Consider the following 72,089-nt stretch of genomic DNA (forward strand, 5'->3'; position numbering starts at 1 on the left):
TGTGTAGTACAATGCAATTGCACCGCAGAATGGACGATAACACAGCACTTGCACCCCAATAACAAGCAAGGTTTGCTGGAATTACAGAGGTAATATCTAGTGCAAACCTAAAAGCAGCAGTATAATAGCAATTTGGATCCCCAATACCTGCAGCACGGTGTAATAGAATTGATCCTATTACCCAGGCTGTACACTCATCTATTGCACCCTGTTCTCCTTTTATAGCGTGGATGATGCCTCCCTATGCTTTCCCTACAGCTTGACTAATCTTTCCCTGAACTTGTAAATAATTTTTTCAGCACAATAAAGTTTTTTCTAACATTGTCCCTAGCGCCTGCTGACGTCTCTCCCTGCACTAAGTACACTGGAAAATGGTAGAATGTAAGATGATTTGCGCTATTTATAGGGCTGTGACATCACAGGGCTGGCTGGTTGCTGATTTGCTGCATGCATGGCATTATGGGTGATCCCTCGTTCCCAGAGTTCCTTGCTCCATGTCCTAACATGTTCAACCGCCATTTTAGAAAAAAATTTGATTCGTTACCACGAAGCCTGAGGAAGTCGGATTCTGTGCAAATCATATTTTTCCTGTTATTCGGATCAAATTCCACTTCGTCAACTTCGATTTGCTCATCTCTACTGACAACCTATATGATTGCAATTCTTGTTGTCACGTTTGCCAATATATCTGTAATAGACAGTGATAATAAACAAACTTTTTATGTCCAGAGTAATCTGTGCTTGACAATGCAAGGTGGATGCACAGTCCACATATAAGTGACAAGAACCAAATGCCCAGACTAATCCGTACTTATCCATGAAGGATAGACACGAGGACTACACAGCGTTAGTTGAAGCAGTTAGTAGTAGTCTAAACTGGTGGTAGACATTGGTAGATGTTGCACATTTATATCTCCCACTTGTTAGAACAGTTGGCGATTGTTCTGATTAATAGTCAGAATAAGTCTTTTCTGTCATGACATATCTGTTATCAATATGGCTGAATGAATCTCTCTGCATGTGCAAGTGATATTTATCCCAAACAGTCAAAGCTTTATACTGTGTGGGTATACTCCAATGTAGGACTTAAAACGCCTCAACTGAGGCTCTTACCGCACATCAAACGTGGTGTGGCTCGTGTAAGGTAGCCGCCGGCCGGCTGTGCTGTGTGCGGACGTCTCTTGTTCTCCGCGCGCTATCTTAGTGGGTCACGTGATCCAGTCACGTGATCGCAGAGGTCTGTCAGGTGATGTAGGTCCTGAAGCTTGAACTCCGTGCACGGAGAATGAATGATAGCTGGGGTGGCAGCTGCTCCTCGCCGTATACGTATCTATAATAAGTCCGGACAAAAGAATCTTTATGATATGTGACACCGAGCTGGGCCAGATGTGAAGGTCTGTGTCAAAAACTCTTCATTTATAGGTTTGGATTCGAACAATGGAGCTGGATCAGCCCAAGATGTAGTGAAAACATGGACTGAATTTGGCATCACTGCAAATCCTCGGGACCAAAGGGAGGAAGCGCCGTCCAATGAGTTCTGAAGCATTTGGCTGAATATGAGTAGATAATATTGCCCAAAACTCTTCAGAATTCATCCTGCTGCTTTTGTCAGCAGTCACATCATCAATAAATACAAGAGAACCAGTTCCATTGGCAGCCATACATGCCCACACCATGACACTACCACCACCATGCTTCACTGAGGAGGTGGTATGCTTAGGATCATGATAGATAAAGACGAGGACATAATTAGAATAATTTAGTCATTTAATGCCCAATATAGAAAAGTAGAGAAGATAATTAGGAACCACTGGCATCACCTTCTTAGGGATAAAATAATCGGTCCCCTCCTTCCTTTGATCCCGAGGATTACCTACACGAAAGTGCCTTCATTATCCTTGAAGATAGCTCCCACGACTAAAACCCTAGAAAAACATAGGGATTTAAATCAGTGGATGGGACTAAAAGGCTTTTACCGCTGTGGGAAATGTGGTCATTGTAAAATTACAAAAGGTAATAAAAAAACTGAATTTGTCACCTCAACTCAAAATAAACATAAATGTGAGATAAAAGAGTTTTTAACATGCAGCACTACGAATGTGATCTATATGTTGCAATGTGTATGCAAAAGACAATATATTGGGAGAACAAAACGGTCCCTAAAAAAGAGGGTCTCAGAACATATCAACAACCTAAAAATTGGATACGAAAAACATACAATATCAAAACATTTCAAGACCCACAGTAACAGTGACCCAATAACCTTAATATACACAGCATTATAATCAGTTAAACCACATTGGAGAGGAGGGAACCACATTGCAAACATGTCACTAGTTGAGTCCAGAAGAATATTCAAATTCAACACATTAGTACCATATGGTCTGAATGCTGATTTAGAATTGTTTGGCTTCTTGTGATATTGGTGGCCTGGGTTTGACAGTACATTGGGGTCAGGCTGTTCTTTACCAGCACCCCAATCTCCCCTTGATCTGGTTCCACTATTTTCTGCCTCAACGAGTACTGCGTTTATGATTACTTACTGCTTCAATGATTATACTCTGATATGAGTGACTAGTCTGAGAATGCTTAAAAAAACGCTTTATTGGCAAAAAAATGTTTTATTATGAATAACGCAAAGAAACCACAACAAAAACAACCAACACACAAGGGAACCAAATATATACATTTTAAGAAGGAATGTTAATGTATTAAATGTGAAGGTGGGACATGGGAAAAGAGACATACCCCTTTAATAAGTGGGCATTTGCAGTGATGAATCTTTTTGGTGAATGGCAAACCCAGTCCATGTTTTCACTACAACTTGGGGTGATCCAGCTCCATTGTCTGAATCCAAACCTATAAATGAAGAGCTTTGTGACACAGACCTTCACGTCCGGCCCAGCTATGTAAGTCTGTAAGCCTGAGTCAAAGGCTTGTAGCTGGTAGACCTTTCTCCTCTAAAAGCCTGATCTCCTTGTGACTTGTAGCCGAGAAAAACTGATCAGTAGGTGCCCAGACGTGCAAGGTCTTTGATTTTCCAATTTGTGTTTATTTTGGTGCCGTGGACTTGGCCTCACAATTGATTGCACAACTTGGTTGTCCTGTATTCTTCTAGATGCCAAATAAACTGAAGTGGACTTTTAAAACTGCTGAGTCAACTAGTGTTCACATACTCAGATCCCTACATTATATATGGTTATGTGGGTGAAATCTGCTTTATGCGAGTATGGCTAAGGGCCCTTGCAGACGAGTGTTGGTCACGCTGCGAGTCCGCAGCGCAGCACCCGGTCTGAACTCCCAGCGCTGCCGGGGGTCACATAGCATTATGCCAGTGTTATCCAATACATTCCAGAACTGTAAGGGTTACATATAATCATAAATCAATATAATGCTATGTGACCCCCGGCAGCGCTGGGAGTTCAGGCCAGGAGCTGCGCTGCAGACTCGCAGCGTGACCAACACTCGTCTGCAAGGGCCCTAAGGCTGGGTTCACACCAGCGTTCAGAATTTCTGTTGTTTTTCCCAGTTATAGAAGCAGAACAATAAGAATAATGGAAGAGTCAGATTTGAAACATAACTGACATGAATGGAGCGAAACAGAAGCCATTGACTATAATGGGGTCCACTCTGTTTCTGTTCAGGAAGCCACTTTTTTGCTGGATTAAAAAAAGGCTTTTTTTGTCCAATCTTTTTGACAGAATCTGCAACGGAAGTCCTAAACGGAGCCTCCAACGCAGCCCTAATAGTTATTCGTATTCTAATTTTACATCATTAATCATAAGACACATGCTGAACACTGGGTCTCCTGGTTGTCAAAGCTAATATATCTATTTTATACTTTAAATGTTAGTTCCAGTGGGAAAAGTTGGCTAGGTTACAGACTAACGATTGTAATGTTTACTGTTGGCTCATCCCCTAATGGTGGCATTGGCAGAACTTCTTGTAAACTGTCCATTTTAGAAGATCTCATAATGTGACCATGGCAAGGTAATGTTTCTATAATTGCTATGTTTATTCTAGGAAACTGGAAGTAGGTCAAAAAAAGATCATCATCATACTCAGAAGATGACCAATATTCAAAATGAAATGCTTTTCTTATCTCATACTGATCTCAAAGGTGTTTTCCACCAAAAACATTTATTAACTTTTCACAATATTCGGTTCAACCACTGTGACCAACCCCTTCCCCTGATCACAAGATTGACTTTTGAGATGATTGCCTAAATACTGCAGAGAATGAGAACAAGGCACCCTGTTTTTTGTCACTGTAAGGCCCCTTTAACATGAGCGAGTTTTCCACGCGGGTGCAATGCGTGACGTGAATAGCACCCGCACTGAATCCTGAGCCATTAATTTCCAAGGGTCTATGTACATGAGCTTTTTTTTTTTTAAGTATCAGTTCTGCGTTGTGTGAAAAACGCAGCATGTTCTATAGTCTACGTTATTCACGCAGCCCTGGCCTCATAGACGTGAATGGGGCTTCAGTGAAAAACGCATGGCATCCGGAAAGCAGGTCTGGATGCAGTGCGTTTTTCACTGATGGTGACCAAGAGATGTTGTTTGTAAAAACGCATCTGGAGAACGCATCCGGAAAACACTGAACAACTAAACTCAATCGCAGACAAAACTGACTGAACTTGCTTGCAAATTGGTGCGAGTTTCCCTGAACGCAGTCTGAGCCAATCCGTATTGTTTGTGTGAAAGAGGCCTAAGAGGTGCCTGTAAATTGCTGCCATCTGTAGTCACTGCGACCATTAAGAGTAGTGATGATATTTGCCAGATACAAAAGTGCTTCTTGGTCTGAAATGTCCTTCTGCTAAGTATCATAGCAAATAATTCAAGGGATTGTCAGACTCCAATACAAACTTTAATGAGGGCAAACACCTACGTTCCAGCAGCAAGGTTCCCACCTCAGCTCCTAGCGGCCATTGGCCTTAGCAATGACATGTCTCCAAGTGTCAAGTGACCACTGAGCCTTTGTGCTACTTGGGGACATCTCACCGTTCAGGCTAGTGAATTGCTTTAGCAGTGCAAGTAACCACGGACAGGACACAGGCCACATTTCCAATCCACAGAGGACCAGAGGGTGTGGAGACGGGAGCCTCGCCACTGAAACGCCATTCACTAGGCAAATTCCTTTTTCTCTTTAATTTATATACTCTCTTATCTCGCAGTAAAATTTGTGATATTTTTTTTTTATAATGTTACTTTACTGCCGAATTCTTTTTTATTTTTCCTTTTCGCATAGGCAGTACAATGCCAAAAAATAGCAAAAAGCGTGCATTTCATGTTCTTAATCAATGTCATAGGCAGGGTACAATCCCGAACAAGCATTCATACCCCTTTTAGGAAGACCTGCAGACCCACTGACACGTTTTATGCTTCGTCGTATCTTGCGGATTGAAGTCAATGGGTCCACACAGCAATGTGGAGTTCAAACAGCCACGGCGCACATGGAATCGGCGCACTACGGCTGCGTGAATGGACCCAAAGTGTGTATACACAGATAGCTGTCAGTCACTCCTGCCTTCTAACATGCTGCCTGCTCGGTATTTTGCGGTGAGAGGTCCTCTTTAATCCTGTCTACTTTAGCAATCAGGCGTTACTAAGATATTGTAAAGATTCTTACCTTAAAGGGGATCTGTCACCTAGTTTGAGCATATTAAGCTGTTACCATTGCAATGTTCAATAAACTGCCTTCTTCCCAGCAAGGGTCTTCTTTCTTTTTTTCATGTTGTCATTTAGATAAAAAAGCGATATTTCGGTTATGCTAATGAACCTTCAAGGTGCCCAGAGGGGCGCTATTCCTCTCCTCTAGAGCCCAGTAACGTACCCCCTGCAGTGCCCAGCCGGCCTTAGGCCTCATGCACACGACCGTATGTCTTTTGTGGTCCGCAAATTTTTGCGGGGGCTATGGAACGGACATGCTGATGCATTTTTTGCGGACCCATTGAAATGAATAGGTCCGCATCCTATCAGCCCCCAAAAAACGGAACGGACAAGGTAACAAAACAAGCCCAGCACGCCGCCTCATAAACAGCCACAGCCGAGCTGAACGGCGCCGCCCCCTCCGCTAGGTCATATAATTTATTCAACATACGAACCTTGCTTCATCCTTTCTTGCGCATGAAATCACGCGCAGCCACAGTTTCGCCGACTTCCTGCGCCTGTCCGATCCTACGGCTCCTGAGGCAACAGCGCTCTGATTACGTCACTGGGCTCGGCGCATGCCCAGTGACACTATTGAGGCTGTTGCCCTCAGGAGCCGTAGGATCGGACAGGCACAGGCAGCGGCTGCGCGAGATTTCATGTGCAAGAAAGGATGAAGCAAGTTTCGTATGTTGAATAAATTATATGACGTAGCGGAGGGGGCGGCGCCGTTCAGCTCAGCTGTGGGAGAAAATTTATTTGTGAGGAGGCGTGCTGGGCTCGAAATTAAGGCCGGCTGGGCACTGCGGGCTGGGCACTGCGGGCTGGGCACTGCAGGGGGGGGCGTTACTGGGCTCTAGAGGAGAGGAATAGCGCCCCTCTGGGCACCTTGAAGGTTAATTAGCATAACCGAAAAATCACTTTTTTATCTAAATGACAACATGAAGAAAAGAAAGAAGACCCTTGCTGAGAAGAAGGTAGTTTATTGAACATCACAATGGTAACAGCTTAATATGCTCAAACTAGGTGACAGATCCCCTTAAAAAACTAAGTCTTGGCTTTATAACAATATGACAGTAATAACCTAAAAACCACTTGTCACGTTCTTATGAAGAAAAACTGGTTTATTTTCAGTCTGCATTGGATTGCAAACTTGGACATGAAACATGCTTCTTAGGAAGTCTTCTGTATACCAGTTATTGTAGACACAGGAGCTGGCACAGATCCAGAGCAAACATGTTTAATTCCTGTTGGCCTTGATTCCTGCTGGTCATTGCTCTAGGTTTGCATTCCAGACTCCTGCATTTCTGAAACACATGTGACAAATGACGATTCGGTGCTTTACACTGGAATAACTATATTTTCAGGAATTGCATCCTCATACCAGTTACAGTATCGCAGAGCTTGCTCCTTCCTCTCCACTAAAAAAAGCTTATGGCCTCCTGCACACCACCGTTTTTTTCTGTTTTTAGTTTACTGGCCGTTTTTTGCGTTCTGTATACGGTCCGTATACAAAACCATTCATTTCAATCGTTCCGCAAAATAAAAACGGACTGTACTCTGTATGCATTCCGTTTCCGTACTTCTGTTTTCTCGTTCCGTTGAAAGATAGAACATGTGCTATTATTGCCCGCAAATCGTGTTCTGTGGCTCCATTCAAGTCAGTGGGTTTCCCCCAAAAAAACGGAACACATACGGAAATGCATCCGTATGTCCTCCGTATCCGTTCAGTTTTTGCAGAACCATCTATTGAAAATGTTATGCCCAGCCCAATTTTTTCCATGTAATTACTGTATACTGTATATGCCATACGTGAAAAACAGACCGCAAAATACTGAAAAAGCCATACAGTCATGTGCAGGAGGCCTAATACAGAAATCCAAATTGTAACAGCACGGGACATGTGCCAGAAACATTGGGGTTCAGCATAGTGAAATAGGAAACGGGGTTGTCTCGGCCAGTTACTGAACCAGTAGCACTGCTTTGCTGTTGGTTGGTTACTGTGGGTTTCAATTAGATTACCAAAGAGATCAAAAATATTTTTGTCCTTTTTTTTTATTTAGTGCCTTCTTTCTTACATTCCAAGAGTCAGTCGTTTACCTTCGTCTGTAGATGTTGAGAAACCTCCTCAGTCAACAACAAAATAAGTCAATCTAGTGTAAAATAGTGTTGGGCGTGAATATTGCAAATTTTAATCGCGAATATCGGCACTTCAAGAATTCGTGAAGATGTAGAATATAGTGCTATATATTCGTATTCGCAAATATTCTAGATTTTATTTTCATCTGAACCCATGATCCCTCCCTGCTTCTTGCTTGTGGGCCAATGAGAAGGACTGCTGTGCAATGTATCCTAAGCAAAGAGACATGAGGTTGAAGCGGGAGAGCCTTAAGGACCCGAAAGCCCAGAGCTTCTCAACCAATAACACCCAACCCAACAGATACCCAGCAGACAAGACAAATGACATAGAAAAGGGGGGGGGGGGAACATTCCTTTCACAAAAGATCATCAAGATTGCCTAGTGGCCCAATAATCATCCCATATGTCCCATATGGCATTGAAGAGTGCCATTTTGTCCTGAAACATAGCAGTGGAGTACTCCATTGTTCGGACCTCCATCACCCTGGCATACAAATCAGAGACCCGTGGTGGTTCGGGGCTTTTCCAGGCTCGGGAGACTAGACAACGAGCTGCTGTTAGTATCAGTAGCAGCGGCTTGAGTGCATGTATGGGGACCACATTGAGCAGGAAGGACACAGGTTCCGGTGAGATTTCAATTCCAAAGACATCACTCAGAAGGGTGCCTACTTCAGTCCAATAGAGGCATATCTTGGGACAGTCCCAAAAAATGTTAGGCAATGTACCCCCATGTAAGCCACATCTCCAACAATCACCCGGGACTACTGGATAAATTCTATGGAGGAGGTCAGGAGTGTGATACCAGTGCATTAAGAATTTATATTGACTCTCCTAAAGAAGTACCGACATAGATGATTTCGCTGCCCTCCTCCATATAAGGTGCCAGAGTGAGTCCGGCAAGGCCCTCCCCAGATATTCCTCCCACCGCACCATGTAGGAATGCCTTTGGACCCGATCAGGGAAGGGAGTCAGCAATATGGAGTAAATCTCAGAAATTAAACCTTTCGCATGTATCCCTTCCCTACAAAGGCGTTCAAAGGGAGTCGGGAGGGAAACTGTGACCCCTGAAAAGATAGACTGGGCAAAGTGCCTAATCTGGATATAAAAGAAGTTGGAGGAGGGGGGGAGATCATATTTGGCCTGCAGGGTAGTAAATGGCATAAGGACCCTAGTGCAGGGGTCCACAATATCAGCGAACCAAAACACCCCCTGCTGAAACCATGGTCTCGTTGTGGACGTGATAAGGCTAGCAGGAAGCGTGGGATGATATAAGAAGGAGGTCATGGCGGAGTGAGTGGACTCCAGAGGGAATTTGCTACTGCACTGCTGCCAGATTTGTCTGGTACACGCCATGGGCCCTATAAGATCCTTGGCTGGCTGAGTCCTGTCAGGTCCGGACCATAGCATGGAGTTAGGGTGTACAGGAGCCAGCCAGAGTCTTTCTACCTGCATCCAGACAGAATAAGGGTGCAAGGAAGCCCAGGCTGTGACAGAGCGTAGCTGGGCCGCCCAGTAATATTGAAATGTCTTTGTCTGAGCTTAGTAACATCCCTAGCAACCAATAGGAAAGTTGCCTACCCCTTACTATATAAGAACCTCCCCAGCAGCCATTTTCTACAGTTTATTACAGTTCTGAGAGAGAGACAGCGGTGTCATTACTATGCTCTGTGCTTTGCTGAGTCATTAGATTAGATAGTTAGTTAGCTCATATATATATAATACAGATAGCTAGTTGAGGATAGTCAGTGTAGGTTAGATCCTGATATAGTGTAGCTGATAGGTTCCAGTGCAGGGTGTTAGGTAGTGTGATAGGAATTACTGTTTCTCTGCTGTCCATACATACATGCTACAGACATAGTGCTGTGATGTCACAGCAATACTTAGTGCACCAATCAGTAATATCTAGTCAGACCTGCTAAAATGTGAAGTTGCATATATTGTGCCAAAATATGCGCATCATTTATTGCCGATTTGGCAAATCGCAAATATATTGGAGCACTCTATCTGCATATAAAGCTATTGTAATGTTCTGCCGTGACAACCATTTTCTCCAGTCTCAGGAAACTTCTAGCAGCTTGAAAAATGTAGGAAAAGTGACCCACGCCTGTATTGCGCGGGCAATACGCGCATATTACTTTGCCGATTTTCTCAATCAAGAAAATAATGGCGAATTCTCGAATTCGCAAATTTATGACAAATATTCGCCCAAATATTCACAAAATATAGCAAATTCGAATATTGCCCCTGACGCTCTTCACTAGTGTAAAACTGTACACAGGAAGAGGGCAATGCGGCCATGGTCTCTCTAGGCCTGTGAGGCTGCAGAATGTTTGAGAGGAGCAGGAACAGCAAGAAGGAAACATGGCATTGACTCAAGGAACAGAACACAGATCTTACATCACAGTAGACATAAACCGGCTTCTGAAAATGAAATGTACTTTTGCAAAAGCCAGAAGGGGGGAGTTAAAAAGTGCTGGTTATACACGACTTTTTTTGGCTGCACTACATCTAATACACATCTACAGGAGTAACTAACATTTTCTAACTGGTAATGATTTTACTTGCCTAAAATACGGAAGAAGAAACACACAATGTAATTTAAATACTGACCAAGGCTACATGCACACGACCATATGTGTTTTGCGGTCCGCAAATTGCAGATCCGCAAAAAAAAACGGATGACATTCCGTATGGCATCCGTTTTTTGTGTGGAACCATTATAATAATGCCTATCCTTGTCCGCAAACTAGAAAAATATAGGACATGCGCTATTTTTTTTTCCGGAGCAACTGAACGGACATACTGATGCGGACAGCACACAGTGTGCTGTCCGCGTTTTTTGTAGACCCATTGAAATGAATGGGTCCTCATTCTATCCGCAAAAAAAACTGATCGGACACAGAAATAAAATACGGTTGTGTACATGAGGCCTAAAGTTCATCACAAGAAGTAGTTTTCTGTTAAAGGGCTTGACCATTTTGGACAATCCCTATCTGTTTGTAGGCTCCCTGACAAGTGATTCATATAGTAATTGGCCCTAACATTTTTGGAAGCCTGGCAATAAGTGTGCAATTTCCTTAGAGCTCCACCACAGGTGAAATTAAAGGGGTCGTCTCACTTCAGCAAATCACATTTATCATGTAGAGAAAGTTAATACAAGGCACGTACTAATGTATTGTGATTGTCCATATTGCCTCCTTTGCTGGCTGGATTCATTTTTCCATCACATTATACACTGCTCGTTTCCAGATGTTACAGCCACCCTGCAATCCATCAGAGGTGGTCATGCTTGCACACTATAGAAAAATAGACTGCTTGAGTACACCTAGGCTGTCTCTTTTTCCAATAGTGTGCAAGCACGGCTACCGCTGCTGGATGGCGGGGTGGTCGTAACCCCTGGATATGATTAGAGTATAATGTGATGGAAAAATTAATCCATCCAGCAAAGGAAGCAATATGGACAATTCCAATACATTAGTAAGTGCCTTGTATTAACCTTGTCTTGCTGAAGTGAGACAACCCCTTTAACCTTTGTTACCAATTTTGACCTTTATGATGTGCTGATTTTTTTTTCTTTTTTCGTGTTTTTCATCTGAGAGTCATTTATTTTATTTTTTTATATCAAAGTAAGTAAATGAGGTCTTGTGTTATAAATTATTAATAAGCGTTCAGTTTTTGGTGGTTTGGAGAATGGAAAAAATAATATTTTACCATTGTTTAGCTTTTTTTGGGCATTCTTTGTGAGGTTTAAATAACATGTTCTATGGGACTCAGTATACCAAAGTATTCTTACCTGACACTCAAACCAACCGGCAGTCTATTAGGCCATGGGTCCAGTATGACCTAGTAGGCATATATCTTGACAGGCCCCCACGCTATAAAAGCAACCATCAGCACTCTGCAAACAAATTTGCCATAGGCTGAGGGGGGCTGCGGGAGCCCCTCCCACTGTCAAGCCACTTAGATGATATGGTCATCATTGATCGCAGCTTGTGATTAAATGGCTGGCAATGGAGGCAACTCTGATCCTGGCCATTGCTATGTTACAGATGGCACCTGCTGAGGATGGCACAGGCACCACTCTTGTGCCTGGCCTTCCAATGGGTGTAACAGTATGTCCATTTGCAGTAAGAGGTTTAAGAATTACATAGACCCCATTCATATGAATGGGTTGTCTGTATAATAGAAGACAGAACAGGTCCTCCAGAGCTAGAAACATTCTTTGCAGATGCCTTCAACTCTGGCCAAGATGTACAGGTGCTGAATATGAGACTCTACTCTATAAAAACAGGCTTAGAGATTTATTTAAAGAAAAAGATGGCTTAGTTGCCCATAGCAACCATTCAGATTCAATTTTTATTTTTCCAAAGGAGCTCTCAAAAATAAAAGGTGGAATCTAATTGGTTGCTATGGGCAACTAAGCCAGTTTTCCTTTCCATTAGTTTTAATAAATCTCCCACATTGTGTCTATTCTGACAAGGGGGAGCGACTTACCAGAAATGGGTGCAGTTTACACTGAAAAGGGTATGGCCTAATATGTGCCATTTGGCACTAAATTTGCTGCAAAACCCTAGCAAAAAATGTTTTCTCAAACTAATCCTACCAATAGTAGGTATAAAGTTAGATATAAGTGTCTGCACCAAATTTATTTGGCCTGAGTCACTGATAAATTTGGTTTAGGTTGATACAGCCTGTCTAAGCTTACACCATCTATAAGATTAATAAATCTGCCCTTCTGAATCCAAGCTGTCAGTTAACCAATCATTGATCAAAAGGTTTGGTATAGACCACTAGAAAGGGGCCATTACCATTAATCCCTTACATACCTGAGACCACCATAGATGTTACCACTATATGTTCAACTCTACCCAAGATTTTAAAAGTTTTGTGGACGCTTATATAAGCCCTCATAAAAGTCCTTATATTTAGGGTGACACATTACATGGATTCCATATGGTTTAAATGTATTGCCGTGTTGCTATCTATTAGATTAGTTTTCATGCTCTGGGAACCTAAAGTGGCCCTGGAAAAAACAAAACAAAATGTGGCCCCATGTTTTTGGTAGATCCAAACTGATGGAAAGTGGGGCAACACAAGTAGGTGGGGTCAGCAGTACCATAGTACAAAATACCCTCCCATCAGAACCAGATCTCTAAATATAATATGGGGCAGGGGGGCTTAAGAGGAGAGAGGTGAGCGGGCCAGAGCAGTTGGATTCAGGAGAACATGTGCGATCACTGGCCAGGTACATAAGCACCTGGTTCTCACCACTTTAATTACTGTTGAGAGCTCATTATGTACCCAGTCAGCTGTAGAGAGGAGTGCTTAGGTGGTGCCATGGGCATCGGCAAACCAGGAAATTTCCCTCTAAGGTCTTTGGCCAGTCCACCTCTGCTCTTTTGGATCATGTGGCTTAGAGGGAACAGTACCTGGTTCTACAACTGCCCGGATAGGATTAGATGGGACATTCGTCACTTTCCTAATGCCAAATGCCAAAAAAGAGATTCCACGGTGCTGTACAAATATATTGAATGATGCATATTAGGGGTGGTTTATTAAACCTAGTGTAAAGAAAAACTGGCTTAGTTGCCCATGGCAACCAATCAAATTCCACCTTTCATTTTTCAGAGCTCCTTTGCAAACTGAAAGGAGGAATCTCATTGGTTGCTAGGGGCTACTAAGCCAGTTTTCCTTTACACTAGTTTTGATAAATGTCCCCCATTGTTTGTTAAATTTGGTACACCCTTAAACCTAATGCAGTTGTCTAGAAATGCCAATCCACCTTTTTATGCCACTCCCTCGTGGAATGACTTTGTGATTTATTTATTTTTGGGCCTTTTTTAAAAAGTTGCAGCGATAAATCTGGAGTGAAGCGCATTAGTATAGCTAACTTGCACCCACCTCCCCATCCACATTTCAAAAATTTTGTGAGTGGTGTAAAAATATACAAAAATCACAAGACCTATGTTACAACTTTTTTGAAGCCACAATTCTGGAGTGTAGGATATGATAAATGTAAAGAACACAATTAAAGATACAACTTCCAAAAATGTTTAACGAGGAGGAAACTGTTTTAACTGAGAAACGGGTTACAGTACAGGATGCAGGATGCAAGGAGGACACCAGGGACACTGTGTTGTAGAAATGGGTTCACACTTATAAATTCTGTTTTTGTTTCCAGAAATTCCATGTAAAATATTGGTAACAGGAAAGATGTTTGGTTATTTCATAAAATTCCTTTTTTTTTTTTTTAGAAACAAATCTAATAGCTTACACTGGCCAAAAATCAATTTTCTCTTGGAATATCCCTCAAATTTTGTTGGGATGCACTGTCAATCTAATGTCTATGGATTTGGAAACAGATGTAGACATGCTATAATACTGTATAATAAAAGAAAAAACTAATACACTAAGTGCAAAAAAATATTTATTTTCCATGTGAAAACATTGATGTCACCAATGAATTATGGTGATTAGTAAATTCTAAAGCAAATGACAGGCTGACTTTGTGACCCTCTGGAGCCCACAGAAGAGCGCCGCAAACCAAGTTCTCATAGGATATCATAATCATTTCACCTAAGGCTAGGTTCACATCACCATTTAGTTTCTAGATCCATCAGAAGAACAGAGAATAAAAAAAGGATCCTTTATTTTAAGCTTCCATTGTGCTAATTTTGCAACCGTTTTAGTCAGTTCCATTTGAGATCCATTGAGATCCATCATGAAGGACTTTCTCCTCTGTCAAAAATAGCGTATCTCAAACGGAACTGACTAAAATGGATGCAAAATAAGCACATTGGAAGCTCAAAATAAAGGATTAGTTTTTTTAGAATTTTTATTTTAGACATTAGATTGACAGTACATCTCAACAAAATTGGAGGGAATCTTCCAAGATTAAATGTCATTTTGGCCAGCATAATGGGGTTGTCTCATCTGGGACGTTAGTGGCATATTACTAGAATATGCCACCAATGTCAGATAGGTGCAGATCCCATTTCTCGGACCTAGTGCTAACTCTAAAACGGGGTCCCCAAAGTGAACAGGAGCACCCCACACAAGTGCGGTCAACCTCCCTTCTCTTCTATGGGAGCTTTGAAAATAGCCAATCACCGGTGAATGGAGAGGCGGCTGCGCATGCGCGGTGCACTCTCCATTTACTTCTATGGGACGTCTGGAAATAGCCTAGTTAGCTTGTTCAGCTATTGTCAGAATTCCCATAGAAGTGAATGAAGAGCACGCCGCACATGTGCTGTCCGTTCTTGTTCACTTTGAGTGCGCCGTTATAGAGATCTTACCTCTGGGACCAGCAGCACCTATCTGACATTTGTGGCCTATCCTAGCAATAAGCTACGGATGTAGCAGGGTTAACGCACATGCTTTATGAGACATGTTATCTAATTTAAATGCAGCTAAATGCGTTAAGCAATTGCTTTTCAATGTCTATTGTTTCAATATAACGTGATGAGTAAAGAAATTAAGAGTATGTGTGTTACCCCTGCTACATCTGTATCTATGTCTCAGATGAAACAAACATCTTAGGCCCCTTTCACACGAGCAAGTATTCCGCGCTGGTGCGATGCGTGAGTTGAACGCATTGCACCCGCACTGAATCCTGAACCATTCATTTCTATGGGGCTGTTCACATGAGCAGTGATTTTCACGCATCACTTATGCGTTGCGTGAAAATCGCAGCATGCTCCTCTTTGTGCATTGCGGTGCGATAATCCCCACAACGCAGGCCCCATAGAAGTGAATGGGGTTGCGTGAAAATCGCAAGCATCCGCAAGCAAGTGCGGATGCGGTGCGATTTTCACGCATGGGTTCTAAGTGACAGTCTATTCACTGTATTATTTTCCCTTATAACATGGTTATAAGGGAAAATAATAGCATTCTGACTACAGAATGCATAGTATAATAGTGCTGGAAGGGTTAAAAAACGTACCTTATCCTCTTGATCGCGTAGTTCCCGGTCTGTTCTTTGCTAGCTGTGGGCTAAAGGACCTGTGGTGATGTCAGATCACATGCTCCATCACCATGGTGATGGACCATGTGATTGGAGCATGTGATTTAACGTCACCACAGGTCATTTAGCCCACAGCTAGCAAAGAACAGACCGGGAACTACGCGATCAAGAGGATAAGGTGAGTTAATTTTTTTATTTTTTTAACCCTTCCAGCACTATTATACTATGCATTCTGTAGTCAGAATGCTATTATTTTCCCTTATAACCATGTTATAAGGGAAAATAATACAATCTTCAGAACATCAATCCCAAGCCCGAACTTCTGTGAAGAAGTTCGGGTTTGGGTACCAAACATGCACGATTTTTCTCACGCGAGTGCAAAACGCATTACAATGTTTTGCACTCGCGCGGAAAAATCGCGCATTTTCCCGCAACGCACCCGCCTCTTATCCGGGCAAAAAACATGACGCCCGTGTGAAAGAGGCCTTAAACACAATGTCTTGTACGGTTAGCTCAGCTGAATGTAATGATACATTTCACTAGGAGATCCATCGCTACATTCTGGAGAAAATGTAATTTCAATCCCTATTCGAACGAGCGTTCAAGTGCACAGAGGGTGGGCCCAAGTCACTCTGCGCACCCTTGCTCCACCTGCTTCCTCTGCCAGCCCCTCCTTCTACTATCTTGTTTGATAAGGGAGATTCCCGTCCCTGTTAATCAAAGAGGAGAGGGAGGGACTGCAGAGGAAGCAGAGGAGCAAAGGTACACAAAGTAACTTGGGCCCGCCTTCAGTGCACTTAACTGCTCATTTGATGAAAATTCTAACTAAATTTTCTCCAGAATGAAGCACTAGATCACTAAGGGAACAGTACCATTACATTCCGCTGAGCTAGCCCTACAAGACATTGTGTCTGCTTTAACAGTGGATTTCCTGGTGACAGATTCCCTTTAAGCCCCCAAACAATGAGGAATGTCAATAAAATCTCCCAGAAAATGTCTGTTATGGGGAACATTTGCATAAGCCCTGACTGGTCTGGTTCAGACAGATGATCAGTAGGTGTGTCTATGGCTTCATGGTATGGTATCTTCTAAGCAGGTTGTGTGCACGCTCCTCTGCCTTGTACACAAGGCCTTACCTTCATTCATTTGTTTAAAAGCAAGATCTAGTCTCTTTCTAATAGATGTTATGTTTCATATGCATTATAAGACTCTCATCTGAAGGTTAAAGACCGGTTGCCAATGATATCATATGGCACGATGTTCCTAAGTAGGCAGTTCCTGATCTAAGTGCTTTTTCACTCCACAGGAAATAAGTTGCAAGTCATGACATACTTTACTTGAGTGTTTCAAATTCCAAAGTTTACAGAAAAGAAATGTCATTTGTTACATTAGGAGGCATTTAAAGTATTAAATCTGATTTACTCGCATCAAGCATATGATCACTGATCAGACTCATTGGGAAAAGAGGAAAAAGCCTCTTACAATGAGGTTACCATTATTTCCTCTGTGTATGCGGTAATGATCTTTCATCCAGTTGATAAGATTACTCAGAACTTTCATATTTCATGCAACAAATATGGACATCTTTGAAACTTTAATGTAAAAACAAATCTCTATCAAAGGTAGAGATCAAATTTTTAGATGGGACACACCACCGCTGCGTCGAGCCCTTTCCAGACACTCCAAACAGCAAAACATAGAAAACATTTAAGTGGGTAGACTTTTATTGGGGTAGTTCTATTACAGACACGTATCCCCTATCTACAGGATAAGTGCTTGATCGGTGGGAATCTGACCACTGGACCCCTAGCTGATCACTAGAATGAGAACCCTTGTGTTCTTCCTTTTCAATGGAGCTGTGGTCAAATGTTGCCAGACTCCATTCAAGTCCATGATACTACTCTGCCATCTCCAGAATGAGGTCCCAGTTGTCTCACCAGTGGCTCAGGCTGCTGCCCCCTCCTCCTTTTGTAAATATTTGTCACTAGAGACTCATTTGACCACCATTGGCTATCTGCTTGAGAGACATTCTGTCTAATCACTACCAATGGTGGTCATCTGGCACATCAGAACATAGAAAGGAAGAAGTGCCTGGGAGTGCCCAATATCCATGGCAAAGTAACAATAAGTACATGATACACTTTGGTGCTTTTACATTTTAAGCTCCCATGAAGATATTTTCAAGCGCCAGAAATCCCTTTTAAGTGAATGCACTAGTAAATTAAAAGCTGTCTCTAAGAGTCAAAAAAGATTTTACTGTAGTCAAAATGATCTCATCAATTTTCCTTAGAGTTTTGCATGAAATTTAGTTTGGTGAGAGAATACAGTGATAGGGATTTCCTATTAAGAACCGTGGTAAAAGTGTAATCTAATATTCTTGTGTAGTCCCCCGGAGGAGAAGTTACGTGCTCTGATGACCATAATCTAGGCTCACAGATGTTTATATGGTAGGTGCCTGTGATTCTGTCCTATTTTTATTCTTTTGCGTCTTTTAATTTGTGTTCTTTTGAATTTCCCCAAGGGGATCACTAAAATAGTAAAAGATCCTTCCAAAACATATACAGATGACTCTTCTTTATCATGGAAAAATGAACAGGAAGAAAACTCCGGTCTCTTCAAAATACCAGTCTACTCGCACTAAAGTCCAAGTGGGACGAGTATTGCGAGGATGTAAGGAGCACAATGGAGAAAATATAAACTACAATGGCCATATGATCCAACCGGGGTTGCTCCTCATTGTATAACAATTTTGAATGTGTCTATGGTCTACTTGCATGATACAGAGGAAATAGTAGTGGTGTGGCATTGAAAAGTCTCTTTAAAGTGCATCTGTCAGCATGATCAACCCTAGTAAACCAGAAATACTGCCTGGTAGGGTTGATCATGCTAAGTGCAACAAGGTTTCGTTTTTTGTTTTTTTTTGGCTTCAATCAAAAGTGTTGTTTTAGAGAAATTTGTACTTTCATTTTTGTGTTAATGAGGTAATTGGAGCACCTAGGGGCTGGCCTAGACTATTAGAGCACTGCTTCACCTCCTGTTCTCCCCTATTGCCACTCTCCCTCCTGCACTGATTGACAAGGCGAGGCATCCTCACTGTTCAGATACCTCGCACTAAAACCTCACGCATGCACCAGTAAGAGCACAAGTGGCGTATGCGCAGTTTGAAACTCAGAGAAGTGTCCCACTATGAGAACCAAACTAAGTTCCGAATTGCATGTCCTCTGATTATACTCTCACCCACACATGTGTAAGATCATAGTAGGGATACCTGGCCCTGTAATCAGTGGAGGAGGGAGAGTGGTGATGTGACGGTTAGGAGGAAATTAAGTGGTGCTACGAGGGGCTAGGCCAGCACCTTGGTGCTCTCATTAATGTAAACATAAAAGAACATATTTTTCTAAAATGACACCTCTGTTTACAGCAACAGAGGTGTCATTGCACTCCACATGATCAACCCTACCAGGCAGTATTCCTAGTTTATTAGGGTTAATCATTCTCTTTAAGACCTGGGTATTAAGACAGAAATACCATTCTTGGCAGGATGGTTTGCACTATGCAAGTTTTGCCACTAAATATAAGTGAATATTCCCCATCAATCATGTCTTCTGAGGCCACACTTCCCCAGTGCCATGTTGGTTTAAGTATGGCCAAGCACATTGTACTGTTGAACCATGATACCTTATAACAACAGATATAAGCACTGAACAGGGGTGTAACTACCATAGCGACAGACCATGCGTCTGCTATGGGGCCCAGGGCAAGAGGGGGCCCAGTCTTAGTTGGGATTATCTCCTCTTCTACTGGAGGTTAAAACTTGGTCAGGACTCTACCCTCTAAAGGAACAAATTTTAGCAAATGAGGCATTGGATAAATAGCCCAATGGTCATTGAAAAGGATTTAGGCAGAAATCCTTCTGTTCTGTGTTGGGGGGTCTGGTTTGATCCTTGACATGGGGCCCTTACTTCTCTATGTATGCCACTGGCAGTAAATATATATAAACCCACTCCCTGAGGAAAATTGAAGTAACCATACTCTAATTCTCTACATGATAATCTGCTTGGGATGGGACAGAGTACACCCACCTCATAGTGTATAACGTCTAGTGTTGATAGAGCACCAACGAGCTCGGGTGCTCAGTAGATGTAGTATAATGAAATTTATTGGGAGAATCCGAGCATTAAACCAGGCACCCCCTGCTCTGAAGAGGGGAGGGTGCCTGGTTCATAGGAAAAGGTCAGAAATTGATGGAAATACCACTGAAATGGTTCAGGAACAGTGTAGGGGGGATGTCTCGATGCATCTTGGACTTCCAGGTCGCTGATGGGCACCATGTTGTTCGAGTAGTACTCCACTTTTACAGACTGACAATAATACACACAAAAAAAAAAAAAACAATTTTAGAGGAAGAATTAAGAAACATTCTTTCCTGTATATTTACTTGTATATAAAATGCAAGTGCTGCCAAAAATTACAAGGAATAGATACTCCAATACAACCTGTATATCACATAATGGAGGGTCTCATTCACATTGTGGTACAATAGTTCAGGTAGTGGGACTCCTACACTCATAAAGCCTATGCACAAAGTGAAAGGGCTGCCAAAAATTACAAGGAATCGGCACTTCAAAACACCATTTGTTACACATAAAGGAGGGCATCATACACACTCTTGAAAAATTATAATGGATGGCCTGCTGGTGACCGTCAAAAACATTTGGAGCAAGAGCCTGCTGATCTGACCATATAAAACAGGGGCGAGGGCCTGCTACCGCATTGGTGACTCTAGATAACCTCTCAGTGATTGCACGTCCCCGTGACGGTGACGATTCATTCGGATGTCTGCCCTATCAACTTTCGATATTCTTTTCTGTACCTATCATGGTGATCACGGGTAACAGGGAATCAGGGTTCGATGCCAAAGAGGGAGCTTGAGAAACGGCTACCATATCCAATGGAAGTCAATGGCTGAAATCTGACTGGCTGTTGTTGCCCTGGCCCTTTTTTTCCTAATTGTGAACCACCCAGAGTCAAGTTGGGTCAAGTTATTAAAGCACAAGTGTCCAAGGAAGGCAGCAGGCATGCGGCAATTACCCACTCCCGACTCGGGGAGGTAGTGATGATAAATAACAAGAGGCCCTGTTATTGGAATGAGTACACTTTACGTTAATAAGGATCTATTGGAGGGCAAGTCTGGTGCCAGCAGCCGACTTGCTTCCGGCCTCCACAACGTTCACCCAGTGTGCCGTCATGGGGAGGATTGTGTTGATTAGACTCTTGGCTACTGAGACTGGACCCGTAGGTGACGGCCGCTTTGTTGACTCTAGATAACTTCTAGGCGATCGCATGTGCCCCATGACGGCGACGATCCATTTGGATGTCTGCCCTTGAATGATGGAAGAGGAGAAGGAGGATGAGAAAAGGAAGATTTAACTTATATACCCTTTTTTGTGGTGGAAGGGGTGCTTGAGAATACAATGTTTTGAGTACATTAAGCAACACATTTAAAGTGCCTTTGTTCATCCGCTTTCCTCTGGTGGAGTCGATAAGTCAGGGGGAATCCAGTCCTTGTTCATTTTTATAGGAGTCAACTTGTCAGCATTTTCAATTGATAGGCGCATACGCTTATCTGTTATAATGCCACTAGCAGCACTAAATACCCGCTCAGACAAAACGCTGGCGGCAGGGCACGCCAGCACCTCCAAGGCGTAGAGCGCCAGTTCGTGTCACGTGTCCAGCTTGGACACTCAGTAGTTGTAAGGCACTGAGGGATCACTGAGGACGCTGACACAGTCTGCTATGTACTCCTTCACCATCTTCCAAAACGTTTCCCTCCTTGTGACACTAGGCCACGCATCAGGGTGAATGTGCTGGCAGGGTGTAATAAAACTGTCCCAGGCCTTGGAGAGTGTTGTCCTGCCTCTGTTTGAACTGCTGTGTGTTCCCCTTGTCTCCCCTGCTCGGTTGCTCAAGAAGTACAGACTCTGCCACCAGCTTTGTCAGATGGAAGTTTTTGGAGCAATTTTTCAACAAGGACCTTCTGGTATTGCATAGTTTTTCCCGTCCTCTCCACCAGGGGATGAGAGATGAGAAGCTCTTTTTGTAGCGGGGGTCGAGAAGGGTGAACACCCACTAATCCATGTTGTCTAAAATGTGTATAACGCGCGGGTCATGGGAAAGGCAGCCTAACATGAAGTCAGCCATGTGTGCCAGAGTACCAACAGGCAAGACTTTGCTGTTGTCATCAGGACGATGACTGTCCATCTCCACATCCTCTTCCTTCTCTTCTACCCACCCACGATGAACAGATGGAATTAAACTTCCGTGGGTACTACCCTCTGTAGCGGAGGCAACCGTCTCCTGCTCCTCCTCATCTTCATTGTCCAATTGGCGCTGAGAAGACAGATTGAGGGTGGTTTGGCTATCACCCTGTATAATGTATTCTTCCCCCATTTCCACCTCTTCCACATGCAAAGCGTCGGCCTTAATTGTGAGCAGCAAACGTTTGAGTAGACACAGAAGTGGGATGGTTACTCTGATAATAGCATTATCGCCGCTCACCATCTGTGTTGATTCCTCAAAGTTTCTTAAAACCTCACAAAGGTCAGACATCCATGCCCATTCCTTGCTTCTGGATAGCGGAAGCTGACTAGAAATGCGACGACCATGTAGCAGCTGGTATTCCACTACTGCCCTCTGCTGCTCACAAAGCCTGGCCAACATGTGGAACGTGGAGTTCCAGCGCGTGCTCACGTCGCACAACAGCCGGTGAGCTGGCAATTTCAAGTGCTGCTGCAGCATTGACAGGCCGGCTGAAGCTGTGGATGACTTGCGGAAATGTGCACACACGCGCCGCACCTTCACCAGTAGCTCAGTCAAATTGGGGTCTATTTTGAGAAACCGCTGAACCACTAAGTTTAAGACGTGGGCTAGGCATGGGATGTGTGTGAGCTTGCCGAGTTCCAAAGCCGCCACCAAGTTATGGCCATTATCACACACAACCATGCCTGGTTGCAGGTTGAGTGTCGAGAGCCACAACTCAGTCTGGTCTTTTATTCCCTGCAACAGCTCTGCGGCGGTGTGCTGTTTGTCCCCTAAGCATATCAGCTTCAGCACGCCCTGTTGACGCTTTCCCACTGCAGTGCTACACTGCCTCCAGCTACCGACTGATGGCTGACTGGTGCTGAATGCAGATACCTGAGTAGAAAAACTACCCATTTCGCTACACATTGCCTGTGTTCCAATGTCAACCTCCCCCGCCTCTTCCAGTTCAGCCCCCAAAGAGCTCATCTGGTCATGAGATCTAGGCACCACGTCTCCAGTCCCCTGACCAGCCATTGTTACCACCATCTGTTCCAGGACAAGAAGCAGTGTAATGAAGTTGTTCATCCTGTAGTCCTGGCGACTGACAAATAAAGTGGCCTCCTCAAAGGGTCCGAGCAAACGGCAGGTGTCACACATGAGCTGCCACTGGCTAATATCGAAGTTACACAGGGGAGTACCTCTGTCCGCCTGTATCATCAATAAATCGTTTATGGCCTTTCTCTGTTCATATAATCAGTCCAGTGTATGAAGGGTGGAATTCCAATGAATTCTGCCACTGTAGCTCAAGGAGGGTGTGCTTTGCGGTGTATGAGTGGCTAAAGTGCATGCAGTTTCCTGCCTATTTTTAGGAGGTCTTTCAGATGGGTGGAAGACTTCAGGAACCGTTTGACAACCCGATTGAACACGTGTGCCATGCAGGGCGCATGGCTCAGCCTTCCTTGACGCAGCGCCGACACCATGTTCTTTCTGTTGTCGGTCACCATGGTTTTGATTTTCAGTTGTCGCGGAAAAAGCCATGAACCGATTTCTTGATGAATCACACCGAGCAGTTCCTCCCCTGTGTGACCCCGTTCGCCAAGGCAAACCAGGTGCAGAACAGCATGACACCGCCGTGCCCTGTACATGTGGTATGCTGGAGGGGCACTGTGACTTGTCCCTGCAGTGAAGGCTGTAGATATGGTAGAGGTTGAGGAGGCAGGACCAACAGCATGAAAACTTGGAGGCGGAAGCGGCGTGACCTGGCCAAGTTGCTGGTGTGGCTGTAAAGGACATGTACTGTCCCTAACCGTAGTTAGAGCTCCACACGTCCGCACTGGTCCACCTTCTGTTCTACATATTGGTGCAGGGCTGGTACTGCCTTTTTCGCAAAGAAATGACGGCTTGGGACTCTCCACCTTGGCTAGGCACGGCACAAGCCATCAGTTCTCTGAAAGGTGCAGAGTCCACCACGTGGAAAGAGAGGGACTGCAGCACCAGCAACTTGGACAGGAGCACGTTCAGCTTCTGAGCCGTTGGATGCGTGCACGCATGCTGCTGTCTCTTGGCAATCGCTTTGGTGATTGATTGATGATGGAATGAGTGACGAGGAGGTGGAGCAGGAGCATCTGGACCAGCAGATAATGGGAATGACAGACAGCTCCCTTCGGAGCCTTGACTAGCTTAAAACAGGTGCGTGCCACTGGGTGATGCAGCAGTTGCTGCAGCAGTCTGGACCACCACATCGGAGCCACGGCACTCCCAGGCCACTTTATGGTGACGCTGCATATGGTGACACAGGGCCGTGGTGCCAACAATGGCACCCTGGGCACGCTTCATCTTCTGCCCACATACTCTACATATGGCATGGTAATCTCCTCCAGTGGCTTAACAAAAAACTGCCACACCGCCAAGTAGGAGATTTTCCCCCCAACAGTCCACACTGATCGACTACTGCCACTGCCTCCGTGAATCCCTGCACCACTACTTCCCAGGAAGGTAGGCTGATGCAAAGCAGGTGGTCTACTCCAGGCACATTTGGCTCCCGACCTGCAACTGCTGCCCCCCAGCTGACTCCCAGTGATGCTATTAGCTCGTCCTCGCTGTATAGTGGAGCTGAGCCTACAGCATATAATACTTATCACGGTGAGGGAACAGAAAAGGACAGAGGCAGGTTAAGGGCAGGTGAGGACACAGGGCCTGCTCCTTGGCCATGCGAACTAAGGGTTGTGTCTAACAAACCCACCGACTGTTGGCTGGCAGTGTCTGATGACACTTGGGATGAAGTGGATGACCGAGTTAACCAATCAAGAACAGCTGGGTTGCTGGTCAAGACACGACCACTAGATGACACCAGGAGCTCAGGCCTCTCGCTGCGACTCCTGCTGCCACGCCCCCATACTCTGCTGTGACCTCTGCCTGCACCAGAAACATTTATGCTTCTGCCTCTCCTCTCTGCATGGCCTGGCACTTCTCTGTCTATACTTTTAGTTGAACTAAATAAATTAAAAGAAAATTAATACACTCCTAAAAACGACAAAAATATTTTTCTTTTTGTACTGAAATAGGCTACTAAATGCTTAGACCACAAATAAATACACCAGTGAAGCGCGTATAATTTTTTTTTCTGTACTGAAATAGGTCACTAAATGCTTTTGCCACAAATAAGTGCACCAGTGAAGTGCGGATATTTTTTTTCTTTCTGTACAATTTCAACACATGTAACTGCAGAAGTGAACTGAGAATATATTTTTCTTTTTGTACTGAAATAGGTCTGTAAACACTTTTAGCAGAAATAAATACTCCAGTGAAGTGCGTATATATTTTTCTTTCTGTACTGAAATAGGCCAGTAAACGCTTTCAAAACATATACTGTAACTGCAGAAGTGAACTGAGAATATATCTTTCTTTTTGTACTGAAATAGGCCAGTAAACCCTTTAGCAGAAATAAATGCACAAGTGAAGAGTTTATATAATTTTCTTTCTGTACTGAAATAGGCCAGTAAATGTTTTCAACACATATAAGTGCAGAAGTTAAATGAGAATATATTTTTCTTTTAGTACTGAAATAGGCCACTAAACGCTTTTGCCACAAATAAGGGCACCAGTGAAGTGTGCACATTTTATTCTTTCTGTTTCTTTCTTTTTGTGGATGCAGGTATATCGTAGCCCTCAATCAGTAATTTGTGGAAGCAAGTATATCAATCCCCTAATCCGCTTTTTGTGGAAGCAGGTATGTCAAAGTCCTCAATCAATATTTTGTGGAAGCAGGTATTTCAAACCCCTTAATCAGTATTTTGTGGAAGCAGGTATCTCGCAGGCCTCAATCAATATTTGGTGGAAGCAGGTATATCAATCCCCTTAATCAGTATTTTGTGGAAGCGGGTATATCAATCCCCTTAATCAGTATTTTATGGAAGCAGGTATATCATAGGCCTCAATCAATATTTTGTCGAAGCAGGTATATGAAACCCCTTAATCAGTATTTTGTGGAAGCAGGTATCTCGCATGCCTCAATCAATATTTAGTGGAAGCAGGTATATCAATCCCCTTAATCAGTATTCTGTGGAAGCAGGTATATCACAGCCCTCAATCAGTATTTTGTGGAAGCAGGCATATCAATCCCTTAATCAGTATTTTCTAGAAGCAGGTATATCACACCCCTCAATTTTTTTTTTGCCACAACAGTTATATCACACCACCCAGGCCAGTAAACACTTTCACCACAAATAAATGCACCAGTTAAGTGTGCATATATTTTTATTTCTATACGGAAAAAGGCCACTAAATGCTTTTGCCACAAATGAGTGTTCCAGTGAAGTACATATATTTTTTTCTTTCTATGATGAAATAGGCCACTTAACGCTTTTGCCACAAATAAGTGCACCATTGAAGTGCGGATATTTTTTTTCTTTCTGAACGCTTTTAGCAGAAATAAATGCACCAGTGAAGTGCGTATGTATTTTTCTTTCTGTACTGAAATAGGCCAGTAAACGCTTTCAACACAAATAACTGCAGAAGTAAAATGCATAAATATTTTTCTTTTTCCACAGATATAAGCCACTAAAGGCTTTTCAACATAGCACTTGCACCCTAATAACAAGGACAAATTGCTGGAATGCCAGAGCTATATAATGGCTATTTGGATCACCAAATAATGTTTCCCTGCACTTGTAAATCGCTTTTTTTTTTCACAATGAGGTTTTTCTAGCAGTTTTTCTAGCAACTTCAGACATCTCTCCCTGCACTGAGATGCTGTAAAATGATTCTTCCCTATCCTTTCCCTGCACTTAAAAATATTTTTTCAGTATTTTTTTTCACAATGAGGTTTTTCCTATTGCTGCCCCTAGCACCTTCTCACATCTGTCCCTGCAGTCAGAACAGTGGAAAATAACCTAAAGACACAAATAAAGTTTCTGTGTGATATATGGGAATAAATGAGCTAGTGACAGAGTGATTTCTGCATTTATCGCTGTAAGTGTTTGAATATATACCGCATATTTTATTTTTATATATGAGAACATTATAAAATTTTGTACTAACTTTTATTTTGGAAACCGGAAATGACATAGTACCCTAAGCTCATAAGATCAGAATTTGGGTGGATTTGATTGTAAAGTCTCAGACGAATCGAAGGCGAAACCCGGGTCGGGCAGGTTTACACGCTATATGCAAGTTGTTTGATTGTAAGTACAATAAATAATACCTTTTACAAAAGATTCGGGTATTGCACTATGATCTGTTCTTCTTGAAGGAAGTTGCTTTGCTGTTTGGTATCGAGACCATATACCGGGGATGCATCTGTGAAGCTGCAAAATCTCTGTGAAGACTGCCTGTTTGTGAAACACTCCCCATTCTATACTGCAGTGGATCTGAATGCTAATTGGTAACTATAAATAGTAAGTAGATAACAGTTTGGAAGGAGATAACCAGCTGAAATCCTTGCTGAGATTGTTTGCTCACCCACAATGTGATGGGAAACATCCTTGTCGCATTACAAAGAATCCTGTTGAATGGACAGACACAAGACTGGAGTTCATGCAAATCCCTGGCAGGAGATAAAGCACATATTCAGTATAAACAATGATAAAATGTAATATATTTCTGTACTGTGGATGTTGACCTGTCAGATCTAAATACTCCCCCAAACTGATGAGAGCATAATAGTACTAACATGTACAGAAGATATGTATGTTATTACTAGAGTTCTCTGCTCCACTAGAATGATAGGCAAGCGCTGAAATAGTTCCTGATCTCTCAATGTTTTTGTGATGCCAGGAGTTCAGGCTGTATTTGGCCTCCATATGGCTGCCAGAGATGAAACTTGATAGGTCCCCCAATACAAAATTTGTAGCAGGGGTTCTCAAACATGTTATGCCTTCTATAATACTGGTGTCTTCATATGAGAGCCTTCAATCCCTCTCGGGCACCGGGGCCTGGTTGCAACTGCTAAATCTGCACCCCCTTAAAGGTTTTTTTTGTAATTTCTATGTTTTTTTTTTAACACATATGCTCATGTAGTTGCTTAACTCATGTGTAACACCCCAGAGTTGTGTTACTACTCGCCTCTACCCCGCTACTATCTCCTAAGAACTTTTTTTCTTTCATCAGATGTGATTTTGCTCATGTTCTCCACCAATGTGCATAAAACTACAGTAAATGCGATTGTTCATGTAATTTGCCTGGTTACCAGGGCTGGTGCTATAATAAGGCAGACCAAGCGGCTGCCTTAGGGAGCAGAGACGGGGGGGCGGAAAAAAATGTAACTTTTTTTTTTTTAAATAACCTGTATTTTTCGCCCCTGGGTCTTATGGGGCGAATACTAATGAAGCGCTTCCATTTTGGAAGCGCTTCATTAGTACCGGAGGATCGGGAAACGGTGAAGGATCTGTACTCACCGTTTCCTGGTCCTCCGCTCGGCTGTCTGCTGTAAAGGGCAGCACACCATGTGACCTCACTGTGCGCAGCCTTCACAGCTGACAGCCGAGAAACCAGGAAGAAGAGAGAGAGAGCGCTGGTGGTGAGCAGCGGCGGCGTCCAGGAGCAGGAGAGGTAAGGGTAAGTTATTTTATTTTATTTGCACTGATGGCTGATCTGGGGGGCCTGATTGATGGTGGGCATGATGGCTGACATGGGGGCATGACGGCTGACATGGGGGCATGACGGCTGACATGGGGGAATGACGGCTGACATGGGGGATTGATGGCTGACATGGGGGCTGATGTGAGGCATAGGGGGTCTAATCTGAGGTCTGATTAACATTGGGGGTCTGATTGCTGGTCTGACCTGAGGTGCAATGAAAAATATTTTTTTCTTATTATCCTCCTCTAAAACCTAGGTGTGTCTTATGGGCCGGTGTATCTTAGAGGGTGAAAAATACGGTCCTCAAACCAGCGATTGTCTGAAGAAAAGAGAAAATATCAGGACCACACAGAGGAGAAGCCAGCTGCTGCAGACGGGACCAGGGCCAGGTGAGCTGCAAGGGGGGTGCCAAAATGTAGCTTCGCTTGTGTTGGCAAAACTCCTTGCACCGGTCCTGCTGGTTACCAGTAGGTGGCAGCAGCCCATTGGCAAGTACAAGCTACAGTTTAGTATATCTGAGCTGGAATGGATTATTCCAGCTTAGCCCCCCTCTGAGGAAAGTGTGCTAGTCCCTCTTCCTGCATCAAGGGAGGGAAAAAACAGTTAGAACCAGATTTAGTTACCCCCTGCATAAGGAAGACAGCAAGAACCGAGTCTCGGCTGAGACTTGGCCATATACCCAGTCTGAGCACCTGTCACCACCAGACATCTGAGAAGCTCTGACAGATGCCTTTCAGAACCTCCTCCTTGAGCTTCCTTTGTTTTGCTTTCAGTTCCTCATCTCGTTAGCCTCTCTCAGCTGTCATGTAGTTGTACTGATTGCATCCCTTTAAATTCCTCCCCATAGTGCATCAGTTTGCGGTTTATATTACTTCCTGGAGTGTGTGTGCATGCTGATCCTACTTCTCAGTCTTCTACAAGATAAGTGTTGTGCATTAATTTGTGTTTTTCTGTTTGCTGGATCCCAGGTGACCCTGACTCCCTCCGTATCTAGTGTAGTGAGCCGGTGGTCGTGTCCCCTCACTATTATAGGGTGTTCAGGTGTTATACAGTCGAGGTACGAGGATATGCGATCATCTACCAATGGGATTTTCGCATAGGCTGAGCAGTAAGGGAGAGAGCCAGGTCTGATGCAGGGGTCTCCCTTTTTGTTCCTTAGTTTTGGATCCAGTCAGTCGTTTATTCATTTTGTGTTTCCTTGTTTCCTGTACACCTTCCGTGACAGCACCTTCAGCTCAGCTGGATGAGGAAAGCAGAAAACTACAGACAACCTCCAGAATTCCAGGAAGACAGCATCCCCTGAGAATCTATCTGTGAGATAAGTCCAGAGTCCTAGGAGAAGCTATTTCCTCCTCAGCTAGTCTGTCCTCACCAAGCAGAAGTTAACAAATAAGTTCAGAAGCTAACCCTGCAATAGTTACAGAGCTACCAAGCAGACGTTTTATCCTGCAAGCTCCACATTTAACCCTTTAAGGACACAGGGCGTACCGGTACGCCCTATTTCCCGAGTCCTTAAGGACCAAGGGCGTACCGGTACATCCTGACTTAAAATCGGCATTCCGGCGCCGCGGGGGTTAATCGGAACGGGATTTCGGCTGAAATCATTCAGCCGGCATCCCGTAACAACGCAGGGGGGGGTCATTTGACCCCCCCGTATCGGCGATCGCAGAAAACCGCAGGTCAATTCAGACCTGCGGTTTTCTGCGTTTCCGGTCCATTCGGGTGTCCGGTGACCCGATGAACCGGAAAAAGACTGCGATCGGTGGCGTAATTATACACCACCAATCGCAGTCCGAGGATTTGAGGAGGCGGTGCTGGCCCTGGTGCTGAACACTGCTGTCCAGGGTGCTGATTGGTGCAGGGGAGAGAGGCGCGAGATTCAAACTTCCTGCGCTCCTCTCTCCCCTCCTCTTCCTGTTCTGCACGAGCACCCGGCAGCATCGTCCAGCACCAGCTCCTGTGTCCCCCTAATCGCCATCCATCACCCTCCTGCACCCATCGCCACCCAGGTAGGTTAGGGTCAGTGAGGGAGAGGCATCGTTAGGCAGGGAAAGAAGGGAAAAGTTAGTTAGGAAAAAAAAAAAAAAAAAAAACTTTTAACTTTTACACAAAACTTTTTTTGATCCATCTATCAGACCCCAGACCCCCCCCTGCCACTTGCCCCCCCCTACCAGCCCCCCACCACCACCAGCCCCCCCACCCCCTCCACCCATCCCCCCACCACTCCCCCCAACCCCCCCCCCCCCCCACCACCACCACTAGCCCCCTCACCACCACTTTTTTTTCTGCGTTCGCTGACTGGTCGGCACTTTTTAGCGTCCGTCCACTGTTAGCGCATCGCCTGCCCCACCGCTGATCAGCGTTGTACCGCTAATCAGCAACTTTTTTTTTTTCCTAACACTTGCCCTTTTTTCCTTTTTTTAGTACGCGAACACCCGTTGCCCCCACACACACGCACATATAATAAAGTTTTACACACACGCACACCTACACGCACACACATCCATGGCCCGCCGGGTGTTCTCGGCCGAGGAGGCATATGCCCAGATTGCCTCCGACTCCGAGAGCCCCAGTGAGGATGAGGATGACCCCACATTCCTCTTATCATCAGCATCCTCCTCATCATCATCGGATGACGATGAGCCACCAAGGCGGCGGAGACGCCGCCAGGCGGAGCCAGGGGCCGCACATGCTAGGGATCCTGTGGCCCACCCTAGTACGAGCCGCCCTGGGGTTCGTACTGGTTTCCCGGCCCACCAAATAAGTTCACCGGAGACCCCTGCCGATGAACTTAGCTGGTGTCCCCCAGTGGACTTTGAGCCTGAGATTCCGGATTTCGCTGGCAATCCTGGAATCCAGATTCCCACAGTGGGGTTTACTGAAATTGACTATTTTAGTTTTTTTTTCAGTAACCCACTGGTGAATTTGATGGTGGAGCAGACGAATCTGTACGCCCAACAGTTCGTCGCTCAAAACCCAGGCTCAGTTTTGGCTAGACCCGGTGGCTGGACGCCGGTCAGTGCAGCCGAAATGAGGACATTTTGGGGCCTCGTGCTGCATATGGGTCTAGTCCAAAAACCCAGTGTCAGGCAATACTGGAGTGGGGACGTCCTGTACCAGACCCCACTGTACAGTATGGTCATGACACGCTCCCGGTTTGAGGCCATCCGGAAATGTCTGCATTATTCCGATAATGCAGCATGTCCACCCCGAGGTGATCCTGCCTATGACCGGCTGTATAAGATACGGCCTGTCATCGATCACTTTGGGGCCACATTTCAGCAGGCCTACGTACCTGGAAGGGAGGTCGCGGTTGATGAGTCGCTCATTGCGTTCAAGGGGAGACTCAGTTTCCGCCAATATATTCCCACAAAGCGAGCGAGGTATGGCGTGAAGCTATACAAAATTTGTGAGAGTACCTCAGGGTACACTTACAAATTTCGTGTGTACGAGGGGCGAGATTCCCGTATTCAACCCCCAGAATGTCCCCCCACTCTGGGTGTTAGCGGGAAACTCGTGTGGGACCTTATGTACCCACTGCTGGATAATGGTTACCACTTGTACGTGGATAACTTTTATACCAGCATTCCCTTGTTCAGGTCCCTTGCCGCCAGATCTACGTTCGCTTGTGGGACCGTGCGGAAAAATCAGCGCGGCCTCCCTGCCTACCCCCTCCAGGTACCTATCCCCAGGGGTGAGACCCGTGCACTTACCAGTGGAAACCTGTTGCTGGTCAGGTATAAGGACAAGAGGGATGTCCTTATGCTGTCCACAATCCACGGTAACGGCACCACCCCAGTCCCTGTGCGAGGTACCGCGGCAACGGTCCTCAAGCCCGATTGTATCGTCGACTACAATCGGTATATGGGAGGAGTTGATCTCTCGGATCAAGTCCTCACGCCATATAACGCCATGCGCAAAACCCGGGCATGGTACAAAAAAGTTGCGGTCTACTTGGTGCAGGTTGCCATGTACAACTCTTTTGTACTATCCCGAAGCGCTGGCAGCACAGGGACATTCCTCCAATTCTATGAGGCAGTCCTCAAGGACCTGATCTTTTCGGACCGGGAAAGAGCAGGCCGGAGTACCTCGGGAACTGGAGGCGCCCGGATCGTCCCTGGCCAACACTTTCCAGGTGTGGTCCCCCATACTGGAAAGAAGGGACGAACCCAAAAAAAGTGCAGAGTGTGTCGCAGGAGGGGGATACGGAAGGACACCACCACTCAGTGCGACACGTGCCCCGATCATCCGGGCCTCTGCGTTATCGATTGCTTCAGGGAGTATCACACTTCCATGGAGTACTAAATTTTTATAATCCCCAACAGTTCACTAGAGAACATAAAACACTATGGCTCTCAGACTTTGGAGACACGAAAACTATTTTTCTTTCCCCCAAAAATATTAGTTTTAGTGCAGGCATCCTCAAACTGCGGCCCTCCAGATGTTGTAAAACTATAACTCCCAGCATGCCCAGACAACCTACAGCCATCAGCAGGGCATGGTGGGAATTGTAGTTTTACAACATCTGGAGGGCCGCAGTTTTAGGATGCCTGCTTAGTGTCTCCAAAGTCTGAGAGCCATACATATTGGGCATCGTCACGTGCGTAAAAGTCGTCGCTATAAAAATAACTTTTGACCAAACGCCTCGGATGAACGGTGTTAAAAATATAAAATAAAAACGGTGCCAAAACACCTATTTTTGGGCAAAATTTCAATTTAAATCCATTTTGCCGGTAATAAAGCAAGGGTTAACAGCCAAACAAAACTAAATATTTATTGCCCCGATTCTGTCGTTTGCAGAAACACCCCATATGTGGTCGTAAATGGCTATATAGCCGCACGGCAGGGCATAGAACGAAGGGAACGCCATACGGTTTCTGGAAGGCAGATTTTGATGGACAGTTTTTTTTTTGACACCATGTCCCATTAGAAGCCCCCCCTGATGTAGCCCAGACTAGAAACTCCAAAAAAGTGACCCCATCTAAGAAACTACACCCCTCAAGGTATTCAAAAGTTACTTTACAAACTATGTTAACCCTTTAGGTGTTCCACAAAACTAAATAGCGAATGTAGAAACAATTTTAGATTTTAATTTTTTTGTTACATTGCCTCAAAAAAGAGTAATATAGAGCAACCAAATATCAAATTTACCCCAAAAATAGTCCCAAAACAACAACCACCTTATCCCGTAGTTTCCTAGATGGGGTCACTTTTATGGAGTTTCTACTCTAGGGGTGCATCAGGGGGCTTGAAAGGGTACATGGTGTAAATAAACCAGTCCAGCAAAATCTGCCTTCCAAAAACCATATGGCGTTCCCCTTCTTCTATGTCCTGCCGTTTAGCCAAATAGTAGTTTACCACCACATATGGGGTGTTTCTGCAAACTACAGAATCAGGGCAACCCATTTTGAGTGTTGTTTGGCAGTTAACCCTTGTTTTACTCCTAGAAAAAATTGATTATATTGGAAAATTTTCCAAAAAATTGAAATTTCATAATTGTTTCTCCATCTGCCATTAACTCTTGTGGAACACCTAAAGGGTTAACAAAGTTTGTAAACCCAGTTTTGAATACCTTGAGGGGTGTACTTTCTTAGATGGAGTCACTTTTTTGAAATTTCTATTCTAGGGGTGCAACAGGGGGCTTCAAATGGGACATGGTATAAACAAAACCAGTCCTGCAAAATCTGCCTTCCAAAACCCATATGGTGTTCCCCTCCTTCTATGTGCTACCGTTCGGCCAAACAGTAGTTTACGACCACATATGGGGTGTTTTTGCAAACTACAGAATCAGGGCAACCCATTTTGAGTGTTGTTTGGCAGTTAACCCTTGTTTTACTCCTAGAAAAAATTGATTATATTGGAAAATTTTCCAAAAAATTGAAATTTCATAATTGTTTCTCCATCTGCCATTAACTCTTGTGGAACACCTAAAGGGTTAACAAAGTTTGTAAACCCAGTTTTGAATACCTTGAGGGGTGTACTTTCTTAGATGGAGTCACTTTTTTGAAATTTCTATTCTAGGGGTGCAACAGGGGGCTTCAAATGGGACATGGTATAAACAAAACCAGTCCTGCAAAATCTGCCTTCCAAAACCCATATGGTGTTCCCCTCCTTCTATGTGCTACCGTTCGGCCAAACAGTAGTTTACGACCACATATGGGGTGTTTTTGCAAACTACAGAATCAGGGCAACCCATTTTGAGTGTTGTTTGGCAGTTAACCCTTGTTTTACTCCTAGAAAAAATTGATTATATTGGAAAATTTTTCAAAAAATTGAAATTTCATAATTGTTTCTCCATCTGCCATTAACTCTTGTGGAACACCTAAAGGGTTAACAAAGTTTGTAAACCCAGTTTTGAATACCTTGAGGGGTGTACTTTCTTAGATGGAGTCACTTTTTTGAAATTTCTATTCTAGGGGTGCAACAGGGGGCTTCAAATGGGACATGGTATAAACAAAACCAGTCCTGCAAAATCTGCCTTCCAAAACCCATATGGTGTTCCCCTCCTTCTATGTGCTACCGTTCGGCCAAACAGTAGTTTACGACCACATATGGGGTGTTTTTGCAAACTACAGAATCAGGGCAACCCATTTTGAGTGTTGTTTGGCAGTTAACCCTTATTTTACTCCTGGAAAAAATTTATTATATTGGAAAATTTTCCAAAAAATAGAAGTTTCAAAATTGTTTCTCCATCTGCCATTAACTCTTGTGGAACACCTAAAGGGTTAATAAAGTTTGAAAAAACAGTTTTGAATACCTTGAGGGGTGTAGTTTCTAGAATGGGGTCATTTTTGGGAGGTTTCTATTATCTAAGCCTCACAATATGACTTCAAACCTGAACTGGTCCATAAAAAGTGGGATTTTGAAGATTTCTCAAAAATTTCAAAATTTGCTTCTAAACTTCTAAGCCTTGTAACATCCCCAAAAAATAAAATATCATTCCCAAAATGCTACAAACATGAAGTAGACATATGGGGAATGTAAAGTCATCACAATTTTTGGGGGTATTACTATGTATTACAGAAGTAGAGAAACTGAAACTTTGAAATTTGCTAATTTTTCAAAATTTTTGGTAAAAAATGTATTTTTTTATGCAAAAAAATAACTTTTTTGACCCAATTTTAGCAGTGTCATGAAGTACAATATGTGACGAAAAAACAATCTCAGAACGGCCTGGGTAAGTCAAAGCGTTTGAAAGTTATGAGCACTTAAAGTGACACTGGTCAGATTTGCAAAAAATGGCCCGGTCCTTAAGGTGAAAATGAGCCCGGTCCTTAAGGGGTTAAAGCAGAAGTACTCATTCCTGCCAATGATTGCCAAAACCTGCTGGGACCAAGAGACCAAAGCTGTATACTGCTTGGATGCAAGTAATTTCAAGTAAAACAACGTTTAAACTTCATCTAAAGGTCTGGACATAATTTCTTCTGCAAAATTCCTCTATTACTCCTACTATCACTACACTCAAATTAATTGCAAGTGAGCCAGGAGCCAGGAGTCCGGCCGTACCTAGGTAGGAGACACCGTGACACAATTCCCACAGAACTATTGAGACATTATAGGCCATTACACCACTCTGGCATTGCTAATCTGGGACGTGCGTTATAACATCTTGGCAGGGCCCTGGGATAGTACCCTGCGCACGCTGCAATTGGCATCATGACAAATGCAGAATATTATTCACCCATACCTGGCCGCTGCACATGTACATCTTCTCCATGCTTATTCTTTTTCAGTTTGGACTCCTGCTCCGTTTTCACCATGTAAGCAAAGCACTCTGGTTTGTTTGAATGCTGTATTTAGCACTTCCTGTTGCTTTATCCAACCAAACCTATGATGCACTTCTCCATTCTCTGCCACAGCTCCAGCACCGCCCTGAACTATGGCCAGCTAGTTTATAGCTCCTCCCACCCAACTAGTTACATATGCATGATCTGTTGTGCTAATCTAGATTTTCTTGCAGTGAGTTTGGAGGGTAGCTGCCTCTTTTTAGATTAAGCACTCTCTGCCCATCTGCCCAAGGCTGCTAAGCAGTGTATAAATATAGCTGGTTCCTACACTGCCCTGAACATTGTAGGCTTAGGTTAGGCCCAGGAGAGGTGTTAGGTAGCCATCTGCAGAAGACACCTTGACATTGGTAGATGGGCCTGACACACACTTGATAAAAACATGTGCGCAAAATGATTTCATTGTTCATGTATAGTGGGTATAGTACCACTGTAATCCAAAACATAGAACAGAACTTCAAATACATCTGATAGCAGCAAATGTCAAGTTCAAACTTCTGGCACCATTAAGGGTGATGGAGGCAGGTTGGTTGGCGGCAGTTTAGCACTTGTTCTGCACTGGCCTAGTAGTAGTCTGGGTGCTGGGTGTCTTAGCCCGTTATCTTACAGCAGTGTCTTGGATTTTAGTTATAGCTGTTTACTCTAAGGACTGTCCTGTTGTAAGCCGTGTACCGGGGTGGGCTCCCCAGCATACAGCGAAGTCACGAACGAAGAAAGCAACTTCAACACCAGCTTTTGCCAAAACAGTATTTTACTTAAACGTGGCAATGAGCACAACCACAAACGCTGGGAACATACAATAAATGTATTTATTTTTTTCTTTTATTTATACATTTTTAAATACATTATAAAAGTCAAAAACATTTTCAGAATTCTGTACCCAAAACCTGACCCACCCACCACGTATGGAGAGAGAGAAAGGGGGGAAAAAAATAAACCAATCTTATAAACCATTAATCCATTGATTCTATATTTGTTCAAAACCAGCCTTCCTCCCCCTATTATCACATACTATCTTTTCCATTCCAATCATATTATTCACAGATTTTTTTTCCATTTTCATCTTCGTTTTTCCATTTTTTTCAAAATAAGCAATCTTGCCTGAAATAAAAGCTTACAGAGTGCTTGTTTTAACTCTTTGTGAAGTTTCAAGTGGCTTACGTCCCCCAATATACAAGCTACGGGATCATCATATATCTGTACCCCAGAAACCCTATCAATCATATTATTTCATTCCAGTACCTAAAAAATTTGGGGCATCTCCACATTAAGTGTATAAGGCCTGCTTGTTGTTCACCACATCTTGAGCACTCATCTGTCGCTCTTAAGACCATTTTTTTTTTTTTACATTCGAGGTGTACGATATAATCTATGAATAAAGAAAAACTGAGAAACCCAGTGTGAGGCCCTTATTGAAGCTAAAGGTCTACTTTTCAAAACATCCACCCACTTTTCTTTTGAGAGGCCATCAATATCCTTTCCCCATTTTTCCTTTGCTGGTATTATTCTCTCTACTTGTATTGATCTCATTAACATCCTATATCTTCTTGAAATATTTCCCTTAACCTTTCCATCCCTGAGAAACTGATCAAAATCCCCAGAGGGGGCCCTCTTATATTTCTCGAAATCTAATGATGAGGTAATTGCATCCCTAATTTGTAAATATTTAAAATAATCTTTAGTTGAAATCCCAAATTCCTTAAAAAGGTTCTCCGGGCTTTTAATATTGATGACCTATCTTCAAGATAGGTCATCAATATCAGATTGGCGGGGGTCCGACACCCGTCACCCCCGCCAATCAGCTGTTTGAAGAGGAGGCGCACGCCGTGCCAGCGCTGCCTCCTCTTCACTGTTTAACTTCTCGCCGTCACCTCTGCAGCGGTGAGCAGGTGTAATTACCCCCAAGCCATCTCATTCATTTCAATGGGACGGATCGCTTCTATACAAGTGTATGGGAATGATCCGTCCCATTGAAATGAATGGGAAGGCTTGGGTGTAATTACACCTGCTCACCGCTGTAGAGGTGATGGCGAGAGGGTAAACAGTGAAGAGGAGGCAGCGCTGACACGGCGTGCGCCTCCTCTTCAAACAGCTGATCGGCGGGGGTGTCGGTTGTCGGACCACCGCCAATCTGATATTGACGACCTATCCTGAGGATAGGTCATCAATATTAAAAGCCCGGAGAACCCCTTTAATCAAACTCTCAGAATCCTTCAATTTATCATTAGTGTTGATTGCGAATATTCTAATGGCAAATTTTTTATCGCGAATATTGGCATTTCGAGAATATCTAGATATAGTGCTATATCTTTTTTTTCATCAGTACCCATGATCCCTCACTGCTTCTTGCTTGTGGGCCAATGAGAAGGCTGCAATATCTTTGACTTCAGGAGTAGTGTTGATCGCGAATTTTCGTATCACCAATTTTTTATCTCAATTTTTTTTATCAGGAATTTTCCGATTGCCAATTTTTGCAATCAAGAACATAATGACTGGAGATCACAAATTTGCGAATATATGACGAATATTCATCCAAATATTCGCGAAATATTGCGAATTCGAATATTGCCATCACTGTTTATTATCCTCAAAAATGTGACAAAGCAATCTAATACCTCTAATCTCCCAATTTACATACGGCTTAATTTTCTGAATCTCTCGTAAATTAATGTTATTCCATATTGTAGTGCAATTTAAATATCCTTTTATCCCCATCACCTTTTAAATTTATTTCCAAGTATAATCCATCAAATACAAAATTTGATTATCTGTGCTAGTTTTTCCCATAATACTTGATTCTAAAACCTTTATCAAACTAACCTGGTTAATCTTAAAGTATAACTGTATATTTTTTTTTTGGAGTATTGGATTGTGGTGATTAATATCTCCTTGGTGGCCCTATTTAAACTTTTCACTGTGTATTCAATTACCCCTTAACTCCACATTTTAGTTCCCTGTACGGCCTACTTTTACCTGTGCTTAAAATAGGGTTGCTATGCAGGGCCGTCTATCTGTTGAAGGACGGAGGACGCAGAAGCACACAGCGTGCAAGGTCAGATTACAGACAGCCAGGGACTGTAAGTAAATGATTAAAGCCAGGTCCTCCCCAGCAGCTGATAACAGTGCCTGGGCTGTGTGCACTTCTCCCTGTCCCTGCGCTTGGCAGACGCTCCCTTACTCAGCAGAGCTGGACAATGCAGAGTCGAAGCAGCGCAGACCAGGGAAGGGAGATCTGCCGTCTGCTAAGTGTATAAATGAAAGCAACATGTGGTAAGAGGACCCCTTTGTGCTGCAGGAGATTAACCCTTTAGGGGGGAGGGCTCTGGTTAATGACACTTTTGGGGGGCTATTGTTACTGGCTAGTGAGGGCAGGCAGGATTAGCCTCAGGGTGAGGGCAGTGGCGGCCATCTTAACTGAATCGTGAGATTGCAGTTTTATGCAGACTGGTTGCTAAGGGCTGAATCTTATTAAATATGGGGTAAGTCAGTCTAATAGTAACTGATTCTGGAATATCATGTTATTAGTAACTACATATATGAAAATTGAAATGAGGGTCTAAGTGTGACAGTTATCCTTTAAATCTCTCTTTCAATAAAATCCTACTAAAAAATAAATAAATAAATTCCCTCACCTTTATTTGCTCAAATTGTGCTAACCAAAAAACTATATGCCAATTTGGGAAAGAGAAACCGGAAGAAGAAGTTGAAGCATTTATTTTTTTTATCCTGGGTGTTCCTCTATTCCAAATAAAATGTCTTATTAACCCATTCAATAGCTTAAATAAATAGTTCAAAAACCAAATTGGGGCATTTTGTAAAATATACAATATCTTAGGGAGAAAAACCATCTTTATCAAATGAATTCGCCCCATCATTGATAGTGATAGCGTCTCCAAATGTGCATTTTCTTTCTTAAAGGGGTATTCCCATTTCAGACAATGGGGCATATCGCTAGGCTATGCCCCCATTGTCACCACTGGGACCCGCACCTACAATGAGAACAGAGTCGAGAAATGAACGAAGCTTCTATGGGAGCAGTGCTTCGTGGTGGACAGACCCCGGGAAATCCGGGGTCCTTCAGCCACAGCGCTCCCCGCTTCGTCCTTGTTGTAGGTGCAGGTCCCAGCGGTGGGACCCACACTTATCAGACAATGGGGGCGCACCTACAACGAGGTCGAAGCGGGGAGCGCTGTGGCTGAAGGACCCCGGATTTCCCGTGATCCGTCCACCACGAAGCACTGCTCCCATAGAAGTGAATGGGAGCGCACCGCGCATGCGCGACCCATGTTTCCATTCATTTCTATGGGGCGGCCCAGTAGAAATGAATGGAGGGCGGCTGCGCATGCGCAGTGCGCCCTCCGTTTATTTCTCGGCTCCATTCTCATTGTAGGTGCGGGTCCCAGTGGTGGGATCCACACCTATCAGACAATGGGGGCATATCCTAGCGATATGCGACCATTGTCTGAGATGGGAAAACTCCTTTAACTCCTTTATCAATGGAGCTACATTTAATTCTGCATAATCCCCCAAATTTCTTGAAATATTTATCTCTAAATATATGAAGTTCCCTCCTTTATCAATTGTATTTACCACTAAGTTCTTACTCACACCTCCATTCCCCAATTGCATCAAGTGTGATTTATCCCAATTCATCTTCAAACCCGAATAAAATCCAAACCTATCTATAATACTAATTATTTTATCTAAATCCACTACAATATCACCTGAAAAAAGCAAAAAGTCATCAGCATACAAAAGTTATTTTCTCGTGAATACTACCGAACTGAAAACCTAGAACAACCAATATCAAAATACCAGTAATTCAATATGTGTCACTAAACCATAGTATATCAAAATTATTACTCCACAAGTCCATTCTTTATTATTAAAAAGATAAAAAGTTAATACATATTATATTCAAATACATACAGTGGTAGCAGTGCAGGACAATGCTGTGACAATTAAAAATCCACCCTCCCCACAAAACTCCACCAGGATCTGAATCTAATTACTGTGCAATACACATGTAAATTATATACCTCACACATCTCATATACTAGACTAATGCTAAAACATAAAATCTGCTCCTATGCTACCAGTGCGGTTCTAATATATGGAGTCTCTAACAGGATATTCTCACAAGTACAAAGAAAAGAACCTTGCAATGTGTAGCAATCACACCAATGTCCTGAATAACAGGATCATTGTTGGTGCAGAATGAGCATAAGGAAAACAAATACTAACCAGGAGCCAAGGGGGAGAGAGGATGCCAACCCGGCGCGCGCTTCGCCTTGCTTCTTCAGGGAGCGTATTCCTCTACTACGTCATACAGCCATATATACTGTATATATACCCCCACATAATGAGGTTGCAGTGAGCTGATATTGTACACCTGTGTTGGATTTCCGATGACGGATAGCACCAGTATAGCCGCCAAAAAATTGCGAGATCTTCGTGTATGACGCGATTCTACGTTGTAAGAGCGCGACATGCCCTCCTGCATTCGTTCATCACTTCGATAATATCCCTTTGGTCTGGCGAGATCTCGTGTGGTCACGTGACCCCTTGTCATCTGCATAAGCCCGGCGTCCTCGTCAGGGGCGCATGCCCAACCGGGTATTCCCAGGAGAGAACTCATCACTCCAACACACACAGGGGGAGAAAAAACAAGAAAAGAGCACATCATGCCATATAGCGCTATAAGGCATCTTCTCCCTAGGTTAGGGTTGTCATATAGACAGCCGAAAGATGCCACCAGCTCCATATGAGTTAAGGGCAAAATTGCCCTCTATCCAAAAACCAGAGCAATATTGACACTAAATACGGGAAGAGATGAATATAGGAAACAATGGATCAAGAACTCTATTCTATCAGATTCTAAATAATGTAATATGCACAAATGAACCTATAAATCAGGGTCTCAACCTAAACGGGGCTAGTCACATGATAAAACCTACTTACAGAGGAACATCCTTATTGATTAATCTACTCACAAATCTAAAGGTGGTCATAATATCAGAACCATAATAAAGTGCATATATTAGGACTACATAATGTCCAAACCATGATAAAGTCCATATTCAATTAAAAATCCATAGTTCATGACTAGGGATGAGCGAACTCGAACTGTATAGTTCGGGTTCGTACCGAATTTTGGGGTGTCTGTGACACGGACCCGAACCCGGACATTTTCGTAAAAGTCCGGGTTCGGGTTCGGTGTTCGTCGCTTTCTTCGCGCTTTTGTGACGCTTTCTTGGCGCTTTTTGAAAGGCTGCAAAGCAGCCAATCAACAAGCGTCATACTACTTGCCCCAAGAGGCCATCACAGCCATGCCTACTATTGGCATGGCTGTGATTGGCCAGAGCACCATGTGACCCAGCCTCTATTTAAGCTGGAGTCACATAGCGCCGCCCGTCACTCTGCTCTGATTAGCGTAGGGAGAGGTTGCGGCTGCGACAGTAGGGCGAGATTAGGCAGATTAACTCCTCCAAAGGACTTGATTAACTGATCGATCTGCAGCTGTGGATCATTGAGCTGCTGATCCTCAATTGCTCACTGTTTTTAGGCTGCACAGACCGTTTGTCAGTCTCATTTTTCTGGGGTGATCGGCGGCCATTTTGTGTCTTGTGGTGCGCCAGCACAAGCTGCGACCAAGTGCATTTAACCCTCAATGGTGTGGTTGTTTTTTGGCTAAAGCCTACATCAGGGTGAAGCTGTCACACCAAGTGCATTTATCCAGCAATAGTCTGTTCATTTTTTGGCCATATACAAAATCAGGGGCAAGCTGCGCCTGTCACCAAGTGCATTTAACCCTCAATGGTGTGGTTGTTTTTTGGCTAAAGCCTACATCAGGGTGAAGCTGTGACACCAAGTGCATTTAACCAGCAATAGTCTGTTCATTTTTTGGCCATATACAAAATCAGGGGCAAGCTGCGCCTGTCACCAAGTGCATTTAACCCTCAATGGTGTGGTTGTTTTTTGGCTAAAGCCTACATCAGGGTGAAGCTGTCACACCAAGTGCATTTAACCAGCAATAGTCTGTTCATTTTTTGGCCATATACAAAATCAGGGGCAAGCTGCGCCTGTCACCAAGTGCATTTAACCCTCAATGGTGTGGTTGTTTTTTGGCTAAAGCCTACATCAGGGTGAAGCTGTCACACCAAGTGCATTTAACCAGCAATAGTCTGTTTATTTTTTGGCCATATCCCAGTCTAATTCTGTCACTAAATCCATACCGGTCACCCAGCGCCTAAATACTAGGCCTCAAATTTATATCCAGCTAAATCTGTCCCTAGTGCTGTAGCTGGGCGAGTTATTTAGTGTCCGTTCAAGCACATTTCTTGTTCTGGGTTGAAATACAATTCCCAATTTAGCAATTTCATAATTTAGTGGTTCCTGCTATATCAGAGCTATTTGAAATCTATCCCAAAAAGGGTATATAATATTGAAGGTGCACATTGGGTCATTCAGAATAACTTCACACACACCCGCTACTGTGTATTTCCAAGTCTAATTCTGTCACTAAACCCATACCTGTCACCCAGCGCCTAAATACTAGGCCTCAAATTTAAATCCCTCTAAATCTCTCGTTACCCACCGCTGTACTGTTGTTGCTGGGCAAGATATTTAGTGTCCGTCAAAGCACATTTTTTGTTCTGGGTTGAAGTACAATTCCCAATTTAGCAATTTCATAATTTAGTGGTTTCTGCTATATCAGAGCTATTTGAAATCTATCCCTAAAAGGGTATATAATATTGAAGGTGCACATAGGGTCATTCAGAATAACTTCACACACACGCTTCTGTGCATTTCCAAGTCTAATTCTGTCACTAAATCCATACCGGTGACCCAGCGCCTAAATACTAGGCCTCAAATTTAAATCCCTCTAAATCTCTCGTTACCCACCGCTGTACTGTTGTTGCTGGGCAAGATATTTAGTGTCCGTCAAAGCACATTTTTTGTTCTGGGTTGAAGTACAATTCCCAATTTAGCAATTTCATAATTTAGTGGTTTCTGCTATATCAGAGCTATTTGAAATCTATCCCTAAAAGGGTATATAATATTGAAGGTGCACATAGGGTCATTCAGAATAACTTCACACACACGCTTCTGTGCATTTCCAAGTCTAATTCTGTCACTAAATCCATACCGGTGACCCAGCGCCTAAATACTAGGCCTCAAATTTAAATCCCTCTAAATCTCTCGTTACCCACCGCTGTACTGTTGTTGCTGGGCAAGATATTTAGTGTCCGTCAAAGCACATTTTTTGTTCTGGGTTGAAGTACAATTCCCAATTTAGCAATTTCATAATTTAGTGGTTTCTGCTATATCAGAGCTATTTGAAATCTATCCCTAAAAGGGTATATAATATTGAAGGTGCACATAGGGTCATTCAGAATAACTTCACACACACGCTTCTGTGCATTTCCAAGTCTAATTCTGTCACTAAATCCATACCGGTGACCCAGCGCCTAAATACTAGGCCTCAAATTTAAATCCCTCTAAATCTCTCGTTACCCACCGCTGTACTGTTGTTGCTGGGCAAGATATTTAGTGTCCGTCAAAGCACATTTTTTGTTCTGGGTTGAAGTACAATTCCCAATTTAGCAATTTCATAATTTAGTGGTTTCTGCTATATCAGAGCTATTTGAAATCTATCCCTAAAAGGGTATATAATATTGAAGGTGCACATAGGGTCATTCAGAATAACTTCACACACACGCTTCTGTGCATTTCCAAGTCTAATTCTGTCACTAAATCCATACCGGTGACCCAGCGCCTAAATACTAGGCCTCAAATTTAAATCCCTCTAAATCTCTCGTTACCCACCGCTGTACTGTTGTTGCTGGGCAAGATATTTAGTGTCCGTCAAAGCACATTTTTTGTTCTGGGTTGAAGTACAATTCCCAATTTAGCAATTTCATAATTTAGTGGTTTCTGCTATATCAGAGCTATTTGAAATCTATCCCTAAAAGGGTATATAATATTGAAGGTGCACATAGGGTCATTCAGAATAACTTCACACACACGCTTCTGTGCATTTCCAAGTCTAATTCTGTCACTAAATCCATACCGGTGACCCAGCGCCTAAATACTAGGCCTCAAATTTAAATCCCTCTAAATCTCTCGTTACCCACCGCTGTACTGTTGTTGCTGGGCAAGATATTTAGTGTCCGTCAAAGCACATTTTTTGTTCTGGGTTGAAGTACAATTCCCAATTTAGCAATTTCATAATTTAGTGGTTTCTGCTATATCAGAGCTATTTGAAATCTATCCCTAAAAGGGTATATAATATTGAAGGTGCACATAGGGTCATTCAGAATAACTTCACACACACGCTTCTGTGCATTTCCAAGTCTAATTCTGTCACTAAATCCATACCGGTGACCCAGCGCCTAAATACTAGGCCTCAAATTTAAATCCCTCTAAATCTCTCGTTACCCACCGCTGTACTGTTGTTGCTGGGCAAGATATTTAGTGTCCGTCAAAGCACATTTTTTGTTCTGGGTTGAAGTACAATTCCCAATTTAGCAATTTCATAATTTAGTGGTTTCTGCTATATCAGAGCTATTTGAAATCTATCCCTAAAAGGGTATATAATATTGAAGGTGCACATAGGGTCATTCAGAATAACTTCACACACACGCTTCTGTGCATTTCCAAGTCTAATTCTGTCACTAAATCCATACCGGTGACCCAGCGCCTAAATACTAGGCCTCAAATTTAAATCCCTCTAAATCTCTCGTTACCCACCGCTGTACTGTTGTTGCTGGGCAAGATATTTAGTGTCCGTCAAAGCACATTTTTTGTTCTGGGTTGAAGTACAATTCCCAATTTAGCAATTTCATAATTTAGTGGTTTCTGCTATATCAGAGCTATTTGAAATCTATCCCTAAAAGGGTATATAATATTGAAGGTGCACATAGGGTCATTCAGAATAACTTCACACACACGCTTCTGTGCATTTCCAAGTCTAATTCTGTCACTAAATCCATACCGGTGACCCAGCGCCTAAATACTAGGCCTCAAATTTAAATCCCTCTAAATCTCTCGTTACCCACCGCTGTACTGTTGTTGCTGGGCAAGATATTTAGTGTCCGTCAAAGCACATTTTTTGTTCTGGGTTGAAGTACAATTCCCAATTTAGCAATTTCATAATTTAGTGGTTTCTGCTATATCAGAGCTATTTGAAATCTATCCCTAAAAGGGTATATAATATTGAAGGTGCACATAGGGTCATTCAGAATAACTTCACACACACGCTTCTGTGCATTTCCAAGTCTAATTCTGTCACTAAATCCATACCGGTGACCCAGCGCCTAAATACTAGGCCTCAAATTTAAATCCCTCTAAATCTCTCGTTACCCACCGCTGTACTGTTGTTGCTGGGCAAGATATTTAGTGTCCGTCAAAGCACATTTTTTGTTCTGGGTTGAAGTACAATTCCCAATTTAGCAATTTCATAATTTAGTGGTTTCTGCTATATCAGAGCTATTTGAAATCTATCCCTAAAAGGGTATATAATATTGAAGGTGCACATAGGGTCATTCAGAATAACTTCACACACACGCTTCTGTGCATTTCCAAGTCTAATTCTGTCACTAAATCCATACCGGTGACCCAGCGCCTAAATACTAGGCCTCAAATTTAAATCCCTCTAAATCTCTCGTTACCCACCGCTGTACTGTTGTTGCTGGGCAAGATATTTAGTGTCCGTCAAAGCACATTTTTTGTTCTGGGTTGAAGTACAATTCCCAATTTAGCAATTTCATAATTTAGTGGTTTCTGCTATATCAGAGCTATTTGAAATCTATCCCTAAAAGGGTATATAATATTGAAGGTGCACATAGGGTCATTCAGAATAACTTCACACACACGCTTCTGTGCATTTCCAAGTCTAATTCTGTCACTAAATCCATACCGGTGACCCAGCGCCTAAATACTAGGCCTCAAATTTAAATCCCTCTAAATCTCTCGTTACCCACCGCTGTACTGTTGTTGCTGGGCAAGATATTTAGTGTCCGTCAAAGCACATTTTTTGTTCTGGGTTGAAGTACAATTCCCAATTTAGCAATTTCATAATTTAGTGGTTTCTGCTATATCAGAGCTATTTGAAATCTATCCCTAAAAGGGTATATAATATTGAAGGTGCACATTGGGTCATTCAGAATAACTTCACACACACCCGCTACTGTGTATTTCCAAGTCTAATTCTGTCACTAAACCCATACCTGTCACCCAGCGCCTAAATACTAGGCCTCAAATTTAAATCCCTCTAAATCTCTCGTTACCCACCGCTGTACTGTTGTTGCTGGGCAAGATATTTAGTGTCCGTCAAAGCACATTTTTTGTTCTGGGTTGAAGTACAATTCCCAATTTAGCAATTTCATAATTTAGTGGTTTCTGCTATATCAGAGCTATTTGAAATCTATCCCTAAAAGGGTATATAATATTGAAGGTGCACATTGGGTCATTCAGAATAACTTCACACACACCCGCTACTGTGTATTTCCAAGTCTAATTCTGTCACTAAACCCATACCTGTCACCCAGCGCCTAAATACTAGGCCTCAAATTTAAATCCCTCTAAATCTCTCGTTACCCACCGCTGTACTGTTGTTGCTGGGCAAGATATTTAGTGTCCGTCAAAGCACATTTTTTGTTCTGGGTTGAAGTACAATTCCCAATTTAGCAATTTCATAATTTAGTGGTTTCTGCTATATCAGAGCTATTTGAAATCTATCCCTAAAAGGGTATATAATATTGAAGGTGCACATAGGGTCATTCAGAATAACTTCACACACACGCTTCTGTGCATTTCCAAGTCTAATTCTGTCACTAAATCCATACCGGTCACCCAGCGCCTAAATACTAGGCCTCAAATTTATATCCCGCTGAATTTGAATACAATACATTGGGCCAAATAATATATTTGTTGTTGTGGTGAACCATAACAATGAGAAAAACATCTAGTAAGGGACGCGGACGTGGACATGGTCGTGGTGGTGTTAGTGGACCCTCTGGTGCTGGGAGAGGACGTGGCCGTTCTGCCACATCCACACGTCCTAGTGTACCAACTACCTCAGGTCCCAGTAGCCGCCAGAATTTACAGCGATATATGGTGGGGCCCAATGCCGTTCTAAGGATGGTAAGGCCTGAGCAGGTACAGGCATTAGTCAATTGGGTGGCCGACAGTGGATCCAGCACGTTCACATTATCTCCCACCCAGTCTTCTGCAGAAAGCGCACAGATGGCGCCTGAAAACCAACCCCATCAGTCTGTCACATCACCCCCATGCATACCAGGGAAACTGTCTCAGCCTCAAGTTATGCAGCAGTCTCTTATGCTGTTTGAAGACTCCGCTGGCAGGGTTTCCCAAGGGCATCCACCTAGCCCTTCCCCAGCGGTGAAAGACATAGAATGCACTGACGCACAACCACTTATGTTTCCTGATGATGAGGACATGGGAATACCACCTCAGCATGTCTCTGATGATGACGAAACACAGGTGCCAACTGCTGCGTCTTTCTGCAGTGTGCAGACTGAACAGGAGGTCAGGGATCAAGACTGGGTGGAAGACGATGCAGGGGACGATGAGGTCCTAGACCCCACATGGAATGAAGGTCGTGCCACTGACTTTCACAGTTCGGAGGAAGAGGCAGTGGTGAGACCGAGCCAACAGCGTAGCAAAAGAGGGAGCAGTGGGCAAAAGCAGAACACCCGCCGCCAAGAGACTCCGCCTGCTACTGACCGCCGCCATCTGGGACCGAGCACCCCAAAGGCAGCTTCAAGGAGTTCCCTGGCATGGCACTTCTTCAAACAATGTGCTGACGACAAGACCCGAGTGGTTTGCACGCTGTGCCATCAGAGCCTGAAGCGAGGCATTAACGTTCTGAACCTGAGCACAACCTGCATGACCAGGCACCTGCATGCAAAGCATGAACTGCAGTGGAGTAAACACCTTAAAACCAAGGAAGTCACTCAGGCTCCCCCTGCTACCTCTTCTGCTGCTGCCGCCTCGGCCTATTCTGCTGCTGCCGCCTTGGCCTCTTCCTCCGCCTCTGGAGGAACGTTGGCACCTGCCGCCCAGCAAACAGGGGATGTACCACCAACACCACCACCACCACCTCCGTCACCAAGCGTCTCAACCATGTCACACGCCAGCGTTCAGCTCTCCATCTCACAAACATTTGATAGAAAGCGTAAATTCCCACCTAGCCACCCTCGATCCCTGGCCCTGAATGCCAGCATTTCTAAAAAACTGGCCTATGAAATGCTGTCATTTAGGCTGGTGGACACAGACAGCTTCAAACAGCTCATGTCGCTTGCTGTCCCACAGTATGTTGTTCCCAGCCGCCACTACTTCTCCAAGAGAGCCGTGCCTTCCCTGCACAACCAAGTATCCGATAAAATCAAGTGTGCACTGCGCAACGCCATCTGTGGCAAGGTCCACCTAACCACAGATACGTGGACCAGTAAGCACGGCCAGGGACGCTATATCTCCCTAACTGCACACTGGGTAAATGTAGTGGCAGCTGGGCCCCAGGCGGAGAGCTGTTTGGCGCACGTCCTTCCGCCGCCAAGGATCGCAGGGCAACATTCTTTGCCTCCTGTTGCCACCTCCTCCTTCTCGGCTTCCTCCTCCTCTTCTTCCACCTGCTCATCCAGTCAGCCACACACCTTCACCACCAACTTCAGCACAGCCCGGGGTAAACGTCAGCAGGCCATTCTGAAACTCATATGTTTGGGGGACAGGCCCCACACCGCACAGGAGTTGTGGCGGGGTATAGAACAACAGACCGACGAGTGGTTGCTGCCGGTGAGCCTCAAGCCCGGCCTGGTGGTGTGTGATAATGGGCGAAATCTCGTTGCAGCTCTGGGACTAGCCAATTTGACGCACATCCCTTGCTTGGCGCATGTGCTGAATTTGGTGGTGCAGAAGTTCATTCACAACTACCCCGACATGTCAGAGCTGCTGCATAAAGTGCGGGCCGTCTGTTCGCGCTTCCGGCGTTCACATCCTGCCGCTGCTCGCCTGTCTGCGCTACAGCGTAACTTCGGCCTTCCCGCTCACCGCCTCATATGCGACGTGCCCACCAGGTGGAACTCCACCTTGCACATGCTGGACAGACTGTGCGAGCAGCAGCAGGCCATAGTGGAGTTTCAGCTGCAGCACGCACGGGTCAGTCGCACTACAGAACAGCACCACTTCACCACCAATGACTGGGCCTCCATGCGAGACCTGTGTGCCCTGTTGCGCTGTTTCGAGTACTCCACCAACATGGCCAGTGGCGATGACACCGTTATCAGCGTTACAATACCACTTCTATGTCTCCTTGAGAAAACACTTAGGGCGATGATGGAACAGGAGGTGGCCCAGGAGGAGGAGGAGGAGGATGAGGAAGAGGGGTCATTTTTAGCACTTTCAGGCCAGTCTCTTCGAAGTGACTCAGAGGGAGGTTTTTTGCAACAGCAGAGGCCAGGTACAAATGTGGCCAGCCAGGGCCCACTACTGGAGGACGAGGAGGACGAGGATGAGGAGGAGGTGGAGGAGGATGAGGATGAAGCATGGTCACAGCGGGGTGGCACCCAACGCAGCTCGGGTCCATCACTGGTGCGTGGCTGGGGGGAAAGGCAGGACGATGACGATACGCCTCCCACAGAGGACAGCTTGTCCTTACCCCTGGGCAGCCTGGCACACATGAGCGACTACATGCTGCAGTGCCTGCGCAACGACAGCAGAGTTGCCCACATTTTAACCTGTGCGGACTACTGGGTTGCCACCCTGCTGGATCCACGCTACAAAGACAATGTGCCCACCTTACTTCCTGCACTGGAGCGTGATAGGAAGATGCGCGAGTACAAGCGCACGTTGGTAGACGCGCTACTGAGAGCATTCCCAAATGTCACAGGGGAACAAGTGGAAGCCCAAGGCCAAGGCAGAGGAGGAGCAAGAGGTCGCCAAGGCAGCTGTGTCACGGCCAGCTCCTCTGAGGGCAGGGTTAGCATGGCAGAGATGTGGAAAACTTTTGTCAACACGCCACAGCTAACTGCACCACCACCTGATACGCAACGTGTTAGCAGGAGGCAACATTTCACTAACATGGTGGAACAGTACGTGTGCACACCCCTCCACGTACTGACTGATGGTTCGGCCCCATTCAACTTCTGGGTCTCTAAATTGTCCACGTGGCCAGAGCTAGCCTTTTATGCCTTGGAGGTGCTGGCCTGCCCGGCAGCCAGCGTTTTGTCTGAACGTGTATTCAGCACGGCAGGGGGCGTCATTACAGACAAACGCAGCCGCCTGTCTACAGCCAATGTGGACAAGCTGACGTTCATAAAAATGAACCAGGCATGGATCCCACAGGACCTGTCCGTCCCTTGTCCAGATTAGACATTAACTACCTCCCCATAACCATATATTATTGGACTCCAGGGCACTTCCTCATTCAATCCTATTTTTATTTTCATTTTACCATTATATTGCGATGCTACCCAAAGTTGAATGAACCTCTCCTCTGCCTGTGTGCTAGGCCTAAATATATGCCAATGGACTGTTGCAGTGGTGGCTGACATGAAGCCTGATTCTCTGCTATGACATGCAGACTAATTCTCTGCTGACATGAAGCCAGATTGTCTGTTACGGGACCTCTCTCCTCTGCCTGGGTGCTGGGCCTAAATTTATGACAATGGACTGTTGCAGTGGTGGCTGACGTGAAGCCTGATTCTCTGCTATGACATGCAGACTGATTCTCTGCTGACATGAAGCCAGATCCTCTGTTACGGGACCTCTCTCCTCTGCCTGGGTGCTGGGCCTAAATTTATGACAATGGACTGTTGCAGTGGTGGCTGACGTGAAGCCTGATTCTCTGCTATGACATGCAGACTGATTCTCTGCTGACATGAAGCCAGATCCTCTGTTACGGGACCTCTCTCCTCTGCCTGGGTGCTGGGCCTGAATATATGCCAATGGACTGTTGCAGTGGTGGGTGACGTGAAGCCTCATTCTCTGCTATGACATGCAGACTAATTCTCTGCTGACATGAAGCCAGATTGTCTGTTACGGGACCTTTCTCCTCTGCCTGGGTTCTGGGCCTAAATTTATGAAAATTGACTCTTACAGTGGTGGGTGACGTGAAGCCTGATTCTCTGCTATGATATGAAGACTGATTCTCTGCTGACATGAAGCCAGATTGTCTGTTACGGGACCTTTCTCCTCTGCCTGGGTTCTGGGCCTAAATTTATGAAAATTGACTCTTACAGTGGTGGGTGACGTGAAGCCTGATTCTCTGCTATGATATGAAGACTGATTCTCTGCTGACATGAAGCCAGATTGTCTGTTACGGGACCTTTCTCCTCTGCCTGGGTTCTGGGCCTAAATTTATGAAAATTGACTCTTACAGTGGTGGGTGACGTGAAGCCTGATTCTCTGCTATGATATGAAGACTGATTCTCTGCTGACATGAAGCCAGATTGTCTGTTACGGGACCTTTCTCCTCTGCCTGGGTTCTGGGCCTAAATTTATGAAAATTGACTCTTACAGTGGTGGGTGACGTGAAGCCTGATTCTCTGCTATGATATGAAGACTGATTCTCTGCTGACATGAAGCCAGATTGTCTGTTACGGGACCTTTCTCCTCTGCCTGGGTTCTGGGCCTAAATTTATGAAAATTGACTCTTACAGTGGTGGGTGACGTGAAGCCTGATTCTCTGCTATGATATGAAGACTGATTCTCTGCTGACATGAAGCCAGATTGTCTGTTATGGGACCTTTCTCCTCTGCCTGGGTTCTGGGCCTAAATTTATGAAAATTGACTCTTACAGTGGTGGGTGACGTGAAGCCTGATTCTCTGCTATGATATGAAGACTGATTCTCTGCTGACATGAAGACAGATTCTCTGTTACGGGACCTCTCTCCTCTGCCTGTGTGTGTGCTGGGCCTAAATATATGCCAATGGACTGTTGCAGTGGTGGCTGACGTGAAGCCTCATTCTCTGCTATGACATGCAGACTAATTCTCTGCTGACATGAAGACAGATTCTCTGTTACGGGACCTCTCTCCTCTGCCTGTGTGTGTGCTGGGCCTAAATATATGCCAATGGACTGTTGCAGTGGTGGCTGACGTGAAGCCTCATTCTCTGCTATGACATGCAGACTAATTCTCTGCTGACATGAAGCCAGATTGTCTGTTACGGGACCTCTCTCCTCTGCCTGTGTGTGTGCTGGGCCTAAATATATGCCAATGGACTGTTGCAGTGGTGGCTGACGTGAAGCCTCATTCTCTGCTATGACATGCAGACTAATTCTCTGCTGACATGAAGACAGATTCTCTGTTACGGGACCTCCCTCCTCTGCCTGGGTGCTGGGCCTAAATATATGCCAATGGACTGTTGCAGTGGTGGCTGACGTGAAGCCTCATTCTCTGCTATGACATGCAGACTAATTCTCTGCTGACATGAAGACAGATTCTCTGTTACGGGACCTCTCTCCTCTGCCTGGGTGCCGGGGCCTAAATATCTGAGAATGGACTGTTCCAGTGGTGGGTGACGGGAAGCCAGATTCTCTGCTATGGAACCGCTCTCCAATTGATTTTGGTTAAGTTTTATTTATTTAATTTTTATTTTAATTCATTTCCCTATCCACATTTGTTTGCAGGGGATTTACCTACATGTTGCTGCCTTTTGCAGCCCTCTAGCTCTTTCCTGGGCTGTTTTACAGCCTTTTTAGTGCCGAAAAGTTCGGGTCCCCATTGACTTCAATGGGGTTCGGGTTCGGGACGAAGTTCGGATCGGGTTCGGATCCCGAACCCGAACATTTCCGGGATGTTCGGCCGAACTTCTCGAACCCGAACATCCAGGTGTTCGCTCAACTCTATTCATGACATATATATATATTTTTTAAACAAACTTTATTGTTTTTCTGATCAATAATATTGCGTTATTACAGCATTTATACAATGTTCGTAGATAGTTATGTACGGTATATTATACTGTTTTTGTACATTACATAATAACATAGAATATGTTTTCAGTTGAGAATCACCGCAACAATGCTTTAAATACATGTTGTTAATGTATCGTTATGACAAATGCACTGTTATTCTGCAGATTGTATTAAAGAATATTTGTTAATACAGCTTCTTAATTATCTATGTAACCACCCCCCCCCCCCCTTCACACCATTAACTTTAATGCTAGTCACCAACCCCTATCTTTGGCGATTAAACTCTTGAAAACATTTTCTGAGAATCAGGTTTATGTGTTGCCCAACAATCCCTATCCTAAATCCAGTTTTCCTAAAGTCCCCTTTAGCTGTTCCATTAGATACCATGTAGTTAATTTATAAGGAGTTATCAGATGCTGTATTTCATCATCCCCTAATGCGTTAGTTATGAACTTCCTCCACCTCTTCATTAGCCCCTTGATTATTCTATCCTTGGATTGTTCCGCTACCAGGAATTCCAATCTCAAGCATCTTTTGACCTGGTTGACCATGTCTGTTAACTGTGGTGTATATGGTTTTAACCAATGTTGTAACAGGCATTTTTTAGCTGCTATTATACATATGTGTACGATCTGCGGTAATGAGATATTATCTACTGTGTTATGAAATAAAATTGACTCCTGCGTTAGAGGGATTTCATTTCCTAGCACATCTTTGGCCCAACACCTCCCAATATGTCTTGGACTGTTTACACGACCATAACCCATGGTATAAGTTAGTATTGTTTAGTTTACATTTTGGACATCGCGTTATCCTGTCTGTCTGAAATGTGGTATGTGACTCATGGAAGCCATATATCGCTCTATGGATAATTTTATACTGCGTTTCTCACCATAGTTCGTTCGAAGAAGCCCTTCTCAAATCTAACCAACCTCTAAGGATTATATCTTGTAAATTTGAGATCTTCTTTTTCCCAAGACTTAAAGACTCTCATGGGTTTATTGTCCGACTGTTGTGTACGCATTTTTAACACTATATCTGATAGCGATAAAACATTTGAATTGGTTGTCTATAGTGTGTCAAATTGATTTGCTTTGAACTCCCTGGATAGGTCCCTCAATCTCGATTTTAAAAAGTTCATAACCTGTAGATATGCCAAAAAATGTCTTGAGGTCAGCCCGAATTTGCAGCATACTTCCTGGAATGAGAGGTATCTATTTTCCGTGTCATGCCACAAGTAGGGATGAGCGAACTCGAACTGTATAGTTCGGGTTCGTACCGAATTTTGGGGTGTCCGTGACACGGACCCGAACCCGGACATTTTCGTAAAAGTCCGGGTTCGGGTTCGGTGTTCGTCGCTTTCTTCGCGCTTTTGTGACGCTTTCTTGGCGCTTTTTGAAAGGCTGCAAAGCAGCCAATCAACAAGCGTCATACTACTTGCCCCAAGAGGCCATCACAGCCATGCCTACTATTGGCATGGCTGTGATTGGCCAGAGCACCATGTGACCCAGCCTCTATTTAAGCTGGAGTCACATAGCGCCGCCCGTCACTCTGCTCTGATTAGCGTAGGGAGAGGTTGCGGCTGCGACAGTAGGGCGAGATTAGGCAGATTAACTCCTCCAAAGGACTTGATTAACTGATCGATCTGCAGCTGTGGATCATTGAGCTGCTGATCCTCAATTGCTCACTGTTTTTAGGCTGCACAGACCGTTTGTCAGTCTCATTTTTCTGGGGTGATCGGCGGCCATTTTGTGTCTTGTGGTGCGCCAGCACAAGCTGCGACCAAGTGCATTTAACCCTCAATGGTGTGGTTGTTTTTTGGCTAAAGCCTACATCAGGGTGAAGCTGTCACACCAAGTGCATTTATCCAGCAATAGTCTGTTCATTTTTTGGCCATATACAAAATCAGGGGCAAGCTGCGCCTGTCACCAAGTGCATTTAACCCTCAATGGTGTGGTTGTTTTTTGGCTAAAGCCTACATCAGGGTGAAGCTGTCACACCAAGTGCATTTAACCAGCAATAGTCTGTTTATTTTTTGGCCATATACTACATCAGGGGCAAGCTGCGCCCGTCACCAAGTGCATTTAACCCTCAGTAGTGTGGTTGGTCAAGCTGTGACACCAAGTGCATTTAACCAGCAATAGTCTGTTCATTTTTTGGCCATATACAAAATCAGGGGCAAGCTGCGCCTGTCACCAAGTGCATTTAACCCTCAATGGTGTGGTTGTTTTTTGGCTAAAGCCTACATCAGGGTGAAGCTGTCACACCAAGTGCATTTAACCAGCAATAGTCTGTTTATTTTTTGGCCATATCCCAGTCTAATTCTGTCACTAAATCCATACCGGTCACCCAGCGCCTAAATACTAGGCCTCAAATTTATATCCAGCTAAATCTGTCCCTAGTGCTGTAGCTGGGCGAGTTATTTAGTGTCCGTTCAAGCACATTTCTTGTTCTGGGTTGAAATACAATTCCCAATTTAGCAATTTCATAATTTACTGGTTCCTGCTATATCAGAGCTATTTGAAATCTATCCCAAAAAGGGTATATAATATTGAAGGTGCACATAGGGTCATTCAGAATAACTTCACACACACGCTACTGTGTATTTCCAAGTCTAATTCTGTCACTAAACCCATACCTGTCACCCAGCGCCTAAATACTAGGCCTCAAATTTAAATCCCTCTAAATCTCTCGTTACCCACCGCTGTACTGTTGTTGCTGGGCAAGATATTTAGTGTCCGTCAAAGCACATTTTTTGTTCTGGGTTGAAGTACAATTCCCAATTTAGCAATTTCATAATTTAGTGGTTTCTGCTATATCAGAGCTATTTGAAATCTATCCCTAAAAGGGTATATAATATTGAAGGTGCACATAGGGTCATTCAGAATAACTTCACACACACGCTTCTGTGCATTTCCAAGTCTAATTCTGTCACTAAATCCATACCGGTGACCCAGCGCCTAAATACTAGGCCTCAAATTTAAATCCCTCTAAATCTCTCGTTACCCACCGCTGTACTGTTGTTGCTGGGCAAGATATTTAGTGTCCGTCAAAGCACATTTTTTGTTCTGGGTTGAAGTACAATTCCCAATTTAGCAATTTCATAATTTAGTGGTTTCTGCTATATCAGAGCTATTTGAAATCTATCCCTAAAAGGGTATATAATATTGAAGGTGCACATAGGGTCATTCAGAATAACTTCACACACACGCTTCTGTGCATTTCCAAGTCTAATTCTGTCACTAAATCCATACCGGTGACCCAGCGCCTAAATACTAGGCCTCAAATTTAAATCCCTCTAAATCTCTCGTTACCCACCGCTGTACTGTTGTTGCTGGGCAAGATATTTAGTGTCCGTCAAAGCACATTTTTTGTTCTGGGTTGAAGTACAATTCCCAATTTAGCAATTTCATAATTTAGTGGTTTCTGCTATATCAGAGCTATTTGAAATCTATCCCTAAAAGGGTATATAATATTGAAGGTGCACATAGGGTCATTCAGAATAACTTCACACACACGCTTCTGTGCATTTCCAAGTCTAATTCTGTCACTAAATCCATACCGGTGACCCAGCGCCTAAATACTAGGCCTCAAATTTAAATCCCTCTAAATCTCTCGTTACCCACCGCTGTACTGTTGTTGCTGGGCAAGATATTTAGTGTCCGTCAAAGCACATTTTTTGTTCTGGGTTGAAGTACAATTCCCAATTTAGCAATTTCATAATTTAGTGGTTTCTGCTATATCAGAGCTATTTGAAATCTATCCCTAAAAGGGTATATAATATTGAAGGTGCACATAGGGTCATTCAGAATAACTTCACACACACGCTTCTGTGCATTTCCAAGTCTAATTCTGTCACTAAATCCATACCGGTGACCCAGCGCCTAAATACTAGGCCTCAAATTTAAATCCCTCTAAATCTCTCGTTACCCACCGCTGTACTGTTGTTGCTGGGCAAGATATTTAGTGTCCGTCAAAGCACATTTTTTGTTCTGGGTTGAAGTACAATTCCCAATTTAGCAATTTCATAATTTAGTGGTTTCTGCTATATCAGAGCTATTTGAAATCTATCCCTAAAAGGGTATATAATATTGAAGGTGCACATAGGGTCATTCAGAATAACTTCACACACACGCTTCTGTGCATTTCCAAGTCTAATTCTGTCACTAAATCCATACCGGTGACCCAGCGCCTAAATACTAGGCCTCAAATTTAAATCCCTCTAAATCTCTCGTTACCCACCGCTGTACTGTTGTTGCTGGGCAAGATATTTAGTGTCCGTCAAAGCACATTTTTTGTTCTGGGTTGAAGTACAATTCCCAATTTAGCAATTTCATAATTTAGTGGTTTCTGCTATATCAGAGCTATTTGAAATCTATCCCTAAAAGGGTATATAATATTGAAGGTGCACATTGGGTCATTCAGAATAACTTCACACACACCCGCTACTGTGTATTTCCAAGTCTAATTCTGTCACTAAACCCATACCTGTCACCCAGCGCCTAAATACTAGGCCTCAAATTTAAATCCCTCTAAATCTCTCGTTACCCACCGCTGTACTGTTGTTGCTGGGCAAGATATTTAGTGTCCGTCAAAGCACATTTTTTGTTCTGGGTTGAAGTACAATTCCCAATTTAGCAATTTCATAATTTAGTGGTTTCTGCTATATCAGAGCTATTTGAAATCTATCCCTAAAAGGGTATATAATATTGAAGGTGCACATTGGGTCATTCAGAATAACTTCACACACACCCGCTACTGTGTATTTCCAAGTCTAATTCTGTCACTAAACCCATACCTGTCACCCAGCGCCTAAATACTAGGCCTCAAATTTAAATCCCTCTAAATCTCTCGTTACCCACCGCTGTACTGTTGTTGCTGGGCAAGATATTTAGTGTCCGTCAAAGCACATTTTTTGTTCTGGGTTGAAGTACAATTCCCAATTTAGCAATTTCATAATTTAGTGGTTTCTGCTATATCAGAGCTATTTGAAATCTATCCCTAAAAGGGTATATAATATTGAAGGTGCACATAGGGTCATTCAGAATAACTTCACACACACGCTTCTGTGCATTTCCAAGTCTAATTCTGTCACTAAATCCATACCGGTGACCCAGCGCCTAAATACTAGGCCTCAAATTTAAATCCCTCTAAATCTCTCGTTACCCACCGCTGTACTGTTGTTGCTGGGCAAGATATTTAGTGTCCGTCAAAGCACATTTTTTGTTCTGGGTTGAAGTACAATTCCCAATTTAGCAATTTCATAATTTAGTGGTTTCTGCTATATCAGAGCTATTTGAAATCTATCCCTAAAAGGGTATATAATATTGAAGGTGCACATAGGGTCATTCAGAATAACTTCACACACACGCTTCTGTGCATTTCCAAGTCTAATTCTGTCACTAAATCCATACCGGTGACCCAGCGCCTAAATACTAGGCCTCAAATTTAAATCCCTCTAAATCTCTCGTTACCCACCGCTGTACTGTTGTTGCTGGGCAAGATATTTAGTGTCCGTCAAAGCACATTTTTTGTTCTGGGTTGAAGTACAATTCCCAATTTAGCAATTTCATAATTTAGTGGTTTCTGCTATATCAGAGCTATTTGAAATCTATCCCTAAAAGGGTATATAATATTGAAGGTGCACATTGGGTCATTCAGAATAACTTCACACACACCCGCTACTGTGTATTTCCAAGTCTAATTCTGTCACTAAACCCATACCTGTCACCCAGCGCCTAAATACTAGGCCTCAAATTTAAATCCCTCTAAATCTCTCGTTACCCACCGCTGTACTGTTGTTGCTGGGCAAGATATTTAGTGTCCGTCAAAGCACATTTTTTGTTCTGGGTTGAAGTACAATTCCCAATTTAGCAATTTCATAATTTAGTGGTTTCTGCTATATCAGAGCTATTTGAAATCTATCCCTAAAAGGGTATATAATATTGAAGGTGCACATAGGGTCATTCAGAATAACTTCACACACACGCTTCTGTGCATTTCCAAGTCTAATTCTGTCACTAAATCCATACCGGTGACCCAGCGCCTAAATACTAGGCCTCAAATTTAAATCCCTCTAAATCTCTCGTTACCCACCGCTGTACTGTTGTTGCTGGGCAAGATATTTAGTGTCCGTCAAAGCACATTTTTTGTTCTGGGTTGAAGTACAATTCCCAATTTAGCAATTTCATAATTTAGTGGTTTCTGCTATATCAGAGCTATTTGAAATCTATCCCTAAAAGGGTATATAATATTGAAGGTGCACATTGGGTCATTCAGAATAACTTCACACACACGCTTCTGTGCATTTCCAAGTCTAATTCTGTCACTAAATCCATACCGGTGACCCAGCGCCTAAATACTAGGCCTCAAATTTAAATCCCTCTAAATCTCTCGTTACCCACCGCTGTACTGTTGTTGCTGGGCAAGATATTTAGTGTCCGTCAAAGCACATTTTTTGTTCTGGGTTGAAGTACAATTCCCAATTTAGCAATTTCATAATTTAGTGGTTTCTGCTATATCAGAGCTATTTGAAATCTATCCCTAAAAGGGTATATAATATTGAAGGTGCACATTGGGTCATTCAGAATAACTTCACACACACCCGCTACTGTGTATTTCCAAGTCTAATTCTGTCACTAAACCCATACCTGTCACCCAGCGCCTAAATACTAGGCCTCAAATTTAAATCCCTCTAAATCTCTCGTTACCCACCGCTGTACTGTTGTTGCTGGGCAAGATATTTAGTGTCCGTCAAAGCACATTTTTTGTTCTGGGTTGAAGTACAATTCCCAATTTAGCAATTTCATAATTTAGTGGTTTCTGCTATATCAGAGCTATTTGAAATCTATCCCTAAAAGGGTATATAATATTGAAGGTGCACATAGGGTCATTCAGAATAACTTCACACACACGCTTCTGTGCATTTCCAAGTCTAATTCTGTCACTAAATCCATACCGGTCACCCAGCGCCTAAATACTAGGCCTCAAATTTATATCCCGCTGAATTTGAATACAATACATTGGGCCAAATAATATATTTGTTGTTGTGGTGAACCATAACAATGAGAAAAACATCTAGTAAGGGACGCGGACGTGGACATGGTCGTGGTGGTGTTAGTGGACCCTCTGGTGCTGGGAGAGGACGTGGCCGTTCTGCCACATCCACACGTCCTAGTGTACCAACTACCTCAGGTCCCAGTAGCCGCCAGAATTTACAGCGATATATGGTGGGGCCCAATGCCGTTCTAAGGATGGTAAGGCCTGAGCAGGTACAGGCATTAGTCAATTGGGTGGCCGACAGTGGATCCAGCACGTTCACATTATCTCCCACCCAGTCTTCTGCAGAAAGCGCACAGATGGCGCCTGAAAACCAACCCCATCAGTCTGTCACATCACCCCCATGCATACCAGGGAAACTGTCTCAGCCTCAAGTTATGCAGCAGTCTCTTATGCTGTTTGAAGACTCCGCTGGCAGGGTTTCCCAAGGGCATCCACCTAGCCCTTCCCCAGCGGTGAAAGACATAGAATGCACTGACGCACAACCACTTATGTTTCCTGATGATGAGGACATGGGAATACCACCTCAGCATGTCTCTGATGATGACGAAACACAGGTGCCAACTGCTGCGTCTTTCTGCAGTGTGCAGACTGAACAGGAGGTCAGGGATCAAGACTGGGTGGAAGACGATGCAGCGGACGATGAGGTCCTAGACCCCACATGGAATGAAGGTCGTGCCACTGACTTTCACAGTTCGGAGGAAGAGGCAGTGGTGAGACCGAGCCAACAGCGTAGCAAAAGAGGGAGCAGTGGGCAAAAGCAGAACACCCGCCGCCAAGAGACTCCGCCTGCTACTGACCGCCGCCATCTGGGACCAAGCACCCCAAAGGCAGCTTCAAGGAGTTCCCTGGCATGGCACTTCTTCAAACAATGTGCTGACGACAAGACCCGAGTGGTTTGCACGCTGTGCCATCAGAGCCTGAAGCGAGGCATTAACGTTCTGAACCTGAGCACAACCTGCATGACCAGGCACCTGCATGCAAAGCATGAACTGCAGTGGAGTAAACACCTTAAAACCAAGGAAGTCACTCAGGCTCCCCCTGCTACCTCTTCTGCTGCTGCCGCCTCGGCCTATTCTGCTGCTGCCGCCTCGGCCTCTTCCTCCGCCTCTGGAGGAACGTTGGCACCTGCCGCCCAGCAAACAGGGGATGTACCACCAACACCACCACCACCACCTCCGTCACCAAGCGTCTCAACCATGTCACACGCCAGCGTTCAGCTCTCCATCTCACAAACATTTGATAGAAAGCGTAAATTCCCACCTAGCCACCCTCGATCCCTGGCCCTGAATGCCAGCATTTCTAAACTACTGGCCTATGAAATGCTGTCATTTAGGCTGGTGGACACAGACAGCTTCAAACAGCTCATGTCGCTTGCTGTCCCACAGTATGTTGTTCCCAGCCGGCACTACTTCTCCAAGAGAGCCGTGCCTTCCCTGCACAACCAAGTATCCGATAAAATCAAGTGTGCACTGCGCAACGCCATCTGTGGCAAGGTCCACCTAACCACAGATACGTGGACCAGTAAGCACGGCCAGGGACGCTATATCTCCCTAACTGCACACTGGGTAAATGTAGTGGCAGCTGGGCCCCAGGCGGAGAGCTGTTTGGCGCACGTCCTTCCGCCGCCAAGGATCGCAGGGCAACATTCTTTGCCTCCTGTTGCCACCTCCTCCTTCTCGGCTTCCTCCTCCTCTTCTTCCACCTGCTCATCCAGTCAGCCACACACCTTCACCACCAACTTCAGCACAGCCCGGGGTAAACGTCAGCAGGCCATTCTGAAACTCATATGTTTGGGGGACAGGCCCCACACCGCACAGGAGTTGTGGCGGGGTATAGAACAACAGACCGACGAGTGGTTGCTGCCGGTGAGCCTCAAGCCCGGCCTGGTGGTGTGTGATAATGGGCGAAATCTCGTTGCAGCTCTGGGACTAGCCAATTTGACGCACATCCCTTGCTTGGCGCATGTGCTGAATTTGGTGGTGCAGAAGTTCATTCACAACTACCCCGACATGTCAGAGCTGCTGCATAAAGTGCGGGCCGTCTGTTCGCGCTTCCGGCGTTCACATCCTGCCGCTGCTCGCCTGTCTGCGCTACAGCGTAACTTCGGCCTTCCCGCTCACCGCCTCATATGCGACGTGCCCACCAGGTGGAACTCCACCTTGCACATGCTGGACAGACTGTGCGAGCAGCAGCAGGCCATAGTGGAGTTTCAGCTGCAGCACGCACGGGTCAGTCGCACTACAGAACAGCACCACTTCACCACCAATGACTGGGCCTCCATGCGAGACCTGTGTGCCCTGTTGCGCTGTTTCGAGTACTCCACCAACATGGCCAGTGGCGATGACACCGTTATCAGCGTTACAATACCACTTCTATGTCTCCTTGAGAAAACACTTAGGGCGATGATGGAACAGGAGGTGGCCCAGGAGGAGGAGGAGGAGGATGAGGAAGAGGGGTCATTTTTAGCACTTTCAGGCCAGTCTCTTCGAAGTGACTCAGAGGGAGGTTTTTTGCAACAGCAGAGGCCAGGTACAAATGTGGCCAGCCAGGGCCCACTACTGGAGGACGAGGAGGACGAGGATGAGGAGGAGGTGGAGGAGGATGAGGATGAAGCATGGTCACAGCGGGGTGGCACCCAACGCAGCTCGGGTCCATCACTGGTGCGTGGCTGGGGGGAAAGGCAGGACGATGACGATACGCCTCCCACAGAGGACAGCTTGTCCTTACCCCTGGGCAGCCTGGCACACATGAGCGACTACATGCTGCAGTGCCTGCGCAACGACAGCAGAGTTGCCCACATTTTAACCTGTGCGGACTACTGGGTTGCCACCCTGCTGGATCCACGCTACAAAGACAATGTGCCCACCTTACTTCCTGCACTGGAGCGTGATAGGAAGATGCGCGAGTACAAGCGCACGTTGGTAGACGCGCTACTGAGAGCATTCCCAAATGTCACAGGGGAACAAGTGGAAGCCCAAGGCCAAGGCAGAGGAGGAGCAAGAGGTCGCCAAGGCAGCTGTGTCACGGCCAGCTCCTCTGAGGGCAGGGTTAGCATGGCAGAGATGTGGAAAACTTTTGTCAACACGCCACAGCTAACTGCACCACCACCTGATACGCAACGTGTTAGCAGGAGGCAACATTTCACTAACATGGTGGAACAGTACGTGTGCACACCCCTCCACGTACTGACTGATGGTTCGGCCCCATTCAACTTCTGGGTCTCTAAATTGTCCACGTGGCCAGAGCTAGCCTTTTATGCCTTGGAGGTGCTGGCCTGCCCGGCAGCCAGCGTTTTGTCTGAACGTGTATTCAGCACGGCAGGGGGCGTCATTACAGACAAACGCAGCCGCCTGTCTACAGCCAATGTGGACAAGCTGACGTTCATAAAAATGAACCAGGCATGGATCCCACAGGACCTGTCCGTCCCTTGTCCAGATTAGACATTAACTACCTCCCCATAACCATATATTATTGGACTCCAGGGCACTTCCTCATTCAATCCTATTTTTATTTTCATTTTACCATTATATTGCGATGCTACCCAAAGTTGAATGAACCTCTCCTCTGCCTGTGTGCTAGGCCTAAATATATGCCAATGGACTGTTGCAGTGGTGGCTGACATGAAGCCTGATTCTCTGCTATGACATGCAGACTAATTCTCTGCTGACATGAAGCCAGATTGTCTGTTACGGGACCTCTCTCCTCTGCCTGGGTGCTGGGCCTAAATTTATGACAATGGACTGTTGCAGTGGTGGCTGACGTGAAGCCTGATTCTCTGCTATGACATGCAGACTGATTCTCTGCTGACATGAAGCCAGATCCTCTGTTACGGGACCTCTCTCCTCTGCCTGGGTGCTGGGCCTAAATTTATGACAATGGACTGTTGCAGTGGTGGCTGACGTGAAGCCTGATTCTCTGCTATGACATGCAGACTGATTCTCTGCTGACATGAAGCCAGATCCTCTGTTACGGGACCTCTCTCCTCTGCCTGGGTGCTGGGCCTGAATATATGCCAATGGACTGTTGCAGTGGTGGGTGACGTGAAGCCTCATTCTCTGCTATGACATGCAGACTAATTCTCTGCTGACATGAAGCCAGATTGTCTGTTACGGGACCTTTCTCCTCTGCCTGGGTTCTGGGCCTAAATTTATGAAAATTGACTCTTACAGTGGTGGGTGACGTGAAGCCTGATTCTCTGCTATGATATGAAGACTGATTCTCTGCTGACATGAAGCCAGATTGTCTGTTACGGGACCTTTCTCCTCTGCCTGGGTTCTGGGCCTAAATTTATGAAAATTGACTCTTACAGTGGTGGGTGACGTGAAGCCTGATTCTCTGCTATGATATGAAGACTGATTCTCTGCTGACATGAAGCCAGATTGTCTGTTACGGGACCTTTCTCCTCTGCCTGGGTTCTGGGCCTAAATTTATGAAAATTGACTCTTACAGTGGTGGGTGACGTGAAGCCTGATTCTCTGCTATGATATGAAGACTGATTCTCTGCTGACATGAAGCCAGATTGTCTGTTACGGGACCTTTCTCCTCTGCCTGGGTTCTGGGCCTAAATTTATGAAAATTGACTCTTACAGTGGTGGGTGACGTGAAGCCTGATTCTCTGCTATGATATGAAGACTGATTCTCTGCTGACATGAAGCCAGATTGTCTGTTACGGGACCTTTCTCCTCTGCCTGGGTTCTGGGCCTAAATTTATGAAAATTGACTCTTACAGTGGTGGGTGACGTGAAGCCTGATTCTCTGCTATGATATGAAGACTGATTCTCTGCTGACATGAAGCCAGATTGTCTGTTACGGGACCTTTCTCCTCTGCCTGGGTTCTGGGCCTAAATTTATGAAAATTGACTCTTACAGTGGTGGGTGACGTGAAGCCTGATTCTCTGCTATGATATGAAGACTGATTCTCTGCTGACATGAAGCCAGATTGTCTGTTACGGGACCTTTCTCCTCTGCCTGGGTTCTGGGCCTAAATTTATGAAAATTGACTCTTACAGTGGTGGGTGACGTGAAGCCTGATTCTCTGCTATGATATGAAGACTGATTCTCTGCTGACATGAAGCCAGATTGTCTGTTACGGGACCTTTCTCCTCTGCCTGGGTTCTGGGCCTAAATTTATGAAAATTGACTCTTACAGTGGTGGGTGACGTGAAGCCTGATTCTCTGCTATGATATGAAGACTGATTCTCTGCTGACATGAAGACAGATTCTCTGTTACGGGACCTCTCTCCTCTGCCTGTGTGTGTGCTGGGCCTAAATATATGCCAATGGACTGTTGCAGTGGTGGCTGACGTGAAGCCTCATTCTCTGCTATGACATGCAGACTAATTCTCTGCTGACATGAAGACAGATTCTCTGTTACGGGACCTCTCTCCTCTGCCTGTGTGTGTGCTGGGCCTAAATATATGCCAATGGACTGTTGCAGTGGTGGCTGACGTGAAGCCTCATTCTCTGCTATGACATGCAGACTAATTCTCTGCTGACATGAAGACAGATTCTCTGTTACGGGACCTCCCTCCTCTGCCTGGGTGCTGGGCCTAAATATATGCCAATGGACTGTTGCAGTGGTGGCTGACGTGAAGCCTCATTCTCTGCTATGACATGCAGACTAATTCTCTGCTGACATGAAGCCAGATTGTCTGTTACGGGACCTCTCTCCTCTGCCTGGGTGCTTGGCCTAAACTTATGAAAATGGACTGTTGCAGTGGTGGGTGACGTGAAGCCTGATTCTCTGCTATGACATGCAGACTGATTCTCTACTGACATGAAGCCAGATTGTCTGTTACGGGACCTCTCTCCTCTGCCTGTGTGCTGGGCCTAAATATATGCCAATGGACTGTTGCAGTGGTGGCTGACGTGAAGCCTCATTCTCTGCTATGACATGCAGACTAATTCTCTGCTGACATGAAGCCAGATTGTCTGTTACGGGACCTCTCTCCTCTGCCTGGGTGCCGGGGCCTAAATATCTGAGAATGGACTGTTCCAGTGGTGTGTAACGGGAAGCCAGATTCTCTGCTATGATATGAAGACTGATTCTCTACTGACATGAAGCCAGATTGTCTGTTACGGGACCTCTCTCCTCTGCCTGTGTGCTGGGCCTAAATATATGCCAATGGACTGTTGCAGTGGTGGCTGACGTGAAGCCTCATTCTCTGCTATGACATGCAGACTAATTCTCTGCTGACATGAAGACAGATTCTCTGTTACGGGACCTCTCTCCTCTGCCTGGGTGCCGGGGCCTAAATATCTGAGAATGGACTGTTCCAGTGGTGGGTGACGGGAAGCCAGATTCTCTGCTATGGAACCTCTCTCCAATTGATTTTGGTTAATTTTTATTTATTTAATTTTTATTTTAATTCATTTCCCTATCCACATTTGTTTGCAGGGGATTTACCTACATGTTGCTGCCTTTTGCAGCCCTCTAGCTCTTTCCTGGGCTGTTTTACAGCCTTTTTAGTGCCGAAAAGTTCGGGTCCCCATTGACTTCAATGGGGTTCGGGTTCGGGACGAAGTTCGGATCGGGTTCGGATCCCGAACCCGAACATTTCCGGGATGTTCGGCCGAACTTCTCGAACCCGAACATCCAGGTGTTCGCTCAACTCTAGCCACAAGTCATTCACAATTTTAATACCTTTGCATTTCCATTCCACAAATTGTTTGTTCTGTGACCCTTCCCTAAACTCAGGGTGATCCCATAGGGGCATATGTTTGGATAAAGAGAAAGACAGGTCATATTTTTTCCTGGTTGCTTTCCAGGTCTCGCCACCATATCCTTTAGTAACACACTCCATCTAATTAGTTTGGGAATGTTTGCGTATTTTGTATGTAGTAGAGCCGCTAGTGACCATGGACGTACTAGCTGAGATTCAATAGCGAAATTTGAATAATGACTTGACTGAGAAAACCAATCCATGCAATGTCGTATATTACTCGCTAAGTTATACCTCCTTATGTCCGGAAAATGTATCCCTCTAGCTAATTGTAATTTTTGGAGTGATATCCTGGGTTTTTTGCCCTTTCAAATGAAATATCAGAAAGCTCTTTCCAGAGTGCTTATATCTGAGTGTTTTAGAAGTAAAGGAATTGTTTGCATGGGATATAGTAGTCTGGCAAAGCTGATCATCTTTAACAGATGACATCTTCCCATTATTGACAAAGGCAAATGAAGCCAGTTGTCTATGTCTTTAAGAATTTAGGTTATATAACGATTCTGGAGTTCATCCTACCTTAAGGCCCAAATATTTTATGTATGATGCTGCAATTTTAACTGGTGTCCCACGTAAGCGTGAGGTCAACTGATGGGATTTTTGTTCCTGTCCCAGTGGTAGCAATTCGCTTTTATCTTCATTTATTTTGAAGCCTGATATACGACCAAATTCCTGCGTGGGCCTGTTGGTGAGCTGACCCTGTAAAACATATGTGAGGGCCTGCTGGTGAGATGACCCTCTAAAGAATTATATGCGAGGGCCTGTTGGTGAGCTGACCCTGTAAAACATTATATGTGAGGGCCTGCAGGTGAGCTGACCCTCTAAAAAACTATAAGCGAGTGCTTTCAGGTGAGCTGACCCTGTAAAAGATTGTAGGTGAGGGCCAACTACTGAGCTGACCCTGTAAAAAATTATATGCGAGGGCCTGCTGGTGAGCTGACCCTCTAAAAAATTATATGCGAGGGCCTGCTGGTGACCTGACCCTGTAAAACATTATATGTGAAGGGTATATATGCGAGGGCATGTGATGAATAAGCATGTTGATATGATGGAAGAGGAGGAGGAGGATGAGAAAAGGAAGATTCAACCATATACCCTTGTTTGTGGTGGAAGGGCTGCATGGGAATACAGTGTATTCAGTACATTATAAACAACACATTTAAAGTGCCTTTATGTTCATCAGCTTTCCTCTGGTGGAATCAAGAAGTCATGGTCAATCCAGGCCTTGTTCATTTTTAGGCTCCATTCACACGTCCTTGTGTGTATCTGCAAAATACGGACACCGGCAATGTGCGTTTCATCATTTTGCAGACCACACATCGCCGGCACTTAATAGAAAATGCCTAATCTTGTATGCAATTGCAGACAAAAATAGGATATGTTCTATTTTTTTCAGGAACGGAATTGCAGACCCGGAAGCGCGGATCCGCAAATCCGTATCTGGGCAGCACATAGTGCGGCCACATAGAAATGGGTCCGCAATTCCGTTCCACAAAATGCAGAACAGAATTGCGGACGTGTGAATGGAGCCTTATAAGAGTCAACCTTTCAGCATTTTCAGTTGACAGGCGGATACGCTTATCTGTTATAATGCCACCAGCAGCACTAAATACCCGCTCAGACAAAACGCTGGCGGCTGGACAGGCCAGCACCTCCAAGGCATAGAGCACCAATTTGTGCCACGTGTCTATCTTGGACACCCAGTAGTTGTAAGGCACTGAGGGATCATTGAGGATACTGACACGGTTTGCTATGTACTTCTTCACCATCTTCCAAAATATTTCCCTCCTTGTGACACTAGGCCACGCATCAGGGTGAGGGTGCTGGCGGGGTGTCATGAAACTGTCCCAGGCTTTGGAGAGTTTTGCCCTGCCTCTGTTGGAACTGCTGTGTGTTCCCCTTGTCTCCCCTCCTCGGTTGGCCAAGTAAGTACGGACATGAAGACAGCAATGTGTGCTAGAGTACCAACAGGCAAGACTTCGCTGTCGTCATCAGGAGGATGACTCTCAATCTCCTCATCCTCTTCCTCCTCTTCTGCACACCCACGCAGAACAGATGGAATTAAACTTCCATGGGTACTACCCTCTGTAGGCGAGGCGACCGTCTCCTGCTCCTCCTCCTCCTACTCTTCATCGTCCAATCATACAGTTGCCTGTGGCAATGTGTTGTTTATGCATGTGTGAGCGATTTCTCTTTTAGTTGTTTCCCTGTCTGGTGTGCGTGGGGTTAATTCACTGTCTGTTTTGGAGCAAAGTGGTGAGTTGGGTGTGGTCTCAGGTCTCTTTATATCCTTCGGCTTGGAGACTGAGATCAGTTGGTTTGTCTGCTTTGCATGTGAGATGCGGTGGGGAGTTTCCCTCACTCCCTAGCGTGACAGATAATTCAGAGGTGGAAGTGGAGGAGGAGGCAGAGGAAGAGAAGTGGGGGTTGGAGCCACTAACATAGGTGCTGGCAGAAACCCTGATCGACTTAGGGCCTGCAATCCTTGGCGTCGGTAGCACCTTTGCCATCCCAGGGTACAACTCGCTCCCGGCCTCTACAACATTCACCCAGTGTGCGTTACTGGCCGAATGCCTGTGTGCATGGTTAAGTGGACCTTTCCAGTAACTGCGTTGGTCAGGGCACGTGTGATGTTACGGGACACATGTTGGTGCAAGGCGGACATGACACACCTTGAAAAATAGTGGCGGCATAACACGGGGCAGCCGCCGTCTTGAGGCTGCAGAAAGCCTCAGTGTCCACAAGCCTAAATGGCAACATTTCCAGGGCCAGTAATTTGGAAAGCTGCGTGTTTAGTGCTATGGCCTGTGGGTGGGTGGCTGAGTATTTGCGCTTGCATTCAACTGCCTGGGGTAAGGACATTTGTACGCTGCGCTGGGACACGTAAGTGGATGTGCTAGCTGATGGTGCTTGCGAAGATCCAGGTGCAGGGCGGGAGGCATCCGGGCCTGCGCCTTCAACAGGGGATTGGCCAGCACGTAACACAGGGGAAGAGGAGGCAGTGGTGTGACAAGCAGACACAGATTGTGGACCCAGGCCCACCTATTACTGTGCTTTGATGCCATGTGGCGGATCATGCTGGTGGTGGTGAGTTTGCTAGCGTTTACGCCCCTGCTCATTTTTGTATGGCACAGGTTGCAAATACAATTATTTTGTCGTCCACACTTTCCTCAAAAAAGTGCCAGACTGCGGAACACCTACCCCTTGGCAAGGGAGATTTCCGCAAGGGGGTGCCCCATGGAACATTTGCAGGCCTGTTTGGTGTGGCTCGGCCTTCTCCCTTTTGCCACCCTACTGCCTCTTTCAGCCTGTTGCGGTAATGCAGATCCCTCCCCCTCTGTACTGCTGTCCTTGCTCGGCTTTTGGGTCAGTGTCTTCATCGTCCACTACCTCCTCTTCCACTTTCTCACTCTGCTCATCCTCCTGACTTGTTGACCTAACCACAACCTCAGTGATTGACAACTGTGTCTCATCCTCTCCCTCAACCTCTCGAGACAGTAATTGCTGTTGAGTTATTGACAACTTTGTCTCATCATCCACCTCATTAAACAGTAATTGCCGTTCCCCATCGTCATCTTCTTGTGACTGTGAATGCTCAAGAGTTTGGGAATCAGGGCACAAGATCTGTCCCTTTTCTAGTGTGCTTGGCCAGAGGGTCAAATCAAGGAATGGCAAGGAAAAGAAGTCCTCGGAATAGCCGAGTGTTGGATCACTTGCTTGGCCAGACTCTCCATGATGGGAGGAAGAAGTATCAAGACTGGACATGGTGGAAGACAGGGTGGTGCTTAACCAACTGGAGGTATTATCTGCTGCAATCCATTTATAGTAGTTATAATACCACTTTAATTTAGAATGATCCCCATTTCTCAGCTCTATTGTTTGTATGTGTAAAGTTGTGCAGCCATGTTTGCTTGATGGATATGCACGTGTGACTATGTATATGCATGTGC

The sequence above is a fragment of the Bufo gargarizans genome, chromosome 9 (genome assembly GCF_014858855.1).
Source record: "Bufo gargarizans isolate SCDJY-AF-19 chromosome 9, ASM1485885v1, whole genome shotgun sequence".
Taxonomy (NCBI): Eukaryota; Metazoa; Chordata; class Amphibia; order Anura; family Bufonidae; genus Bufo; species Bufo gargarizans.